The 72,089-nt window shown below is 37.5% G+C and overlaps 3 protein-coding genes and 2 long non-coding RNA genes across 8 annotated transcripts; 1 reads left to right on the top strand and 4 right to left on the bottom strand.

Moving 5' to 3' along the window:
• Window positions 1–24,689: 24,689 nt before the first annotated feature.
• Window positions 24,690–26,428, bottom strand: LOC122639117 (F-box/FBD/LRR-repeat protein At1g13570-like). The gene is made up of 3 exons (XM_043831947.1): window positions 25,577–26,428; window positions 25,327–25,482; window positions 24,690–25,001 (listed from the first exon to the last, which is right to left on the bottom strand). Exons 1-3 carry the CDS (start codon window positions 26,426–26,428, stop codon window positions 24,690–24,692), a joined length of 1,320 nt encoding a protein of 439 aa, XP_043687882.1.
• A 16,937-nt stretch (window positions 26,429–43,365) lies between these two features.
• LOC122640516 lies at window positions 43,366–44,172 on the bottom strand. Its single transcript, XR_006329676.1, has 4 exons — window positions 44,099–44,172; window positions 43,857–44,003; window positions 43,584–43,644; window positions 43,366–43,406 (listed from the first exon to the last, which is right to left on the bottom strand). It is a non-coding gene; the product is annotated as an uncharacterized LOC122640516 (long non-coding RNA).
• A 5,375-nt stretch (window positions 44,173–49,547) lies between these two features.
• LOC122640517 lies at window positions 49,548–50,176 on the bottom strand. The gene is made up of 3 exons (XR_006329677.1): window positions 50,057–50,176; window positions 49,784–49,844; window positions 49,548–49,594 (listed from the first exon to the last, which is right to left on the bottom strand). It is a non-coding gene; the product is annotated as an uncharacterized LOC122640517 (long non-coding RNA).
• A 4,843-nt stretch (window positions 50,177–55,019) lies between these two features.
• Window positions 55,020–64,747, top strand: LOC122640812 (putative pentatricopeptide repeat-containing protein At3g13770, mitochondrial). 4 transcript variants are annotated; one of them, XR_006329758.1, is made up of 4 exons: window positions 55,020–55,538; window positions 56,070–57,698; window positions 61,203–61,334; window positions 64,611–64,747. XR_006329758.1 is itself a non-coding variant. In XM_043834054.1 (2 exons), exons 1-2 carry the CDS (start codon window positions 55,070–55,072, stop codon window positions 57,461–57,463), a joined length of 1,914 nt encoding a protein of 637 aa, XP_043689989.1. In that variant the 5' UTR covers window positions 55,020–55,069; the 3' UTR covers window positions 57,464–57,800. The 4 variants fall into 4 exon arrangements, 1 of the variants encoding a protein (XP_043689989.1); XR_006329756.1 differs by having other exon boundaries at window positions 56,019–57,698; XR_006329757.1 differs by having other exon boundaries at window positions 56,019–57,698; window positions 61,203–61,321; window positions 64,611–64,729.
• On the bottom strand, window positions 64,236–68,243 carry LOC122640814 (serine/threonine-protein phosphatase PP1-like). The gene is made up of 3 exons (XM_043834055.1): window positions 67,973–68,243; window positions 65,045–65,604; window positions 64,236–64,756 (listed from the first exon to the last, which is right to left on the bottom strand). Exons 1-3 carry the CDS (start codon window positions 68,145–68,147, stop codon window positions 64,589–64,591), a joined length of 903 nt encoding a protein of 300 aa, XP_043689990.1. The 5' UTR covers window positions 68,148–68,243; the 3' UTR covers window positions 64,236–64,588.
• Between the last annotated feature and the right edge of the window lie 3,846 nt (window positions 68,244–72,089).

Below are 72,089 nucleotides of genomic sequence, written 5' to 3'. Positions count from 1 at the left end.
ATAGAACCCAAGGGTCTGGGCCAAATGAAGGTTTAGGACTTTTCTAAACTGGGTATAAACTGAATTCAAAAAAAGAAAAACCAACGGCCATAAGCCCTTGGCATTTCGCCCCTTTCTCACATGCACTTTACCCCACAACCAAACGAATAATTATCACCTTCAATTCGCGGGCACCTTCAATTCCTTCAATTCTTCTAATAGGGGGGAGTGGATCCCACCTTGGGCAGTGTTTTAGGGCAAAGGTTAGGGTGGTTATTTCTGCTCCCATGTGAGGAATTGGAGGAATTATATGGGGCAGCGAATTGGAGGGGATAACGATTCACAACCAAACACGAACTCAAGCCAAACAACACCCCCCCCCCCCCCCCAAAACCAAGGGAAGAAACTTTGCCAAAGACGGACTCATTACTATGTTCACAATTCACCATTACAATTAATGAACTAAATTCTTTTTCATAAAATATGATATTGAGTTGGCTTTGGGGTTTTCTACCATTATTATACATGATCTATCTAGGACTTCAAAATCCCCAGCATCAAGGAGTAGAAGTAATTTGATCATATGCCCTTTTGTTTATTTATTTTTTTTCTAATGGTTTCCACCTTATTTCTATTAAAGAAAAAAATTTCAAAAACATTTCTAATTTCTTTCACCATGCGGAGAATACAAAATTAAACTCACAGAATTATTGAACCTTCAATACAACAAGGCGAAATCCAAGAGGTAAATAAAATGCTAGCTTTATTATGACACAATCAAGTTCAATTATTATGACAATAGTGTTTTAGTAGATGAAACAAATAGAGCATTTTAGAAACATTTTTCGAGGTACAAAAAAGTTTATCATCAGTCATCCAACTTTGTAGAGCCACTACAACAAAAAAAGGCTTATAACTGTGTATTTTTCAACAGTAAAAAGTCAAAAAATCCATAGCAATAGTCTATAGCTGCGGATTATCTGCGGTACGGTTTTCTATCCGTAGCTACAAGTGCCGTCGCTATTCTAGGTTAATAAAGTTTCTACAGTTTTATTACAAATTTATTTTAAAAAAAAAATTATTTTTCCATTTATTTGTACACTAAGTCCTGTTTCAAACAATATGATGATTCAAAATCAAAAGTTCATTTCAAAATAATGTAAAATTTTTTTTTTTGGCTTCTTTAATAAATTCAATTGTGTTATTCTAATGTCTTGTTGAATGTAAATATAGGAAATAGAAAACAGAGACCATCTCCGTGTGGGCCTGAAGCTCCTATGCCAATGGTGGTAAATGAAGCTCCCGAAGAAAAGATTTCTTTTTTGAAAAAAGTTCTCAAGGTTACTACTCTACTGATTTCTATATCTAGTGGCAGAATCTTTGGTTTCTTGCAAGTACAATTTGGCATTGAAAAAACTAAACCAACTTTATGGAGAATCTTTTGTTTCTCGCAAGTACAATTTGCCTTTTGTATCGGATTCCAAGGATAGCTGCCCATCCTGCCGTGCTGCGAAGACATAAGGCGGTGTGCATTGACCGCCTTATCTTGCCCGAGCGGGGGTGAGGGGGTCATTGCACGTGGCCCGGAGTCACTTGTGAAATGACCCAAATACTCCCTGTTTTTGCTGGGTTAGATAATCCAGCTCCTGCCACGGCTGGGGAAAACCCAAGTCCTCTCTTCGTATCCCCGACTTTTTATCCTCTGCTGTCTGCTGCCCGGAAAGTAGAGTGCTGTCCCCTCACATGGGTGCAAAATGACGATTTAACCACCCCTCGGGCAGTGTGTTCGGGTAGGGGGTTAAATCATCATTTCGTGCCCAAGTGAGATGACAGCACTTTGCTGTCCGGGCAGCGGACAACAGAGGATAATGAATCACATAACCCACAAGAACCACCCACTTCCCTTTTTTGGGATAAAGATTTATGAGTTTACCATCTGAAAAATACAACTGATTCAACAAACAAATGAACACAAAGCATCAAACCATCTTATTGCAAAAAAGAGGGGAAGAAACTAAAATTAGATTGCTCAAATTCAGGACTCATCCATCACCAATTTTTGAAAAGGAGGAGTCAAGTCGGAAAACCTGATTTTCCAACTATGAATACAATTTACTACCACCCTTAATTCACAGGAAGGGTTGCTACCTATACAACCGATCTATACCATTATCAATATCAGTATCGACGATGACCTATACAATACTGATACTTGATTTAAATCAATGCCCAACCCACTTAAGATATTGTTCAATCATGTCTTCCCCATCCTATCAAAACAGTATGAATTAGGTCTGCCAATCTTAGGAATGGAGAAGATCCCCTGAAATTAACTTGGTGGGAAGGACAAGGCAGTTTCAGGGTTTTCTGACATGACTTAATATTGACAAACCAAACACTAACCTTAATGTAGGGCTGCAACATTGCCAGGTAGGGCCGGGCTTTTTAAAACTTTAGCCCAACCCTGAGTCCCCTTAGTTGGATCCAAGCCCGCCCCAACCCTGACTTTGGGTCAGAAAACCCAATCCTAATCCCCCCTCAAGATCGGGCCAGGCTGATCAACCCTAATTGGCCTTGGTCATAGAGTGGGGGAAGGGAGAGATGCATGGACTGGGCTGAGTTGCACTGGGCCAGAGAGAAAATTATAAATTTGCATAAAATAAAACTATAATAAAATATAGTACCGCTTATTATCTTCATATATAATACATTATATATATATGTGACATTTAAAGTTTATAATATATATAGTACATCTATATATATTTTATAGTATAGCTTAAAATAGGGTCGAACAGGGCCGGGTCGGGCTCAACCTGAGGCCTCAGTCCTGGTCCGACCCGAACTTGACTCAAGGACAGATTTCCAGCCTTGACCTAGCCTCAGGGGCAAGGTATCTCAACCTAGGCCCTGTTCAGGCTCAAGGCGGGCTAGGGCAGGTTCAGCCTGATAGAACCAAACTTGCACCCCTACCTTAATGCAAGCTATTTCCCTGAAACAATATGTAGATTTTCCATCTGATAGATGACATACAGCAATGAAGCAATAACTACTTCTGCCAAACTTGATCAAGAACTTCATACCTCTCAAATAAATGGATGGAAGAAATACTGCACGAGCATATTATTAGTGTCATTCTTGTATTATTATTCTAATAGATTACCAAGAAAACAAAAACAAAAAAATCCACTGAGAAAGAAGATGAAACTTGGCCCGGAAATTTTGTCTTGTACTAATTTCAACATTATTTTGATATCTGTTTTATAAACCTATAAATTAAAAATGGACACAGTTTTCCTACACCCATGGTGAATGAGAATCTATGGATCGCATGGCTTCAAATGGGCATGGGAGGATATTTCGGGAAAAAAATATTAAAACCCTATAGGGGTTTTTGAACCCTATGATGGTGTGGTAAATCGTCTCGCGTAGTGAATAAAAACCTTCTCCATTTAAATTTTTTTAGAACTAACAATTATTTCTAATAAAGAAGAGAAGAAGCTGATCTTCAAGATCTGTCTTCAAGCTCTTCTAGGAATAGAATCAAAGCCTTCAAACTCTTCTAGGCTTAGAATCAAATGAAAGTTTTTATAAACAATTATGCTCTCTTCACTTTCCATCAATCAATGCCTGAACCACTCCTGAAATTTCTCACCTCCTGTTTGTGTTTGCGGATGACATTTTTATTTTATGTCGGGCTTCTCGAGATGATTTGCTGTCTATTAAGGCTATTTTGGATCTATTTTTGGATCAGCCAAGACAAGAGATAAATCTTTCTAAGAGTGGTATTCATTTCAGTAGGAATATCCCAACTTTGGAAAGAACGACACTTTGTTCGCTCATTGGTATTAAAGAAATGTCAAAAGATATTGTTTATTATTTAGGAACTAATCTTTTTCATGGCAGATCAAAGGTAAAAGAGTTGGATAGAGTGGTTGGAAGGATGCAAAATAAACTCTCTCTGGAAATCAAATTTTTTTATCTTATGCAGGACGTAGAGTTTTAATTCAATCTGTTCTTGCTTCTACTCCTACATATTTGATGAATTACTTTCACTTTCCTATAAAAATTTGTCGCAGCATTGATTCTTTATGTCTAAATTTCTGATTAGGGAATTTAGGAAAAAAGAAAAAATCTACTCTCATTGCTTGGGATAGAATGTGCGTTCCTAAATCTAAAGGGGGGTTGGGGTTTAGAAAGGCTGGGGATCATAACAAAGCATTATTGATGAAATTAGGATGGAGATTACTGTTTGAATCCAAATATCTTTGGGCTCGAATCCTTAAAGCCAAATATTTTTCCAACTCCCCTCCTTTTTTTATCCTAAAACCCACCAAAAAAAGGGATCTTGAACTTGGTATAGTATAACCCATATTACTCCATGTCTGCAAAACATTGTAGTTAGGAAAGTTGGCAAAGGTAAATCATCCTTTTTTTGGACTGACCCTTGGATACCTTCGATCCGAGGTTGCCTCCTTTCATCTTTACATGATCTGGCTAGGAGAAATGATAAGGTGGACAAATTTGTAATTAATTCTGGCTGGAATTCTGCTTTACTTGATGAATCAATTCCTATGCATCTTGCCTCTCACATTTACATGATTAATTTGTCCTCGACTGATGGTAGCTGGTGGTGTACTTTGGCCAAAAATGACAGATTTAGTACTAAACTAGCAGCTAAATCTCAAATTTCCATTGATTCTCATCATAATTCATTTCGATCCTCTTGGTGGAAATTCTTTTGGAAGATGAAGATTCATCCCAAGTTTAAAATTTTTTTTCTAGCGATTGTTAAATGCAGGAAAATCAAGGCGATTCTATCCAAATGGCTTCAAATCGACTATTCTTGTGCTTTCTGTGGAAGTTGTGTCGAATCCTATTGACACTTATTCCTTTCTTGTGATTGGATTAAACACATCTGGGCTGTTGGTCCGCTGGGTATGGTCTAAGAATAGAATTGTTATCTCATTTATCGTTGGAAAACTCTGCATTGAGACTTTGTTTAATCGTAAATTAGATAAGCACTCTTTAAATTGGGTTTTTGAGGTTTTTATAATTACATGTTACTTCATTTGGGCTGCTAGAAATAAAGCTGTGATTGGCTCAGAAAAACCTGTTCCCATTTGGATTTTGAAGCAGACTGAAATATGGTTGGCTGACTTGGAATTATCCCCTCCCAATGTTACATCCCACTATGTAAATAAGGATGAGGAAGAGGAGGTTTTATTTTCTACTTTTTTTTGTCTTTTGCATTTCAATTATCCTATTTTAATTTGTGCAGGATACCAGGATACTAGGAGCTAGGAGTAACCTCTGCGGGATGGTCCTTTGCTAGATGGTAGATTTACTTTGTTTGCTGCAGATTTCATTAAAGTATCTAGTGGTATAGATCCTGATCTGTTTAGTATAAAAACAGGTCTTGACCATTCCATGAGTTTAGGATTGAAGATAAAAGAAGTATGGTGCTCAAATCATCAGATCGTTGATCTTCTTCCATCTCCAACCTCTAATCCTTGGCTATGCTTTGCCTCATCAGAGACATTAATTCGGACATCGAGGATAGGTGTAGAGCAGACACCCCCAAGGGAACGAAATCTTCAAAGAATATGTTTTTAGTCCAGAATTGGGGAGTGCATCCTATGTAGGTTGAGAGGAGTAATGTCTTGGGGAGATGACTGGTTTGAGGGGGGGGGTCTTTGTTGTTGGTGAAGACTGATTTAGTCCAGAAAGTGCGGTTGAGACCTTTGGAGGGTCGTTTCTGCCTCGAAAAGACCTCGGAATGCTGAAAAATGGCGGGGCTACATGTGTTATGATTTGGTCCGGCTCAGGTTTTTTGGTATTTTTTGGGCTGGGGGCATTTGTGTACTTTTTGGGGTTAGGGTTTTCTTATATATTGTTCTTATCTCTTTGAGATAGGGTTATGAGGTTTTGTAACATTTCCAGAGAAAATAGTGAAACCTATTCTACTGCTCGGCCATGGACGTAGCTTCCATCTTGGAGGTGAACCACGTAAATCTCTGTGTTGTGCGTTGTGTGTGCTCTCTCTATTTTCGTTTTTCTTCTGCAAATCGCCATTCTGGGCGTTGTTTTCTTAACAATCTTTTTGTCTTAGTGTTTCATTTGTGTTCATAGGGTCCTTAAGGAATTGTTTGGGTGGGAGGAGGGCCTTGGTTATGGCCTTAGTCTAGGAGCCTCTTGAGTCTTGGGGAGCCGATGCCCAAGGATCTTTAGGCTGCCTTTGCCTTGTATATATTTATTTTCTTTCCTTGTTTAGCAATAAGATGAACTTATCAAAAAAAAAAAAAAAAACAGTATAGGACTTGATGTTACTTATGTTCCTAAAGGGGATCCTTTTTGTTTGGCAGTAGCTGTTAATTTAGCCAAATCTGCCCACTCTAACCAAACAATGTACATATTTTCTAAGTAATTTTAATATATTTTATTTTCTCATTAAAAAAAAAAAAAACCAAAAAACTGTCAAATAAACTTAGAAAGTTTTAAAAGAAAGCCTACTAACTACTTACTAACTGAACTAAATCTCAACCATCCATCTAACTAGTCTTCTATTGTTGAATATGAAAAATCAAAATTAATCCTACTTGAGCCATGAGCCCAAAAAAAGCATCTAATATGGGCTTGGACTGGCCATTACGTAAATAAAAGCCCTAAAAATGCAATTAAACGTATCCAATTTCATTAAAAATTAAAATAGATAGACCCACTTAATGCACAGCATTATAAGCTGAGTAATATTTGAAATTGCAAATGGAAGGGATGATCTAGCTAGAAAGGAAACTGGTGTTTACTATAACCTCTCCACGTTGCTGAAAATCCCAACAGTATGGATTAATTAAAATCAAACTCAAAGGCATCTCCTTACATTTAGCTTGAGATTCATCTACTTTACTCTCTGAAAATGAAGGAGAGCACAGATTGATAGGGTAGTGAGTAGGGCTGCAAGTTTGGCTCTGTCTGCCCGAACCCGCCCTGAGCCCAAACAGGGCCTGGGCTAAGATTTCTGGCCCTGAAGGCGGGTTAAGGGCAGAAATTCCTGACCCTGAGTCAGGGTCGGGTGGGGTCAGGATTGAGTCCTCTCTCCGTAACTCCCAGGAACCACCCACTTCCCTCTTTTTGGATAAAGATTTATGAGTTTACCATCCGAAAAGTCCAACTGATTCATCAAACAAATGAACACAAAGCATCAAACCATCTTATTGCAAAAAAGAAGGGGAAGAAACTAAAATTAGATTGCTCAAATTCGATTACAAAGTCAAGATCAAGGGTGCATTTGGTATGCATTTTAGGTCTATTTTTCATTGTCTGATGATAAAAATAGTTGTTTTTATCATCTTAGAATTCAAATCGTACGAAAATGTAATTAAGAATGCATACCAAACACAGCGCAATTGAAAAAGGATCCCTCCAATTTCATCACCGTAGTCCACATAGTCGAACCTGGAATCAAACATGTGGGATCAAACGAGACAAAACGAACTAAAAATAACTGAAGAAGAAACTAAAGAAATAAACACTGAACAGTACGAACAAAGAGTTCACATATTATGCTGCTTTGAAATTCTCTTTCTTGCTCTCCATTGAGCGGCTAAACCCTTCAGCTTGTCTCTGCAAACGTTCAATTTTCTGCAACAAGTAACTCAGTTCTTGCTGGTCATCTTCGCATAAGAATTCATTGATTTTACCCTTAATGTCTTCCAAGTCTCTTAGTACTGACCAAATTACCTGCTCCTGTCCATCAAATTCATCCATTTTTCTCTTCCAGAATGATTTAACCATTTCTTGAATAGATTTGGAGAGACCCTTTACTATCTCGTATAACTTGTCAATAACAATATTGGTTAGGAAGGTCTTGCCAATCCTCGAGAGTATACGGATCACAAAGAAGGTCACATAGATGATACCATCAAAAGACTACATCGAAAAGGATGTCTAAGAATTTCTTCCAAAACTTTGCAGATTTCAGCTTCTCCTCAACTTTGTATTGAAAAACCTTAAACTTGTGTGATATCTTATCGAGTTTGTCCACGAAATTTCCTAACTTAGTCTTTAGTGTTCTCACATACTCCTCCTCTAAATCACCATTATTAATACTACTTGTACCTTGCGAACTACTCAAGTATGAATAGGCCTCGGTCACGTTTGTCACAAGGGTGTTACCAATATCTATGCCTTCCTTGACAAGCTTTAAGAGTTCATAGCTTTTGATGATATCTCCCCCCATTGCTGCAATTTCAGAACCTAATTCGAACAACGCCAAAATGAAAAAAAAAAAAAAATGAGAATTGAGATAAGAATAAATTTTGAAGAAAGAAAATATTTGAATCGATGCTAATGTTATTCACTTACTATTGTAGAAGCTTTTCGTCTTCTCTTACAGACTTCCCTTCTACGTGCTTGATCAACTCTTTTCTCTCTTGTGGGGAAGAGAGGGAGACATTAATTATATAAAGTTATTCCTCACTAGCTTAACTTTTTAATAAAATAAGATTTCGATGACCAAGACTAATTGCCACGTGTAACAAAATACCTAGGAAAGCGATGGAGTCATAATAATTGTTTGATTACATGCTTATTCTATTCTACTTCCCTATGCAAAAGTCCAAAGGTTTTGCTCATTCTTGGTGGACTGGATTATATATTAATGTATGTATTTATAATTAATAATGAATTTTAATAATAATCCTTTGGCTATTTTGGGGAATTGATATATTTAATACCCTCAACTATCTATTTAATTGTGAAATTTTCCAAAAAGTCTTGCTCATTCTCCAAAATATGTAATTATGTATATTATTTATTAAATGGGAAGAGATTACTCTACTTGGTCGCATAGTCTCTACACAAGCGTCTGGGCCAATGGGTGAACACGCTTACGTATCTATCTAGAGGCAAAGGCGTCATCTCACGGGTGTCCTATGAGAGAGCATAGGAAACACCACCAAGTAGAGATCTTTTTTCCTTATTAAATATATTTAAAATTTAAATTAAAAAAACATGACTCGCATTGATCAGATTTGATTTATCCATCACCAAGTTTTGAAAAGGACAAGTCAAGTTGAAAAACTTGATTTTCCAACTATGAATACAACCAGTACCAACCTTAATTCAAATGACCAATATGATTCCGATACTTGATTTAAATCACTACCCAACCCATGTAGGATATTGTTCAATCATGTTTTCCCCATCCTATCGAAACAATTAGGAATTAGGTCAGCCAATTTTACGAATGGAGAGGATCCCCTGAAATTCACTTGGGGGAAGGGCTAGGCAATTCAGGATTTTCTGACATGACTTATGGCCTCTTTGGTATCACTTTTCATTTTGTTTATGATCTATTTAAAAAAAAAAATCATTCATAAAAAGTTTTTTTATAAAAAAAATTAAAACTGTTCGATAACTTTAAACATAATAGAGAATAGAATGAGAATCGTTTGAAAAGTATTTATGTATATGCGATTTTTAATGGTAGATGAAGAAATTACCCCATCGACCATCTTCTTTTCCAAATCAACATGAAACCTAAGGCTAAGAAATTCCCCCAAATCAACACAAAGCCGGTAAGGGACAAGAAAGACGGACCAGAACCAGAAATTAACTTACCAAAACGCAAACTAAGGCAACATAAAACTTCAATGATATTTGGAGATTATGCACATTAAAAGTGTAATGATGTAAGAAAAGGAAATGGTTACCGGAGACAGAAAGCTAATCTCTTACTTGAAAAACGAAAATCGGATCTACATGGTTATGAGCGAGATACATAGGTTCTTGCCAATCAAGCTCACCATTCGAAACCACAAGCATTTCCTTTCGAATCAGTTTGGATAGTTTCAGAAACACTGATATCCCTGGATAAAAACTGTAGAGGCTTCTGAGAAACATACTCAACTAATGCCGAAGGCTCCGTTTGGTTGCAAGGGGAATTGAAGGGAAGGAAAGGGAAAATTTTCAAACCTAAAAAAAAAACTTTTGTAATCATTACCCTTTTTTTATCCCATGTGATTGTATAAATTACTTAAATTTCTTACCATATTTAGTAATGATACATTTTACATCTAATATATATTTTACATTTTAAATCAAAGGGAATTGGATGCAAAGTAACATGGAATTTAGTAACCAAATGTGGGATGATATGGAGTTGGAGATATTGTTACATGGGGTAATGATTACAAAAATTTCTTTTTTAAGTATGAAAATTTCACTTCCCTTCCCTTTAATTCTCCTTGCAACCAAATGGAGCCGAAACTATGAGGTCCCTCAAATGGATTAAATTCGACTTTCGTCGAGGAGAGTTTGGTCCATATACACAATCACCTACCAACCTATTTCCAGTGTCGTCGAAAACGGCACTCTGCCCATCAATAATAGAAGAAATACTGGGAAAGGAGGCCGAACCCTCTGCGAGAGCTATTGAATCGCTAGATGATCAGCGAAGAAAGGTCCCTTTGGACGGGACAGTGTGGTCTGAGTCTTGAACCAAAGAATGATCAGGGAGAAGAACGCAAGGGGTGGGGAAGGGGGCTGCTTGCCTGCTTGCCTTTCTAATAAAAAAAGGAAATGACTCCTTTACCCTTGACTTTGGGACTTATAAGCACATCTCATTAAAGTACCGAAAAAATAACTAAAAAAGTTTTTTAGCTAAAATCCATAATGAGGTCTCAACTTTGGACCTTTATCGCCTATAGGCTACAGTTTCCAGTCCAGTACAATTCCTATAGTTTTCTAACAAGGGGGGCGAAATGACCATTCCAACCCCTGACCGAACACTCTGCCCGGGTGGGGTCCATCCCCCTCTTGCTAGAGGACTGTAGGAACCATACCGGGCAGGGAATCGTAAAAGATAAAAATTCCTCAACTCTCAACTCTATCATGGTTTTTCTATTATTTTGATGTTCTGTAAATAGAAATAGGGTCCATAAATTGTACCAAACACTTGTATAAACGTTTGTGTCAGAAAATGAAAATAAAAGGTGATACCAAAGAGGCCCTTAATATTGACACACCAATGGTTTTAGTGCACGGTATCGGAATAGGTATCGGCAACTCGTAAAACCGATACGTTATCAGCCTGGATCGGTTCTATCGGACAAAATTACCCCTGAATTTCCTTTAAAAAATGAGTTTTTTTACCATTTTACAACTTGTCCGTACCGTGCTATCGATACGGTATCGTCACGATATCGGCTTCGATGACTAGCAAAACCAGTACATATCGCCCAATACGGGCGATACGATATCGATACTTAGAACCATGGACACACCAAACACTAACCTTAATGTAGGGCTGCAACAGGATCGGATTGGGCCAGGCTTTTTAAAACCCTAGCCCAATCCTGAGTCCCCTTCTGGGCCCAGACCTAGCTCAAGGTCTGGAAAATCCAATCCTAACCCATCCTCAGGGTCGGACCGCACTGACCCTAATTGGCCTTGGTCATGGAGTGGGGGAAATGAGAGATGCATGGACTAGACTAAGTTGGACTAGGTCAGAGAGAAATTATAAATTTTATATAAAATAACACTATAATAAAATAAATTATCACTTATTATCTTCATATATGATACATTATATAACAAAAAATGTGTGACATTTAAAGTTTATAATATATATAGTACATCAATATATATTTTATAGTATAATTTAAAATAGGCTCGGGTCAGCCTGAACCCGAGGCCTTAATCCTAACCCGACCCGACCCTGATTCATGACCAGAAATTTTCATCCTTGACTCACCCTCAGGGGTCAGGTATCTCAACTTAGGCTCTTTTCAGGCTTAGGGTGGGCTACGACGGGTTCGGCCGATAGGATCAAACTTGCACCCTTCCTTAATGCATTCTATTTCCCTGAAATAATGTGTAGATTTTCCATCTGATAGATGACATGTAGCAGCGAAGCGATAACCCACTTCTGTCAAACTTGATCAAGAACTTCATAGCTCTCAAATAAATGGATGGAAGAAATTCTAAACGTTTATCTCTTCCAATGGTCGATGAGATGTCCCCTACAGTCAGAGCATTTCATATGAAAGGATTTGATGGGTTGTTATAACGAACGACGTGCCATATTAGCAAAGACAAAGCAAAAAAAATCTTATCTCACATGACAAAATTAATCATACTGAGTCAAACTGCATGTCTTTTTCAAAAAAAAGGTATAGAAGGGTCAAAAGTGATGTGATGGCCCTTTCTTAATATGGCAAGCTAACTAAAAAAGAAAAAAGAAATAGATTTTCAGATTAAACTGATATGATGGTCCGATCATAGTTGACATGCTGACTCAATACTCAATAGAGACATTCAGAAAAAACGTAGAAGAAAAGCACATGTTATTGCTGTCTATATTTTAAGGTCAAAGATTTGGGCCATATTTTAAGTCAAGTCATTTTAATGAGTTTAGCAGAACAACCTAAATATACGTTATGCTGCAAATCTATTGGCACTGAAATTTTTTAGTAAGTATTTTTCACGTTATTGTCTTTTACTCATTTTCATCTTATGGTGATATAAAGTTTTTAAAAATTATTTGAAATTTTAATTTGGGTAAAGCTCTTTGTAACAATTGACTCTTGTAACCATTTTTTTATTTCATTCTTACCCTTGAATATATTATTCTCTCTTTTTTTAAGTATGAGAAGGGAGTGGGAGTAACGGACTTGGAAATAGGGTGCTTGCAATAGAATCAAGAAAAAAAGGGAAGTAGCAAGAAGAGAAAGAAGAAGAGGGTCGAACAATGTTGAGAATTTACAATATTAGATGACTTATTATAGTGCCACATCATTATTTGGAAGGTAAAACAGTCCGATGACAAAGTCTGTTTTTAACCTTCTTGATTACAGACAAATTCACCCTTTTAATTTTAGTAATGTGTTTTAATGTACTTTGGTAAAAGTTTATTAGAAAGAGTTTTTTGAGCAAGTGACATATAGGAGTACACCAGTAAGATGTGACTCATAAAAGTCTACTGGAGAAGGTTATATGAGCAAGCGACATAGAGGAGTACACCAATGAAATGTGACAAAATAGTTCATACATAGAAGGACAACAAGGTAATTTTATAAACACTATTTTACTAAATGGATGAATCTCAAACTAAATGCAAGGAGATGCCTTTGAGTTCTAATTTTATTTAAGTCATAGTGTTGAAATTTACAACATCGTCGAGAGGTTTTAATAAACATTATTTTACTTTCTATTTAGGATCCTCACTTCCATTATACAATTGCAAATATTTATCACCTTATAATATAGTGATCCAGTGGATCTTTTTTAATTTTATTGGTTTGAGTTCCTTATCCGTCTGTGTGGCGTAAATTACCATCTTCCTGTGTTTATCTATCTCTTCAAACAAAAGGGGTAGATATGTCATTTTATAAGAGGGAAGAGAGAATGGCATAGAGAGAAGCATACATTACACAGCCTAATAGTTTTCTTTTTCTTTTTTTCCGTTATTTTGTTTAAATTTTAATGCGTTAGATTCGTGTAATTGGGATTAGATTTGGGGTTTTCTTTATGAAATGGGCCAATTTAAGCCCATATGAGATGTTTTCTTTTTTACTTATTTGACCCATGGCCAAGTAGGATGAGGGTTTTAGTTTCTCTTAAATCAACTAGGGGTGGTGCAATAGCCCGGTTTTCTAAGACCATCCCAATCCTTGGTCACCTTAACTCAACCCAGGCCTAGCCCAGCCTGATTGACCCTGGTTGGTCCGGTCTGGGCCAGGATGGCCCTGATTGCCCTGGTTGGGCTGTACTCAGTCGGGATGGCCCTAATTAATCTTGGCAACCCTTAAGATTTTCTTTTTCTTTTTAAAGTAAACTAAGTACTAAGATTGAGATATATGTCGATCAAGGGCTTGCCCTATTGGTTCGCTGCTCCTTTGGAGAAACAACGTCGGGAGCTTGATCGGTGATTTAAGTCTCCTCAGCGACACCTAATCCACATGTAATTGCTTTCCAAGAAGTGGAGCCTGTTGGTACCATATATGACCCCCTTGTAGGTCCCCTCTTGCCTCCTTGTGGGGCCATGATGGCCATTCGGCCCTTGAATTGCACCAAAAAAAAAAAAAAAAAAAAAGATTGAGATATACCACATATTCCATGTGACCACCCAAAATGCAGGACAGAGAGAAGTAATATCTTGAAAACCCTTTTATAACCCCTGTGAGAAAGAGCCGAAAAGTAGACTTTGCCTTAAAAAAACACTTAATTACATCAATCCCATTTATGTAGATTGCATGACCCTGAATAAAGTACAAGCTGAGAGAGAGAGAGAGAGAGAGAGAGAGAGAGAGAGACACCCTATTCTTTATTTACATTATTAATAAATGTACATAGTTAACACATATTGCATGAGTGTCTCTTTTTGAATTTCCTATCCATTTGGAACTTAAATTACTTTGGATACGTACGACCCGCTATTATTACAAATTAACTTTAAATTGTCTATCATGTCTTCAATGTATTCAAAAAATGAATACCTCCACCGTCTAATGCAGAATAAAACAACCATCGAATTAATATCCACAACCGCACAGCAAATCCCACGACAATACTAATACTCGCAAAAGCCCAAAAATTCTTTCCCATCTTCAACTGGTGCTTCATAATTGTCATCACTTCCATGGTCACTGTTGTGAGTCTTGTGACGAGATCTGGATGTGTTGACCTGGAGTCGAATCATCTTGCAAAATAGCAAACTCAGGCTGAGGAGTACCGATCATGTTGAACGCATGATCCTAACTCACGCGGAATGCACGACGTGGGTGAAGTGATCTAGTCCTTAACCTGTGGGTTAATTGATGTGTGCTAAAAGGTCAGCTCTGTCATGAATATCACGACCCAATCTTTATTTGTATTTTTACGTGGGTCGATTTGTTGTACCGATCTATTTTGGTCCAATCTTCAGCAGTTCAGATCGGTTCGGCTTGTCCGACCTTTGTTGATGCCATCTGTCAGTACGCAATTGGCTGGGTAGAAACGGGTATATCAACCACCAACAGATGTCGGGTAATTGGCCATGAGTGGAGGAAGGTCACAAAGTTCAGAGTTACCAATATAAATGGACAGATCATTAAAGGGTCTGAAGTTGATCACTGGAGGGATTTATTCTTTTCATTTTTTGTCGGGCCACCCCTGATGACATCTTAACTGTTAAGGCAACTTTAGACCTGTTCTCTGACCTCTCTGGACAAGAGATTAATTTGTCCAAGAGTAGTATTCATTTTAGCATAAATGTTCCTGTGCATCTCCGACACTCTCTGTGTTCTCTTGTGGGGATTAAAGAGATGGGACATGATGTTGTTTATTTGGGTACTAACCTTTTTCATGGCAGATCTAAACATAGAGTGCTGGAGGGGGTGCTTACTAGAATGCAAAGAAAGCTTGCGGCTTGGAAATCTAATCTCCTCGCTTATGCTGGCCGGGGCGTTCTCATTCAATCTGTGCTGGCCTCAACACTAGCTTTCCTGATGAATTATTTTAGATTTCCACTGTCCACTTGCCGTAAAATTGATTCGCTTTGCCTTAACTTTTGGTTAGGGAATGCCAGTAGTACTAAAAGAAAGGCTTCCTTAATCTCTTGGGATCGGATGTGCAGACCAAAACAGTTGGGGGGTCTTGGTTTTCGTAAAGCTGAACACCACAATACTGCCCTCTAGATTAAACTGGGTTGGCGGCTACTCACTGAACCTCTTTCACTTTGGGCTAGAGTGCTCAGAGCCAAATATTTCCATAACCACTTGTTGTTCGACCCTACAGTGAGAAAGAAAAAAAGATCCTGGGTGTGGAATAGTATATCACATATTATACCGTACACCTGCAAAAATTGGTCATCTAGAAAATTGGTAATGGTTCTTCTACCTTCTTTTGGTTTGATAATTGGATTCCTCATATGTCAGGTAACCTTGCTGATACCCTCCCTTATACTACTCCCCAAGTCGACAACACAATGCTGGTTAATTCTTGTTTACATGATAATTGTTGGAACTCTAACCTGCTTAATGTTTTGATTCCATCAAATATTTCTTCCTGGATACAATCTATTAGTATTACTGACTCTGACGACAGATGGTGGTGCATTAAGGCTCAAAATGGCATCCTCACTACCAAAGTGGCTGCTCTTGAATTTATTCCTTGCTTTAATACTGATTGTGTTGTTGCTTGGTGGAAGTTCTTTTGGAAAATTCTGATTCATCCTAAATTTAAACTTTTCATATGGCGTGTGCTAAATGCAGGTATTCCAACAAAGGATATTCTCTCAAAATGGATCCAGATTGATTCCACATGCGTTCTTTGTGGATCTGGTGTTGAATCATCATGGTACCTCTTCCTTTCTTGTGATTGGGACAAACACATTTGGGTGGGAGGTCATTTGGGCCTACGAACTGACTCTCTGACCTTGAATGATTTTAAATCTACATGTCTGTTCTTTTTTCTTTAGTTTCAGTCAAATAAGTACCTTCTCCGTTGGTTTTTCAGTGTGTTTTTTTATCACTTGCTACTTTGTCTGGGCAGTCAGAAATAAGGCAGTGATGGGTCAACAGTGACCTAATCCTATGTGGGTTTTGAACAATGTTCAACTTTGGATTTCGGATTTGAAATTATGCCCTCCCACTTTTTCATCCCCGGTTGTAATGAATGACTCTCTTACGTTATCTCTTTCCGCTTACTCATTTAAATTACCTGAGCTTACCTTCCCTATTTTAATCTATGCAGGATACTCTAGTAATGGATTAACTACAGTTATTGTATGAAAGGTTCAAGTCACTCGATTAAGTTAAGGAAGAGATCAGATGGTAGATGGAATTGATTTAATTTAGAAAGGAAGTACGGCACCAAATCCTATTCCCTGCATCGTTATCCACACAAAACACATATATGCTCTTCACAAAGAGATAAGATATATATTATTCCAAGCTGTAAAGCTGTTCATATGTCCCCCCCTTAGATCACTTCACTCCCTCAGTCTCTCACTCCCTCGACCTGTCTCCGACCGAAACCACTCTCGAATTTGTGAGAGCAGTAGCGTCTGCCTCAACGAGCAACATAGAGCTCAGCCCCCCTCTCGAGTCTGGAATTGGTGATTCGACATTCAGACTTCTTCTCTGTAACTTTGTCAACGCGGTGAAACAAGTCAGAAATATGAAATCTCTCTCTCTCTCTGTCAAATCCCTCTGTTCCATTGTTACGGTGTTGCACTGTTGCCATTGTTTCTGCGCTTTGACATTTGATATGCACTGTTGCATTCTCTCTCTCTCTCTCTCTCTCTCTCTCTCTCTCTCTCCTTCCTTTTAAGTAATTGTTGCTTGATATGCTCAATTCAAACAAACTCCTTGGAAATTTATTATAGTTAGTTCTGATATTGGAATGGATGGCTTGTAATATGTAGGTATTGGATGATAAATTTTCGATTTTTTTTATGATGTGGAATTTGGAATTGATTATGGATACAATCTCCATTTTTGTTGGGTGTTATTGTTGATTTGAACTTAGATGTAGACATTTAGGTAATTTGATGCAGGCCCAGAATTGATAGCAGACCAAGTAGAGACTCAACTAAATCATCCGAAAGCAGTACGGTGGTCTGAAGGGCTAAGATGGAGAATCAAACTCAATTTGGAACCAGCCCAGCTAGTTCGGTTACACCCTCTACTAGTCGATCTGAACGGATTCCACATCAACTAGTAGAGTGTGGGCTTGACACTCTTCTTCGTTTATGTAAAAATTCTACGCGTGGGAGTGTGAAGAGGCCTAACCGTGTAGCTTGAGGCTTGTACCCTTTGTCCCCCCCCCCCCCCTTTATTTATTCCCCTTGTTTCCCCCCTCTTGGGGTTTGGTAATATATTTATTTATTCACCAAAAAAAAAAAAAAGAGGCCTAACCATGTGGATTTTGAATTCCTAAATTGCAATTGAGGAGTTCTTGGTGTGCTATAAACTTATGTGTACATCTAGCAAGGTCAATACTACCAGCACTCCTAGAATGCACATTCTAGGGATTAGTCTTGCATTCCATCCTCAAGGGTGAAAGAAAAGAATTAAAAGATATCTTAGTCAATAAAATTCACATTGTGTAATTGATCTTCACAAGGCTTATGACTCTCTCAATAGGCCTTTTCTTTATCCCGTCTCTATTTATTGGTTGGGTTAAAGCGTGCCTTGAACCCTCAATGTTCTGTATTCTTGTGAATGACAGCTTGGCAGGCTACTTTGTTGGTAATAAGGGTATCAGACAAGGAGACCCAATGTCTCCCTTGCTTTTCACTATTGTTATGGAGGCTTTCTCTGTTCTTCTGGGGCAGTTTGTGTCTAAGGAGAAGATTCTTTTCCTTCCCAAGTGCAAGGGCTTGCTCCTTCCTCATCTCTCTTTGTGACGATCTCATGATTTTCGTAAAGGGAGACGAGAACTCAGTTTATGAAATTATTCATCAGATTCGAGATGAATCCAACTAGTTGACTCAAGGTAACAAAACACTATCTAAATCAGGTTCCATATGAATCCAACAAGCAGACACAAGGTAACCAAACAGTTTTAAATCAGATTCTAAATGAATCCAACTGATAGACTCAGGGTAACCAAACAATTTTTCAGGTAGATTAATGTCCTAGAATAAGGGTAACCAAACAATTATCCAAGATGATTCAGGTCACAGAAACATGGTAACCAAACTATTAATTTGGCATGATAACGATCCACTGATAATCTTTCTATGGAAGCACCACCAACATGGATATATACATGCACCTACGGATTTACGCAACCAAACACAACCTTACAGATCCAATGGGGAAATCAGTCCTCCATATGACTAGTATGGGATCGTGCCCAGCATAAAATATACTCAATAGATACTTCAATATCTTCACAAAATGTGGCCATAAAATAAATGGAGGGAGAGAATTTCTTACCAAGATTCCTCCAATTGATGCTTTCTAATAGGGGCAATTAGTATCACTCCCCTATACATAACCTATATTTTTTTATTCATGTAGACTTCTAAAACCCTGTTTGAAACAATAGTTCCCTCTCCATCCCAAACTCCCCCCTTTTTTTTTTGTATGGCAAACAATTGTTTTACCAGACGAGATCATATTAAAAGTCCAGCTGATTAATCAAAGAAATGAACACAAAGCATCAAATCATCTTATTCCAGAAAAAAAGGGGGAAGCAACTAACATTAGAGTGCTCTAATTAGATTACAAAGCCAAGATCAAAAGTCCAACTTGTTCATCAAACGAAAAAGAAAATGAACTCAAAGCAGCAAAGAGTCGAACACAGAAACATGTAGGGGCACTCCAGACATGAAGAACTAAAAACAGCAAGAACCTCTCCAGTTGGAAAGTTGTTCGATTATGCTCTTAGTAACTTCTCTTTCTTCGTCTCCATGGAGTGGCTAAACACTTTAGCTTGTTTCTGCAAAAGTTCAATTTTCGTGATCATTTTCGTCTCCATGGAGTGGCTAAACACTTTAGCTCCTGCTGATCATTTTCGTTTAAGAACTCATTGATTTTACCCTTAATGCCTTCCAAATCTTCTAGCACTGAGCGAATTTCCTGCCCTTTTCCATCCAATTCTTCCATTTTTTTCTTCGAGAATGATGTAACCGATTTTTTAATAGATCTAACCAATTCTAGTACTATCTCGTATAACTCGTCGCCAAAAAAACCGGGATTCGTGATCTTACCAAATGCTCCGAGTACACGGATCACCAAGAAGGTCACATAGACAATAACATAGGCTACATTGAATAGAATGGCTATGAATTTTCCCCAAAACTTTGCAGATTTCCGCTTCTCATCAACTTTGTTTTTATAAATCTCAAACTTCTGTGATATCTCGACCAGTGCTTCCATGAATTCTCCTAACTCTGTCTTTAGTGTTGTCATATACTTCTTCTCTAAATCAATACTCATATTCTGCGCAATTCTCACTTCTGAACAGGCGTTCGTCACGTTTATCAGAAGGGTGTTACCGATATCTATGCCCTCCATGACAAGGGTGAAGAGTTTAGGACTGTTCTTCTTCTTATTCCACTTCATGAACCTCCGGCGAAAGGATGGAGTACTTTCTCCTTCTTGGTTGATACCTCTCCCCATTGTTTCAATTTCAGAACCTAATTCAATCCACACCAAAAGCAATAAGCAAAAGATTCAATCTGGATATAATGAGCATTTGCCTAATTGGGCTGTGCTGTGGACAAAACCCTAGCTAGCATGTATTTCAAGTACTTCAATAAAGCATGGAAATTCCCACTAAAATAATACATACAGATTAAAAGTTATAAGCAGTTCAATTTTTTTTGCTAAAAAGTCGTATTGTATTAAAAGGAAAGAACAAAAGAGAATGTACAAGCTGGGGAAAAGGCCCCAAAAAAACTCAGAACACACACCTACTAGATCACCTACCAACCTACGGCATAGCAGTTAGCGGGGAAAGCAACCAGATGACGAACAAAAATCAATGCTTTAAACAAACGAAATCTTGGTCTTCTTTGGGCATCAATCCTGAGATCATCTTCCACCCAAGCAGGTCTTCTTGGTCTTCAAGTTAATTTAGAGCATCTGCCTAATACTGTATCATATAGCTTAAGAAGGAGAATTAGAATTGGTATGGGGTTGTAGGGGTGTGGTTCTTTCGAGTAGGTCTAGGTGCCTGGCTTTTTTGGGATGGCTCTCTTCTTGTATCCTCTTCGGATTTCCCTTCCAGCTTGATCTGGCTGTTGGGATAACCCGTTGTTTTCATTATGGAGATATTTCCATGTATTTTTTTTTTTTTTGGGGGGGGGGGGGGAGGGGGGAGGAGATTTCTAGGCTTTGTTGAATATATTTTAATCACCCAATAAAAAAAAACCCTAAATTAAGGTCTAAAATCTCAGATTTATCTTGTGATTATATATACTCAGCTCAATCAAATGGTTTTTGTGCATATGATCAATAATTCAGGGGCTACAAATATGAATAGCTAGAAACCATATAGATAAAAGAGGAAACTATACATGAATTTTCTAATCAAATGACTGGAACTCCAGATTATTAAAAGTAGCCATATCAGATTATTCAAGATGGTTATTGAATATATATATCATTTGGGAGAATGTTCTCTGTACCGCAGCAGAGGCTGCGCCCAGACACATGGGCAGCCTGTGCAAAGGGGCAGGATGGTCATTGCACCCACCCCCATGTGCTTGGCGCTGCGGTACAGAGAACAACGCCCCCATATCTTTTATATTCAGGTTCATTAACTCCTGAATGGTTATATTACAAATGTTCATACAAAAACACTATCTGGGGCATTTTTTTTCTTTGCTAAGAATCAGCAAAGCTATATATTGAAGGCAATAAGATACACCACTATAAGAGCTAGAAAAAACCATTGAATCTCTACTCCACTTTCGTCATGGCCATCAGCAAAGCAGGTACTCAATAAAAGAAGAATACAAATAGACTATAAAAATTATATGATCAGCCAAGCTTTAATTCTCTAGTTCTTTAAGATGGTAGATATATAGAACAACCCTAGTCCCAGTAATTACATATTACATATTTATATCAGATCCAACGGAAAAACCTATGTAATTACATTTTTTTTTTCTCGCTATTTCTGCAACACAATACTTATGACATGGAGACAAGAGACAAAGGTTAACGATCCAAGATTAACAGTAGAAGCCATGGATGCAAATCATAGTATACTTATCTGAAAATCGTTCACACGCTAAATTAACTTCTTCACATGAAGATCAAAAAACCATAAAAAGTAAAAAAAAAAAAAAAAAATACATCAGAAGTTAATAGAAATTAAGTGCAGCTACTTTAATAGGTAATGGATTCAGTTACTGAAAATTAACGTTCTGTAGGAAAAAGTTGAATCGAAGCTAATGATTATTCACTTACTGGTATTGAAGCTTTTCTTCTTCGTGTAGCCTTCCCTTCTACCTTTTCTCTCTTGCCGAGACGAGGGAGACTCTTTATATAGAGTGAAATTGACTTGACTTGAGAGTCACCAATGTCGTCATTCCGAGTAAGGATTTTTTTTGAAGTGATCATTCTGAGTAAAGTGATTTTTTTTTAATTTTTAATTTTTTAAAGTTGTGGGTGGGGGAATTATTCATTTACTTGTGTAGAAGCTTTTTCTCTTAGTGTAGCCTTCCCTTCTACGAGCAAGCTCAACTCTTTTTTCTATTGGAGAAATGAGGGCAATTCGGCTCTCCTCTAGCCGTGGCGGAGCTGGAGGATCCAGCCCAGTAAAACTAGGGGTGTTTGGGTCATTTCACATATAGACCCCCTGTAAAATGACTAAACCCCCCCCTCCCTATATTTGTTGGACTAGATCCTAACTCCCACCATGATTGTAGGAGAGCCAAGTCCAGACGAGGAAGACTCTTTATATAGCCCAGCAAAACAAGGGGTGTAAGGAATTTTTATTTTTATTTTGAGGTGGCTGGGGTGCTGGGAAAAGAGAAATGAGATCAATATTGAGAACTATCCTTTGTCACATGGAATTTTTTTCATTATGATTTTTTCTCACATCTAAAAAGTAATTAAAAGAACTCATGTGACTATGTGAGGAGGCTCCCTGCCCGGCCCAGTTCTCCAGTGCCTGTAATAGGGGGAGGGGGTGGACCTCACCTAGACAAAGTGTTCGGGCAAGGGTAGAGTGTTCGGCCAAGTCACATTAGGTTCTCATTTGGGTTTATGATACAAATCAGTCCATGATTGGTCTCATTAACTTACATTAGATTCTTATTTAGGTACATGTTCTCCAATTAGTACATTATCCTCACAGTTTAGTCTCAGGGCTAGGGATAAAAATATCAACCTTCTTTGGGTTGAGGGAGATGATGAAGCGGGGATTAAGTCAACAAAGAATTGCAAGATGCCGTGGGAGTTTAAGCAAAAATTGTTTGATGTGGTGAATTATCTTCAAGCTATAACATGGAAAAGAACCCATAGCTATAGAGAGGCAAATACAGTGGCAGATCTATTGGCTAAAAGGATTGCAACAATTCAGGTGTCTCATTGTTGGGTAGATTCTCCAACTTTCGTCCATTATGAGATTGAATGGGACCTGTAGGAAAGAAGTCGGTTTTGCTTTGCTCAGGGCTGAATTCTATCTGTTTGAGTTTGGATTAGTCTGTTTCTCTAGAACCCTGTTGATGGCCATGCCGAAGGTGGGGTTCTAGAATAATAGCTCTAATCTCTTTCGCTCCTCTAAGGTTACCTGTCGAAGAGGATTTGTTTTGGTTTTTCTATGAATTTTCCCTTTTGGGGACTTCTGATCTTGTAATTATTCCTATATTTTAATACACACTTTGCTGATCTTTAGCCAAAAAAATAGTCTCATATAGTCTTGTTAAGTTCTAGTAAGGTTTTGACATTTTTGTTCATATTAACCTTTTGCAAGCTTCACCATATGAAGCAACCCATTTAGGTTCTAATTTCTTCTTCTTTTTCACCTTCCATTTTTTTTAAAGTGGACAAAACCACACCAGCAGCCTATGTGACCCCACATTCACACACACGCACAACGGAGGGGGGGTGCTCGGCCTCCTTTGCCGAACTCTCTCTCTCTCTCATGCACACTCTCCTATTTTCTATCCATTATCCCTTCCTTTTCTCAAATTTTCCAGTTTTGAAGATTTGCAAAATGAAAAGAAAACAGAAAGTAACAAGGTAAGAAAGACTTACCTCTTCAAAGAAATCTCCTTTAAAATCTCCTCTCAAACCTCTCTTCCCTACTTCTCCACGATTTTCTCCATTTCCCTTTTTCTCAAAATTCGGCTCTCTCACTTTTCTCTTATTTTCTCTCCCTCTTGTCTCTCTCTCTCTCTTCTCTTCTCTTTTTTTTTTTTTTTTTTTTTTTGATGGTAATTCTCTTCTCTTCCTCACACGGTTTCATCTCTTTCTTGTTTTCAAACATGGTGGAGAGGTTTTACTCCTCTTTTGCCTAGTAGAATCCCCAATATGCCCCTTGACACATCCCTTCTTAATCAATACTCTCACATGCAATTAAACTGATTACGGTAATCCCCTTGACAAAATTTACAGTCTTAACCCTACCTTGACCCTTTTATTCCCATGCAACCATATGTTGACTAGGGTGAATTTACCTTAATACACTTTGACCCACCCTCTATTTGTCATGTATACCAACCTGTGATCCACCCTCCATTGGGATGGAATCTATCCTTCTAAGTGGCAGCCCCACAGGCAAATAAGCATCTACATCACCTAGGATGACTCATGTCCCAATCACATTTTACGCATTTTTCTTTCATTTTTTGCCCTTGCCACCTACGATGACACGTGTCATCCACATCATCAAGTGACACCCACTTATAGGTGATAAATAAAATGTTTTAAATTCCTTTACACAAAATGTTATATATTAATGAATTGACAAAGTACAAACCAATGGGCTAAGCCACTAATTTGACAAGTTCTCTAAACTAAATTATTTTGTTCTAGCTATCACCTAATGCATTTTCAAATGGGTGTTTTCAAATTATTTATTTAAAACAAAACAAAATCAATTCAAAAGATCACATCAATGTAAACTCCAAGACACCGGGACACCCCATTTCTGAGTCTTTAACTTATTTTCCTTTCTCTTCAATGTGATCAAATGGATTGATAGGTCACCCCAACCTTGGAGTTAAGTACTCGATGATAACTATCCTTCGCTCTTCATTTTTAAAATCCCACTAATTCATTTGCCTCAAAGTATTCAAATTGTGCATTCATGGACGCTCTACGTAAATGCATCAATTCCTCCAACATCCTTGATCCATTCATGGGCTGGCCTTGGGCATCAATATGTTTGAAGCCATGAATACTCATCTTCTCAAGAGCAGGTGTAATAGTGAGTAGTAATTTAATGAATTCTAGTTGAAGTCTTAGACCATCAAAACGTGTAATAATCACATTTTGAAGATGGTTTAATGAGCACTCTAGTCCATCTGGTACTTCCCAAAATCCTGAAGTAGTGTATGTGTGGGGAACCGCCTGCAGAAGTAAATGATATGAAATCAATATCAGAGAAATTTCATTTGAGTATGGAGGGAGATATTTTAGTTTTTGCCTCCACAGTGAAAAAAGAAAAATGAATTTCAAAACTCCAATCCTTTAAGCTACTAAAGAAATTCAAAGAACTAGAAAATGGTTTTTAAAACCCCTTAGACATGTGATGGAATTGTTATGTTGGGAGAAATATTGTGACTAAAATCATTCAAGTGCTGATCTAAACATTAAACATTTTTAGGTATTACACCAATCTTGAGTTCCTTGTTAATATACTTTGATGACTTCTAGCAAAAAATAAAAAACTTACATCGATCTTGAGTTCCTCCAAGTTTGGGGCGCTTCTGATCAAGCAAAGTCCCGCTGACATCATATGCAAATCTTTAAAGCAGATTTCCAGATCCAATCTCTTTAGATGATAAAAAGCATTCGGAAGCCTCATGGGTATCAAATCCACAGCCAAGAACTACATAAAGAACATGCAAGAAATTGGTGTCTGAGAATATATTCAAATGAATAAAGGGAAAATACACCAAATAATATTCAAGAAAACATCTTACTTTCAGAAAATTACCACCCACAGAAAGCTTCTCAATTCCTACAAGACTTCCAAAAACCTTCATCAAACGGGAAATTCCTTCGTGATTTTGATTCATAAGTACTCCTCTCAAACCAAAACATAGCAAATGAAGAGAGACACTTGCTAGTTGTGGGGTGTTCTTGAAGTGTATATTTTGCATAACCTTGCAAAACCCAACCACGACCAACTCTTGTAACTTAGGAGCATAGATTAATAGGTCAGTGGAATCTGTAAATCCTTCTATTTTCAACTTCTCAAGTTGTGGACACCTAGAAATCAGATTCTCAAATGTGAACCCAACAAAATCAACTTTATAAAGCACAAGGCTTCGGAGGGACTCGAAGTTTGCAAACAATGGTGGACGTCTAAGTGTGCAAAAACTGAGTTCCAAATGAATCAGGTGTTCACAAGAGTAGATACAAGATGGTAACTCATAATTTATAGGCCAGGGTTGCAGACGAAGGATTAATTTTTGTATATAATTTCTCGATAAGCATAGTATCCACTTATCTATTATATCTGTGGTATATGGAAACCACAGATGAGAGATCTCGAACTTGCAGATTGGGCCTCTATGATGGGAGAGAACTTCATCAATAAATCTTACAAGATTAAGATTCTGGTTTATAAAAGTATGTATGAGGAAACAATCAAATATAAGCTCTGGAAGAGTAACCCAGTTAAATCTCCACTCTTTTGATAAGATGCAAGTTCTCACAGCTTCCTTAATAGGCAAACGGGAAAGGATGTTTTCTATGATGTTTGGAGGCATATCACTGATTGTAGTAGATCCTTGTAAACTTGGATCCCTTTTCATCTTTGAAAGAGACATTGGCAAGTTGTGTGCTCTTAGTGGCTTCTGACATCCAAAATAGACTATGTTAGCATTAGGGTTTGCACAGATAAGAATAGAAAAATCTCATCAACAATAACAAGTAGTTCTTGAAAGGGGAAAAAAATTCTCAGATGACATGACACAGATACTCATCTTACAAAACAAATGCTAAGTAAACCTAATGAGCTTACAGTGGTTTTAACCTTCAATTCAGAGCTTAGGATTTGAGACCTTGTACCGATCTCACCTCTGCAACTGATTGCCTTCACCACCGTAGACACAATAGGGTTTGTAACTTGTCAAATGAGCGTTACTTTGGGATGGTGGATACATGCATAACGCTTATCACCTGGGCCTTTAGCTTTCTTATATAGGGGCTGTGTGGGTCCCTGCCTTTTCTAACTATTGAACTTAGGAGAGAAGATTCTTACCAAAAAAACAACTTAGGAGAGAAGATATCATACATGAACAGTATCGAAAGTAATACTCGCTTGGACTGTTTTTGGATAATTTTGACCATTGGATAGATATGAAATTTCATAAATGGGGAATATGTTAATATTTGAGGAAATTTCTCAATCAAATTATGCCATTTAGAGATATTTTCTGTTTTTTTTCACCCTCAATGATCTATGTTCTTCAATAAAAATATCAAGGGGTATTTTGGTAAATGGTGTTTGATTGCCAAAACTAACCAATAGACACCTCTCTTTTTTTACCGTTCCTATATATACCTCGTGTGGAAACCATGAAATATAAAAAATACCTTGATCATGAACCCGTGGTAAAATATTCATTTTTGACCTTCTCTGTCGGTAAAGTGCAACGTGTTGAAAACTAGGTGAGGCTTCGGACATTTCAGGAGTCATCTCACTTACAAGGGCGATCAGGGAAATCCGTTGATGACTATGTGTCTAACGGAATTCCTCTGAAATGTTCCTTTTGGGACCGGGGTTAGTTACTAGGGTGCATATTTTCATTTGGACAGTACAACGACATATGTAAGACCGTTATTTTATAAATTATTTATGCAGATTTCAGCGTAAGCAATCATATTATTCCTCCTCCAACCTGTTATTTATAGACAGGGAATGTATGGTGGCTTTTTGCAGGCGAAAGCTCAAATTTGCAGTCTAAATCGCCCTTCGCTAGTGGACTTTGTATTTCACAGGAAAAAGAGTCTTTCTTGGAGGTAAAATGCCTATTTCGCCAAAGAAAATCTGACACCTTGACAAATTTCACTTTTTGGGCGCAATTTAGGTGCTTTTATGCGGGAGACTTCTGGGAGCGGTATCTCTCAATTGGGTCATTGGAATCTTACGATCCAAGTATCGCTGGAAAGGTTTTCGCACATAATGTCTGATGGCACCAATATTGAAGGTTAATTGTTATCAACCGATCTTGAGAGTCCCCTATCTTATGGACACTCAAGATTAGATCCTCCCATTTTGGAAAACTTTGGATATGATTTTATCTCAAGAATCACATGCGATATCAGTTACCATGTATACCAGATCTTGATTATATGTAATCTTATGAAATCCCACATGTCCCACATGTGATATTAAGCTCAATCCTTTGTAATCCTCTAGTAACCGACTAGGGATCCTCTATGTAATCGTCTATATGATTTCATATTGGAGAGTAATGAATTTGGATTGGAAATATGATTTTATTGAGTTAATGTGGTATCATAGAGCCTTCTTTTCTAATTGCTCAAACGAGCTTCACGATCCTACTCTTCAACTTTTTTTTTTTCCTTTTCCTTTTGTCTTCATCCCTAGTCGTTTCCCTTCCTCCTCTCCATGGCAACTACATCATCACTTTCATCTTCCACTACACAATCCACTTCAGCCTCTCCACCATCCATCTCATCTGCTTTAACGTTTCCATTGGCAAACCATTTTTTGTCTATCAAATTAACTCCAACCAATTTTCTTATATGGAGGAAGCAGATCGTGCCTTTCTTAAAAGGCCAAGGACTTTTTGGTTTTCTCGATGGATCTCATCCATGCCCCAAGCTCACTATGCTCAACCTCCCCTCTTTGTAGTGCCCCCAAATCTGGATGAGATATGGGTGCTGGTCCTCGTGGGCCGCCGTGTAATAACGGCAGGTCTTCCCTCTCACTTACTTTTACATCACACGCAGCGGAAATAAATCAATCACATATCTTAGAAATGCAGCGGAAACTATGCCTTTCATTTCCTTGTGCCACAGTGGAAACTAATTATTCTAAGTAACTTTGTCACCATTTAACAACTCAAATAATTTTTAGATTTACATAACCATAGGTTCAAAGGATCATGCTTAAATCTTCATATGTTCTACACCACCATAGAATATTACATACCATAAAAGTTTCTCGAATCAAAATGCTCTCACAGCCCAGTGGTGAAGTCCACCACCATCCGCACCATTTTATCTTTGGTCGTTGCCCACCAATGATCCATTCATCAGTTAGACGTTCACAATGCTTTCCTCCATGATCATCTAACCGAGGTGGTATACATGACACAACTCCCTGGCTTCAGTGATCCTAACCACCTCCATCATGTTTGCCGCCTTCATCGATCATTGTGTGGCCTTAAGCAGACCCCTCGTGCATGGTTTCATCGCCTTACCCAATTTCTGGTTTCTTATGGGTTCATTTCTTCTAGAACCGATCCATCCCTCTTTATTTACAATCGTGATGGTATATTGACTTATGTCATCATCAATGATGTGGTATCATCAATGGTGATCTTGAGACCAAGCCTCCTCATGTCTTCCAACAACTCTGGTTGAGTAGTCAGAAATGCTGCAGAAAACTCCTGGGACTTCCTACTCAATGCCATTAGCTACCACGTTTGCCTTACCTATATAAACAAGCGAGTGTTACTGCTATGGATAACCATACTAATTAACATAAAATAGGGCTGACATAAGTCAATCATTGTATCTTACCTGGGTAGTAGCTAATGGTATAGTCATAATCTTTTATCAACTCCCGCCACCTTCTTTGTCTCATATTGAGCTCCATGTAAAATGTACTTCAGGCTCTTGTGGTCCGTGAAAATCTCGCATTTCTCCCCATAGAGATAGTGCATCCATACTTTTAAAGCATGCACTACTGCTACAAGCTCTAGGTTATGTGTGAGATAGTTTTGTTCATAGGCTTTAACTAAAGGGGCCAACATTAGCAGATATAGTGGTCTTGTGAATTGATATACTATATTGATACAAGGCGACCTCTATATCTGAGAAATCCCTGGCGACCTCTATATCTGCTAATGCTGGCCCCTTTACCCTCTCATCCACTATGTTGGCTATGATGCCCCGGCATCCCTGGTAAATCAATTTCCTAGCCTCTAGGACCGATATCAGTGGTAGGGATGAATATCCTAATCTCATTCCTGCATAAGTGAACTCCTCCCCATCTATAGGTCTAAAGACGACCTCTCTCTCTCAAAACAGTAGATACTAGCATGATGGGTAGCCAACCAGCCCATGCCCAATATTACATCGAAGTCTCTCATATCCAGGAGCACGAAATCTTCTGCCAATTTTCTGCACTCTATATAAACTAGACTTAGCTCATATACGGTGTCCGCTAATAGCATTCCACCAGATTGTGTGGCTACATAGAACTAACGACCCATCAATGTAGGGGCCACTCTGACTCGTGCCACAACCAAATGGGAGAGACACAAATGTGTCGACCTTGAGTCAAATAATTATACATAGGCAGCCATGAAATATCTAGCAAGCATACCATATACTATAACACTTTATAAATACTTTTAGATGATTTTGACCATACGTATGGGAATAAGGCAGTTGTGGATTGAATCCGAATTTGAATTGATGACTCGATGTGTTGTGAACCAAAGGATGCCGGTTATGTTTCATAATCAGTGGTAGGCAGAAAAGATCTATCCTGACTCAATAGTGTGGTAGATCTCTGACGCAGCCCTGGACTTGGACCATGAGAAGCAGCCACCTCACATCCTAAGGTTCTTCGAAGATCGGTTCGGGTCAAGGAGAGGCATGCCAGGTAAGGCCAGCCTCTGCAGGGATAGTCCATCCATTCCTTATCTTCTCAATAATTTTGAGGAAAGAAGTTGCACCTAAAAGAGGGAAGATTTGGACTGATTTGGGATTATCTCAGTTTCTAAATAAATAATGCCTAAATAAATAAAGGATCAATCAACTAGCTAGTATATTGGGTTGATTGAAAATTTGATAGAAGATTGGATTGAAGAGTGGATTTCTGATTGAGAGTATATTGGGTTGATTGAAGAGAAGATTGGATTGAAGAGTGGATTTCTGATTGAGAGTATATTGGGTTGATTGAAGAGAAGATTGGATTCTAATTTAAGTATTTTGGCTGATTGGAGATTCTGATTGAAGTATTTTTGGCTGATTGAAGATTAGAGATTGAAATCTTTTCTTTCTTTTCTTTTCTTCCTTATTCATACTCAGCTCTAAGTCTACATATGTAATCATCCATGATTGAATGAAGGCAGATTATGAAGTTTAATGAAAATTGCTTAGTTGAGTATTTGGAACTCTCAATTGGAGTTTCCGTTGCAATTTTGATTTTCTTGTTCGATTGATCAACTCATGGTCAAGTAGGGAATGTGATTTCGATTCCCCCGATCTATAGCTTCCGATGAGGCTGTATTAATCTCCCATTGCTATAGGGAAGGAAACCAAGTTGCGAACTTTTTGGGACGAATACCCCCATTTGTTAGATATAAAGTCTTAAGGGATGCACAAGGAAGATCTAAATTTAGGATTATTCGCCTATGGCTTCCATCTCCTTTGCTAATGGCAATGCCAAAGGTGAAGGGGATGGGGTCTTGTGAGGGTTGTTTCTGCTGATGGCTATGCTAAAGGTGGTTCCACTCTCAGTTTTTTTGCCTACTTTTCTTTGAGTAGTTTTACAGTCTTCCTTGTAATTGGTTTTTTTTTTTCTTTCCTACTTTAATAATATCTCTCTGCCGATCTTTAGCAAAAAAAATAAAAGCCACTAATACTTTTGGGAACATTTTCTGCTAATGCTGCATAAACATCTCTATATGTCATATCGCAAATGATTTAAAGATGTTTAGAGGTGTTTCAAGAATGCCTCTAATTTGGGTCCTTTAGAGGAATTTGTAATGACATTTGTGAAATGCCACTAAAGCTTTTAGTGGCATCTGTGAAACGCCTCTAAATTGTTCCCCTACAACTGCCAATATCAAGTTGAGTAACCTAAAAAAGCTCTTTTTGATGTGGCCTATGTTAAGATAGAGGCATTTTACTACCGCTTCTGATACTTTTACTCATTAATATTAGAGGCATTTTACTACTACCTCTATAACGTGTTCTCTTATCTTTTAGGGGCCATTGACTAATGCTTCCAAAAGATATTGAATTGTGGTTTTTTTTTTTCCTCCTTTTTCCTTATGTTATTTTGCTCTTTTTTTTTTTTTTTCATATTCCCTATAAGACTAAATATACTTAAAAAAACTTTAAACATATATCAGGAATATTTTCATTTCAATTCATAATAAACTATACACAATAAAATTTTTACAATAAGAAAAAAAAAAAAAAAAAAAAGACCATCCTTGTAAATGTATCCAAAACATCAATGTACAACATTTCTGAAAAATTTATGTAAGAAGAAAAAAGAACAAAATTAAATTTCAAAGATAGGAATGCCTAGGACAGCCTAGGTAGAAGAGATGTGGAAGTAGGGAAAACTACCATTTCATCCCTTGTGGTCCCCATGAATGGAAGTATCTCTAATATGTGTTCCATAGGGAATGAATTGGTGGATAAAGACATGTTCATGGAAGAGGGAGGCACCATCTATATTGATCTTAATGGCCTCCATGTTGTGTTGGATGAAGTCGAATCGATGGCCGTGGTGGGAGGTTCGTTACAAGCTTCGCTGACTCATCTGGATACCCAATCCGAGTTGCCTCATGATGTTCCATTGAATAATCCGAATGGGGACATGGTGACCACTACTCCTAACGTGGATGTTAGTGTTTTTGACATCAATGGTAGGGGAGTTTCTAGATCTAATGGTGCTTTTTTGGATCGGGAGAGTCTTTCATTAGCTTCTAAGAATCAAAGTGGGAGTTGGGTGATTCCACCCATTCCTCCCTATAATCCGAATGGAAAGAAGGTCAACTTTATATATAGGTGATTGGTTGTTCGGGTCTAATTTCATCTTTTGTTTGTCTTTGTGTGGTTTCCCTTCAGCTTGATTAGGTTGTAGGTTAGTCCATTGTTTTGTTGTGGAGCTTTCTCCTTGTATTCTTCCTTATTCTTTCCCCTTTTTTTGGGGTGAAAGATTCTCCTTGCTTCTTTAATATATTTTTCATTCATCCAAAAATAAAAATGGACAGCCTAGGCAGAAAAAAAAAAAAAAAAAAGACCAAAAGATGACCAGCAACAAAGAAGCTTGGTTACCCCAACTTTGGAGTTTAAGTACTCGATGATAACTATCCTTCGCTCTTCATTTTCAAAATTCCACCAATTCATTTGTCTCAAAGTATTCAATTTGTACATACATGGATGCTCTAGGTAAATGCATCAATTCCTCCAACATCCTTGATCCATGTATGGGCTGGCCTTGGGCATCAACGGTTTTGAAGCCATGAATACTTATCTTCTCAAGAGCAGGTGTAATAGTGAGTAGTATTTTAACGAATTCTAGTTGAGTTCTTCGACCATCAAAACATGTAATAATCGCATGTTGAAGATGGTTTAATGAACACTCTAGTCCATCTTGTACTTCCCAAAATCCTGTAGTAGTGTATGTATGGGGAACCGCCTGCAGAAGTAAATGGGAATGAAAAAAGAAAGAACTAATTATCCATTTACTTTTGACGCGGCATAAGAACTAATTTGAAAATGTGTAATATGGAAAATCATCTATCAACAATGTTACTATAGTCATTTTGTCTTCTTAAAATTTATTCCAAAAAGTAAGTAACAAACATACACTTCCAATCGATCACTTATACCAAACATAAGAAGAAAAAAAAAATGTAATACTGCATGCGACGTCATCAAAGAGAACGAATGCAATAAAAGGATGAAATTACATTGAGTATGGAGGGAGATATTCTAGTTTTTGCCTCCTGAGTGAAATACGAAAAAGGAATTTCAAAACTCCAATCCTTTAAGCTCGTAAAGAAATTCAAAGAACTAGAAAATGGATTTTAAAATCCCTTAGACATGTGATGGAATTGTTGTTATGTTGGGTGGGACAAATATAGTGACATTTTGCATATCTGTGTTTGGTACATTTCTACTAAAATCATTCCAATGCTGATGTAAACATTAAACATTTTTAGGTATAAGATAACTTACACCAATCTTGAGTTCCTCCAAGTTTGGGGCACTTCTAATCAAGCAAAGTCCCACTGAGAACATATGCAAATCTTTAAAGCAGATTTCCAGATCCAATCTCTTCAAATGATATAAAGCATTTGGAAGCCTCTTCGGTATCAAATCCACAGCCAAGAACTACATAAAAAACATGCAAGAAATAGGTGTTTGAGAATATATTTAAAAGAATAAAGGGAATGTACCAAATAATATTCATGAAATCATCTTACTTTCAGAAAATTACCACCCACAGAAAGCTTCTCAACTCCTACAAGACTTCCAAAAAGCTTCATCAAGCGGGAAATTCCGTCCCGTATATGATTCATAACTACTCCTCTGAAACCAAAACACTGCAAATGAAGAGACACACATGCTAGAAGTGGGGTGTTCTTGAAGTATATATTTTGCATAACCTTGCAAAACCCAACAACAACCAATTCTTGCAGCTTAGGAGCATAGATTATTAAGTCAGTGGAATCTGTAAATCCTTCTATTTTCAACCTCTCAAGTAGCGGGCACCTGGAAATCAGATTCTCGAATGTAAATCCAACACAGTCAACTTTATAAAGCACAAGGCTCCGGAGGGACTCAAAGTTTGCAAACAATGGTGGACGTCTAAGTTTGCAAAATCTGAGTTCTAAATAATTCAATTGTTCATAAGAGTAGAGACATGATGGTAACTCATAATACTTAGATCGCGGCTGCAGACGAAGGATTAATTTTTGTATATAATTTCGCGATAAGCATAGTATCCACGTATCTACTATATCTGTGGAATCTGGAATCCACAGATGAGAGATCTCGAACTTGCATATTGGGCCTCTATGATGGAAGAGAACTCCATCAATAAATCTTACAAGATTATCATTTTGGTTTATCAAAGCATGTCCTAGGGAACAGTCAAATATGAGCTCTGGAAGAGTAACCCAGTTAAATCTCCACTGTTTTGATAAGATGCAAGTTCGCACTGCTTCGTTTATTGGCACACGGGAAAGGATGTTTTCGATGATATTTGGAGGCATATCACTGATTGTAGTTCCATGTAAACTTGGACCTCTTTTCATCTTTGAATGGGACATTGGCAAGTTGTGCTCTTATTCGCTTCTGAGATCCAAAATAGACTAAGTTAGGAGATCAAACTTACATACACAATACTGAAAAAAAAAATGTAACTAAGAAGTTCTTAAAATGTTAATCAGTTTCCTCAGAAGAAAGAAATGCTAAGTAAACCTAATGAACAGATTTCTTAGAGTTGCATGGATTCTTAATCTGGCCCCCCAAGATTTAGAAAGAGGCCGAGATAAAGCAAAACTAGATCGATGGACATACCTGTAGTTTAGGGATGGAGACCTTGTACTGACCTCACCTCTGCAACTGATCGATTGCCTTCACAGTTCACAAATGAAGATGAGCTGTTTCACAGCATTGCTCCAATAGGGTTTTTAACTACTCAAATGAGCGTTACTTTGGGACGGTCAATGCATGCATAACGCTTCTCACCTGGGCCCCTGCCCTTTTTGACTGTTGAACTCGTGTGACCTTGTTCAAACGGGATTGTTTACCTTCTCAAACGAGCGTTACTTTGGGATGGTCAGTACATGTGTCACGCTTATCACCTGGGCCTTTAGCTTTCTTATATAGGGGATATGTGGGCCCCTACCTTTTTTAACTATTGAACTTAGGACAGAAGATTCTTACCAAAAAAAATAAAGAACTTAAGAGAGATTGGACTGTTTTCTTGCAAGACAGATTCAAACGGATCATTCTGACCATTGGATTGTTAAGGAATTTCTTAAAATGGAGAATATGTCAAAATTCAAAGAAATTTTCTCTATGATATTATGCCATATAGAGATAGTTCCTTTATTTTTTTTACCTCTCATTGATTTATCTTCTTCAAATAAATATCAAGGGGCATTTTGGTAAATGAAATTTGATCGCAAAAATTAACCAATAGACACCTCATTTTTTTTTCTTTTTTATAGTTGTATGTACGCATGGCAAGGTACTGAAAATAATTAACATAATCCTATACATACCTCGTGTAGAAGCCCAGAAATATAAGAAATACATTGATCCTGAATCCATGGCAAAATATTCATTTTTGGCTTTCTCTATTGGTAAAGTGAAGCGTGTTAGAAACTGGATGAGGCTACGGACATTTCAGGAGTCATCTTACTTACTATGGTGATCAGAGAAATTCGTTGATGACTATGTGTTTAACGGAATTCCTCTGAAATATTGCTTTTGGGATCGGAGTTAGTTACCTAACTGCATATTTTCATTTGGGTAGTACAACGACATATGCAAGACGGTTTATTTTGTAAATTAATTAGTCAGTTTTTCAGCATAAGCAATCATATTATTCCTCCTCCAGCCTGTTATTTATAGGTAGGGAATTTATGGTGGTGGCTTTTCGCTGGCGAAAGCTCAAATTCGCAGGCTAAATCGCCCTTCGCTAGTAGATTTTGTATTTTACAGGCAAACAGAGGTCTTTCTTGGCGGTAAAATGGCTATTTCGCCGGAGAAAATCTGACACACTAACAGATTTCACTTTTTTGATGCAATTTACGTGTTTTTATGTGGAAGACTTCTGGGAGCGATATCTCTTAATTTGGTCATCGGAATCCCTTACAATCCATGTATTGCTTGAAAGGTTTTCGGACATAATGTCTGATTACACCAATTTCGAAGGTTATTTATGTTGGAAATCAGGCCAAAATGTCCTAAAAATAAGATACTTGTTCTGAAATATTTGGAAAGGGTGCTTTCTGGTCGTACCTCCCTTGGTGTGTACGACCAATCTTTGTCTGCGAGGGTTGGTTGGGAGGGGAAAAATCTAGTGTCTGCAATTAGCAATGTCATAAAACATATTTTTAGTGAATCAACCGTGAAGGCTATTCGAGTACCCTGATGGAAGCTACGGTACAGGAGAATCGAGTTAAAATGTACGACGTGGAGTTAATCAATCGGACAAGGTCACAGACAATTGCAGGGAAACTCACTTTGAGTTTCAATACTCTAAAATTCTGATTTAGATAAAATCTTCTCTTCAAATGCCAAGATGGCTTACATATAAAAAAAAGGAAATAAACATTACTTAATTAAAGGAACTAAATCAAGTAAAAATTCAAGACAGCCTAGCTGCTGAAATTGTGGACATTCTAGGAGCCCCCCACGGTTTGGCTTCTCTTCTTGCCTCGCATGGTTGTGGTGGAAGCTAGCTAAGGGTGAGTCGGTGACAAGTGGATCTTCATAATCTCTTCCTAGCTTCTTTCTATAACTAGCAAAAGCAATATCTTTATTATAATTTCTATTAAAACTTCCCAAAATTAGAGAATCCCTTTGATTGACTGCAAAGAATCAAATTTGGAAAGTCTTTGTACAAAAGTAAATCAGTTGAATGCAGGAGGGATTCGAGGTGGTTTTCTAGATGGAATGGTTGTCACAAAGAGATTGGTGGCATGGCAAACAAGAAAGGGAATGTGGCCTTGGCCGAGTACAGATGGGCTGGATCGAGGTTGGTCGCAACCTACTTGTCCTTCGGAAGGGGATTGCTAGGTCTTAATCCTCATCCACTTCTTTCTTAATCCTCATCAGTGATGAGACACTAGTCTGCTCTAACCTGATCCTGCCGATCAAAGTCGTCTGCAATGTTAATATTGCCATAAATGATGTGGTAACCTCAAAAGTGATCTCAAGACCAAATCTCCTCATGTCTTCCAACAACTCTGGCTGATTAGTCAGAAGTACCACAGAAATCCCCTGGGACTTCCCACTCAACGCATCAGCTACCACATTTGCCTTGTCTGTATAAACAAGTGAGTGTTACTAGTATGGATAACCATACTAATTGACATAAAACAAGGATGACACAAGTCAGTTACTGTCTTTTAACTGGGTGGTAGCTAATGGTGCAACCATAATCTTTCATCAACTTCACCCACCTTCTTTGTCTCATATATATTGAGCTCTTTCTATGTAAAATTTACTTGTCTCTTGTGGTACATGAAAATCTTGCACTTCACCCTCTCATCCACTATGCCGGCTATGAAGCCACGACATCCCTGGTAAATTCATTTCCTAGCTTGTAGGGTCGATATCAAAGGTAGGGATGATGCTCCTAATCTCACTCCTACATAAGTGAACGCCTCCTCATCTATAGGTCCAACGACAACCTTTCTCTAAAAACAGCAGGTACTGGCATAATGGGTAGCCAACCATACCATGCCCAGTATTACATCGAAGTCTCTCATATCCTGAAGCACTAAATCTGTTGTCAATTGTCTGCCCTCTATATAAACCTGACATTGCTCATATACGGTGTCCATTAATAGCACTTCATTGGATGGTGGGGCTACGCACAACTAATGGCCCATCCCATCAATTTATGGGCCACTCTGACTCGTACTACAAACGAATGGGAGAGAAACGAATGTGTCGACCCTGAGTCAAATGATATATACGCAGTCTACCTTAAAATATCTAGCAAGCATGTCGTATACCATAATGGGGGCGAGTCAATAGTCAATTAACAACAAGGCTGTAGTTTACTAAGAAGGACTATTGTGACTAATGACGCTACCCTGGAGAGAAGGAAGGCCACAAACAAGAGCCAAGTTGACTATTAGCAATGCTGGAGTTTGGATTGGCCGGTTGAGGGTTTTTAATTCGCTTCTCTCACTACTTTAACATTTCGTTCACTGCTGGCCCGAAGGTCTTCGATCCTTAATGCACTAGCCAGTTAGAAGGATTTGAACTATTACTGAATAAATGTTTTTAGATGATATGACTATACGTGTGGGAATAAGGGCAGTTGTGGATTGAATCTGAATCTGAATCGATGATTCGATGTGTTGTGAACCAGAGGATGCCAGTTATGTTTCTTCATCAGTGGTTGGCGGCAAAGATCTATATTGACTCAATTGTGTGGTAAATCTCCCATTGCTATAGGGAAGGAAACCAAGTTGCGGACCTTTTGGCTAAGAATGTAGCTTCATCTCAAACATATAATTTTTTATATGAATATCCTCATTTTGTTAGACATGAAGTCTTAAGGGATGGACAAGGAAGATCTAAAATTAGGTTTATTCGTTGATGGCTTCCATCTCCTTTGCTAATGGCAATGCAGAAGGTGAAGGGGATGGGGTCTTGTGAGGGTTGTTTCTGTTGATGGCTATACTGAAGGTGATTCCACTCTCAGTTTTTTTTTGCCTATTTTTCTTTGACTACTTTTCTAGTCTTCCTTGTAATTAATTTTTTTTTTTTTTTTCCTTTCATATTTTAATAATATTTCGCTGCCGACCTTTAGCAAAAAATTTTAAAAAAACAAGCCGCTAATACTTTTGGGGATATTTTCTACTAATGCTGCATAAACATCTCTATATGTCATATCGCAAATGATTGGTGTTTGAAGAAATGCCTTTGGGTCCTTTAGAGGCGTTGGTAAATGACATTTGTGAAATGCTGCTAAAACTTTTAGTAGCATCTGTGAAACTCCTCTAAATTGTTCCACTACCACTACTAATATCGAATTGAGTAACCTAAAAAAGTTCTTGTCGATTGTGCTTATGTTAATATTAAGGCATTTTACTACCGCCTCTGATACTTTTACTTGTTAATATTAGAGACATTTTACTAATGCGTCTAAAGCTTTTTCTCTTATCTTTTAGGGGCCATTGACTAGTAGTACCACTAAAAGATATTGATTTTATTTTTTTTTCTTGGCCTCTTTTTTTTTCCCATGTTCCTTATAAGACTCAATCCATGATAAACTATACACAACCAAATTTTTACAATTAAAAATCAACCAAAATGATCATCCGTGTAAATGTATCCAAAACATCCTTGTACAACATTTCTGAAAAAAGAAACAAAAACCATCTTTGAACTTTGAATAATGCTCGTCTGTTGTTGCTCACATGATTGAATATAAATAAATCACTAAAAGAAACAAGCACAGCTGCAGCCCAATGCTTAGCACCACAACCACCGTCCACCATAGGATGTTTGGCTGATTCACGCTGTCGAAATTAGCATCATCAATGTAACAACTTATAGTTTCTTACAAAAAAAAAAAAAATCCAAGAAAATAAGAAAAGGATATGCGAATCAACTCTGTAAAAGAATGTGAGCTCTTTTTTTTGCGGTGGTAAGAAAGGTTCTTCAGACTTACACATCTAAAAAGACTTGGTAAACTGATACAGACCTAATGTTGCCTCAACATTTGAGCAACAGTTAGCTGTCTCTGTTGGAGAAATTATGAGTCAAAGCCTCCGACCATAACAGAAAGCAATGACATCTACAGAATTGGTACATAAAAAGTCTAAAAATTTTTACTGGAAGAACATTTCTAACAGCTTACAATTCCAAAAGTAAAACCATTTCTTTCATACCTTGAATGAAGACAAGGAGTATTCTTTTCTTTCTTTTTCCCTGGGTGTCAAGGAGTAACTATCATACATTTGCTGTCCCAATGGAACTAAGGGTGTCAATTTGGGACCGAAACCGGGAACCGTCCCAATACCATCCCACTAAAACCCGGTACCAGACCGTCCCATTAGTAAATGGGACGGTACTAGTATCTGATTTTGGAACCGAATGATAAATGGGACGGGACGGTTCTGGAACGGGATTCCCAACTGTACCAGTACTGAAATACCAATAGGCACCGGATGGTACCGAAACAACTAGCATCGTTTAAAAAGAAAGAGTATATAAGGTCTTTTAAAAAAACAAAAAAAAAAAGAAAAGAGAAAAGGTATAAGAATTACTAATTGCCTTTTGAATACAAAGAAGAACAATAGGTCAATACAACCGTAGCTTGAAGTCTCTCCTCACAGAACCTGCTACAGTGCTACTCCCTCCTCCCTCCTCCCTCGACCAACTACATCTACCAGGTTCTTCCTTTTTGCACTTCGTACTTCATACCATACTACCATGTGACATGTGTGATAAATAGAGTTTTGTTTGGAAAAATCAAAGAGGAAACACAACGGGATTCTTCCATTTTGTAGGACTTCTCTAGATTTAAAAAAAATGAGAAGCTTATTACATATGATCTTAGGGAGTTTGAAGAAGTAAAACTATGATTTCATAATTTAAGTTGCTTTATAAAAAGCAGTAGAAAATTTAGATTTCATGATAGTGAAAAAATTCCACAACACTAATAAATCCGCCTTGTTAGAAACAATTAAACTTCTTCTCCCTTTTTCTACAGTGTCTAGAACCGTTTAAGAACCGGTACCGCCCCGTCCCGCTAGTAATCGGGACTGGGATCTAGGTTTAATCCCGTTAACTAAATGGAATGGTACTAGGATTGGCACTTTTGGTACCGGTACCGGTACCGTCCCGTCCCAAAGACTAGGAACTGTCCCAATTGACACCCTTAAATGGAACTAGAGATGATATTCTGCCCAACACCACATCCATCTCACCAGTTATGAGGATAATGACATGGCGGGGGTTCGCGGCGTGTCTTGCACCTCATCCCTCATTTGAGAAGAAAGAGATAGGTGAACTGAATCTAGGAGTTGTCGCCTAGACTGTTGGGGTCTATGACCCACAAAAGAAAAGTTAACTCCATGGTAGGCTATTGGGGACTGATCGGTCCATTAGTCTGGGTACGGGTCATATTATGGTCTAAGGAAGGTATTAGGCACCCCAGTCTGCCTAGTCAAGCTAGTCTTCCTATTACTTGACTAGGCAATGGTATAACATGCTTTGGGGAAAAAGTAAAATACAAGCCAAGTTTCTCTGGCTTGGCTCTGGGTCTCTTGGGGCTTGTCCTTAAGGCCTAGTTTGTTGGGCATTTGGCCTTCGCCTGTAATTAGTTTTGTTTCTTCTCAATAAATTGATGTTATCTATTTAAAAAAAAAGAAGTAAAATACAAGAATAAAATCTAAATTACAAGGAAGGAATAGTGTACAAGAAAAATATAAATACTAACAAATCAAGGTAAAGTGGATTAAATGCATATATGTAACAATACACATGGCAGAGAATGTAGAATGAAATATGTGACCTATGTTATATGGACGTAATGAATAAGATATAGAGGATGAGAAGGGAATTGTAATCATGGATATGGCGTGCATGGAAAGACGGGGGCTAGGGATCATGCATGATGGATGCACAAGCAAAGTGAGCTTCTCATGAAAATAGTAGAAATATTAAGACATCAAGCATACAATGAAACTATGCCAAGATACATGAAAATATTATGGACATGATATGACGAGGAAAAGAGGGGGAGTATTAGTCTACTGGGGATGAGGATCATACAATTAGAAAGTAATGAGACAACAAAGAAAAAGAAAAGAGTTGTCGTGTGTGATCGCCGTCTAGAGAAATGGGATCTTACACCACAAATTGAGATGTAAAACAAAAAGAAAGAAAGTATAAATGATAAATCCAGTTGAGTTTGAAAGTCTGAGTGTTACCTAGTTAGAAGGACTTGAACTCGAGTGTAGGTGGGGGTTTCCCTTTTGTGACTTAGGAGTGGAGTATTAGGAGACAGTTTTGCCTTTGTATAGGTTGTTCTTGACCTTCCTTAGACAGCACTTTGTCATAGCAAGCAAAAACCACCAAGTGTTGGTGACTTCAAAATGTGGACTAAGAACTTGAACTCCAAGGACTAGTAGGGGACTCAATGAACTGAGTAGGGACCAAGAGACTAACCAAGGATCAAAGTGGGGACCCTCCTTAACATGAGAGAAGTTGTATTTATAGTTGTTGAGAGGTGTGTACACTCCCAAATTCATGTAAGGATTTTGGGTTTGATCAGGGTCCTTGGTAAAGCATCAGAATGGTTGTCTTTGCATCGATGATAGGTATTTGGTCAAAATTTTGGCCAATGGGGTGTGGGCAAATGTTTTGCGCCAAAATTAGGGTTTCTTGGTGCCTAAGTGAGCCAAAATATGCATCCAGGTTGCCATATACGGGTTTGGTCACGAAAGGAAGTGAAATTGGAGCTAAACATGGCAAGCTTAGGTGTCTCGGATTTGCATAGAATTGATATTGAAGTGGGGTCAAGTCAACATCGAGGAGGGGTAGGTCAGCATCAAGCTTCTATCGATGAATAGCTATTGACATCGAAGAGGGTATTTTAGGGTGTCGGTTGGAAATGTTCAGAGTGTTGAGGGTGAGTATACATTCAAACAACTTTGTTCAACATTCAAAAGAAAATGGTCAATGTTGGCGAAAGATAGGGTAGATGTTGACTCGGGGCCTTCGAATGTCGGCTCCAGGTTTGAGTGTTGACAGTGGTTTTAAGGCTGTTTCGGCTGGTTTTGTACTGGGTCGATTAGGCCGGTTCCAAAGAGGTCTAGGATGGGGTTAGCCCTTCCAAGGGTGGTTTGGAGTGTTCTGTGGCCCTGGTTTTGGTTCTAGTGGAGGTCTAAGGGATTTTTCCTTTTGGGAGTATTGGAGGTGAACGATCCAAGAACAGAATCAAGAAGTGTATACTTGCACTACATTTACAGATACATCAACTCTCGCCTTGTAGGATGCTCATCATCGTCACGAGATGCCTCCGGGGGTAACGAAAAGTGAGGTGTCTACACCAGTCCTTCATCGAGGGCCCATCTACAGTCTTCTGTATTGCTGAACATGAAAAATAAAAACTCCACATTACCATATTGCATCTACTTCCACCCATGCAGAAGAGGATTTTGTGTTTGTGTGCACAAAGATATTATGGAGTAGGGAGTAGATCCACCTTGTCTGAGTCTGCAGGTGTGGTTCGTGATTCCTCATTCATTGAGAGAGAGAGAGAGAGACCAGCAGTTGCATGCACAGTTTCATAGGACCTTCAAGAATACCAAACTCTCTCATGGACAACCTACAAGAATTTATGTTAATAAGTAATAGTAAAGAACCAATAACATAATGGAACACAGTATAGGCACTATTAAAGGCGACATAACCCCTTTTCTTCCTTTATCCTTTTAAAAGGTTTATGTATGTATGATAATGCATGCGAAGCTGCAAGAACAAAACATTCATTATCAAATGAATATGTTACTTGTAAGAACAAGATAAATGAAGTTAGACCTTGGCAAGAGGAGCAAGACAATTGGTGGTACAGCTAGCATTAGAAACAATGTTCATACTAGGCTTGTAAGTCTTTTCATTTACTCCTACAATGAACATAGGTGCATCAGCTGATGGAGCTGATATGACCACTTTCTTAGCTCCACCCTGTATATAACAAGAGAAATAAAATTGGTCAGCTACAGGTTATGGTGCAAAGGACTGACCAAAAACAGCTGAATCCAAATCAACTGAGAACAAACCTTCAAATGAAATGATGCCTTTTCCATTGTTGTAAGCCTAGAGAAAAGGAAGAAAGGTTGGTCATTGCAACTCACTACTCAAATTTAGATACCAATTTACCTTATTGGAAGGATACAATGTAGACTATAGATAGTTTGTAAACTTAAAGAAACTTATAATGAGAAGAACAATAAAGTATATAATGTAAGTAAAAAAGAAGCTCATTGTTCAAAGCAATGTTTCATACTTAGATATTGTATAAAAGATAGATTTAAATCGACTAAAGTCTCATATGTTAATTTTATCGAAAGGAAATATCAAGTTTCCATCTTAAAACCAATTGGTTCAAAATGAGGTGGCCTCTTCTGGCTCTTATACTTGATAGTCGGAGCACCCACAGCCGATGTGGGAGTATTACCTCAATAGGAAAATATTATTTGTGAGAGAGAGAGAAAATAAGGGAAGAGACAGAACTGTGAGGGAGAGAGACGGAGGGGGGAACGAAAAAGGGAGGAAAAGAGAGACAATGTGAGAGACAGAGAGAGAGTGAAGGGGGGTGAGAGGGGTGGACAGCTGGCCTGGTAAACCCCCTGTGCATTTGTGTATGGTCCTAATGGCGGTTGCCATTGTGGCTTCATGCCACTGTCTTCAAAAAGAGAGAGAGAGAGAGAGAAGGATGCAGGGAGAATGTGATAGACAGAAACTGCAGTCTATAAAAAAGGAAGGATTTTAGGAATGAGTTCCTAGATGAACCTAGCTTAATGTAAGTATTTGGACCTCTGATGAACGCATAGACAGAACAAACTATTATGTGATGCTATATACTATGTTGGGATTTTTGTTTGTGTATCTTGATCTTTCGATCTTCACCTGTGAGGGCTACCATAACCTATCCTAGGTAGGTACTGTCACATGTTATTTTGCACATTCTCAGTTTGCTCATTATTCATGTTAACCTCCAGTGGAGGTTCAACTATCAAATCAAATGACAAGGTCTTGGGTGATTTATCTGTTCATTGATCATCAATATCATTATTGCCTAATATGCAACTTGTTCAGAGGCTGAAAGTAAAACCAACTTCTTAACATTGAGTGAGTGAAGAAAATATTCAGTGCCTGAAGCAAATGGGCACCCATTAAATCACGTGACACGCCCAACAAACTCAGCCATTTCATGGACTCATTAGTACTCTCGCCTATGAAATAGCTAGGTGGATAGGGTGAGTCGATGGGCTAGGTCCAATTGTTTAGGATTGATTTTGAAACATAACAAAGATTGAAATCTCACTTAACAAACCTGGTAAATCATTGATCCGATTGTATAGCTTTCTGTATTTTCCTTCATCCTTCATAATCCTTTGGAAACAGTCATCTTCCATCTCACTAGTTTTTCGTACTTGTTTTTGCTAAAGATCAGCAAAAAACATATTAAAGAGAAAAAAAGATACAACTATTTAACGTCCAGACATACCCAAACAGATACAAAAAACACACAGTAAGGCACCCAAAAAGAGAACCCTACCCAAAACCAAAATAAGGGCTAACACCCAAACTTGATCTAAAAGACTTTCAAAGGATGTTTTCTATGATTTTTAGAAGCATATCACTGATTGGGAAGTAGTGTTCTTACATACTTCTGACAGTGGCAAGATCAAACATAGATACACAATACTGATAAATAAAAAATGAACCCATAGAGAAGAAAAGGAAAATCTCATCAACAACAACAAGAATCATCTTACAAATGCTCATCGGTTTCCTCACAAGGGATGAGAAGTGGATTCAAACAGTTATGAGAACAAAACAAATGCTAAGTTGCATGCATGCTTAATTTGTTACTCTTCAATCAGCCTAGAAGATGCTAAACTAGATCTGTAGACATACCTGTTGTTTTAGCCCTAAATTCAGAGCTTAGGGATCGTGACCAAGTACCGATCTCACCACTGCAACTGCTTGCCTTCACCACCGTTGACACAATAGGGTTTTTAACTTCTCAAATGAGGCGTTACTTTGGGATGGTCAATATAACGCTTATCACCTGGACCTTTAGCTTTCTTATATAGGGGCTGTGTGGGCCCCTGCCTTTTTTAACTATTGAACTTAGGAGAGAAGATATCCTGCATGAACAGTGTAAAAGTAATACCCGCTTGGACTGTTTTTTTGCAAAACAGATTCAAACGGATAATTCTGACCATTTGGATGGATAAGGAATTTCTTAAATGGAGAATATGTCAAAATTTAAAGAAATGTTCTTTATGATATTTTGCCATATAGGGTTATTTCCTTTTTATTCTACCAAAAAAAAAAGAGATTTCCCTTTTTTTTCCTCAATGATTTATCTTCTTCAAATAAATATCAAGGGGCATTTTGATAAATAGAGTTTGATTGTCAAAATTAACCAATAGACACATCATTTTTTTCTTCTTTATAGTTTCACTATGCTACTGGAGGGAAATTTATCCTCTCAAGTCTGGTACTGGCAAGTGCACCACACTCAGGAATTCAACCAGCCACCCAATATTTGAGAGGATAAAAAAACATCACTGCCCATGTTTTTACGGTTGGATTTTCAGACAGTGCACCACACTTGAGAGGATGATAATCCCTAATGGAGTAGGGATTTCTTAGAAGAGCTCTATTCATTATGGTTTCAATCTAAATTGGATGGACAAAATCATGTTTTATATTGAATCTCCTCCCCTCTTATATTGTTGAATGATACTCCTCTTCACTTCCATCCGTGGTCTTTGTCAAAGGGGATCCATTATTTCTTATTTGTTCATTTTTTTGTGCCGAAGTACTGTCCTCTCTCTTGAATCAGAATGGGTTGTTGAAGAGATGCTACAAGTCTTCCTCAATATGGCCTAGTGTGAAACGTATGTGGGATGTGGTCTTTGCAATGAAAGATGAGCAGTGTGGAATGGTAAACATATCAGGTTCTGGTTTGACAAATAGATGGGTCCAGCATCTATCGTCGAGCTATCTTCCCTTGACCCTACCATTTTCAATGGCTTTGGAGGCTTGGTTTCGGATTTTATTGATGGGGATCGTTGTTCTTTTCCTTAGGTGGAATCGAGCCTTTTGAATGATATTTTTTCTTTGACGCCCCCGACGGGTAATGCTTGCTTCTGGTCGCCACATTCAGCTGGTGTTTTCACTATTAAGTCACCCTGGGAGTTGATCCGTTCTAAGATCCAAAGATTCCCTGGTCCTCTATAGTTTGGAACAAATTTCTTCAGCCTCGTCATTCAGTTTTTGGTTGGAGATTGATTCACTGAATGGTGTGGCTACTAATGGCCCATCAATTTAGGGCCACTCTGACTCGTGCCGCTAATGAATGGGAGAGAAACGAATGTGTCGACCCTGAGTCAAAGAATGTATGCGTAGACTGCCCTGAAATATCTAACAGACTTGCCATATATCATAACACTTAATAAATGCTTTTAGATTATTCTGACTATACGTATGGAAATAAGGTAGTTTTGAATTGAATCTAAATCTATGATTGGATGTGTTGTGAACCAGAGGATGCCAGTTATGTTTCTTCATCAGTGGTAGGCGGCAAAGATCTATCCTGACTCAATTGTGTGGTAGATCTCCCATTGCTATAGGAAAGGAAACATATAATTTTTGGGATGAATATTCCCATTTTGTCAAACATGAAGTCTTAAGGGATGCACAAGAAAGATCTAAATTTTGGTTTATTCTCTAATGTCTTCCATCTCTTTTGCTAATGGCAATGCCAAAGGTGAAGGGGATGGGGTCTTGTGAGGGTTGTTTCTACTGATGGCTATACTGAAGGTGTTTCCATTCTCAGATTTTTTGCCTATTTTTCTTTGACTAGTTTTCTAGTCTTTCTTATGATTATTTCTTTTTGTCTTTCCTATTTTAATAATATTTCTGTGCCGACCTTTAGCAAAAAAAAACTGCCGCTAATACTTTTGGGGACATTTTCTACTAATGCCGCATAAACATCTCTATATGTCATGTCGCAAATGATTTTGTTAAGAGGTGTTTCAAGAATTGCCTCTAATTTGGGTCCTTGAGAGGCATTTGTAATGATATTAGTGAAATGCCGCTAAAGCTTTTAGTGGCATCTGTGAAACTAAAATGCCTCTAAATTGTTCCCCTACCACTGCTAATATCGAGTTGAGTAACTTAAAAATACTCTTTTTTATGTGGCTTATGTCAATATTAGAGGCATTTTACTACTGCCTCTAACGCTTTTTCTCTTATCTTTTAGGGGTCATTGACTAATGCCGCTAAAAGATATTGAATTGTGTGTGTTTTTCTTTTTCTTTTTTTTGCCTCTTTTTTTCTCATGTTTTTTTTTTTTTTTTTTTCCTTGTCACCTGTAAGACTAAATATACTTAAAAAACTTTAAACATATATCAGGAATATTTTCATTTCAATCCATAATAAACTATACACAACCAAATTTTTACAATAAAAAAAAAAAACAAAACAAAAAGATCATTTGTAAATGCATCCAAAACATCCTTGTACAAGATTTCTATAAAAAAAAAAAGATAACAAAAACCTTCTCTCAACTTTGAATAATGCTTGTCTATTGTTGCTTACATGATTTTTTTTTTGGCTAAAAGGTCAATTATATTAAAAAACATGAACAAAAGAAATACAAAGAAAACCAATAACATAAACAATACATGCTACACCCCACCCCAACCTTCAGCATGGCCATCATTAGGGGAGGAGGCAATCTAACAAAATAGAAAATGTTGTCAGTGGAAGCTATATCTCGGTCTACATTGGGCGTCAATCAAAAGATCATCGCGAATAGAGGGTAGCAAGGCCAGAGAGGTGGAAGACGTTAAGGTCTTAGCTGCTTCTTTAGCCAAAAAAATAGCAATAGTATTGGCTTCTTTATAGTAGTGAGAGAGTTTCCACTGAGTTGAGGATAGATATGGCTGGAGCATAGACCGATCCTTGAATCTGCACCAAGGAATACGACCTCCATAAATAAATCTCTCAAAGAAACAAGCAATGTTGCAGGCCAACACTTAGCACCACAACCACCGTCCACAATAGGATGTTTAGCCGATTCACGCTGTCCAAATTAGCATCATCAATGTAACAACTTCTAGTTTCTTACCAAAAAAAATTTCAAGAAAATAAGAAAAGGATATGTGAATCAACTCTGTAAAATAATGTGAGCTCTTTTTTTTTTTTTTTTTTTTTTTTGTGTGGTGGTTAAGAAAGGTTCTTGAGACTTACAGATCGGAAAAAAAAAATTGTAAACTAATACAAATCATCCTAACGTTCTCGGAATGTTCTGAGGCTATGGTTTTGGCTCTGGTGGAGGTCTACAGGGTTTTCCCTTTCGGGAGTACTAGGGGCAATGATTCGAGAATGGAATCAGAAAGTACACGCTTCCGCTACATCTCTACGCCTTGGAGGATGCTCATCATCATCACGGAAAGCCTCCGGGGGTAATGACAAAGTGAGGTGTCTACACCGGTCCTTCATCAAGGGCCCATCTACAGTCTTCTGTATTGCTGAACATGAAAAAAAAAAAAAACACTATATTACCATATTGCATCTACTTCCACCCATGCAGAAGAGGATTTTGTATTTGTGTGCAGAAAGATATGGAGTAGGGAATAGATCCACCTTGTATGTGTCTGGGTGTGTGGTTTGTGTTTCCTCATTTATTGAGAGAGAGAGAGAGAGAGAGAGAGAGAAACCTGTAGTTGCATGCACAGTTTCATAAGACCTTCAAGAATACCGAACTCCCTCATGGACAACCTGCAAGAATTTATGCTAATAAGTCACAGTACAGAACCAACAACATAATGGAACACAGTATAGGCACTATGAAAGGCGACATAATCCATTTTCTTCTTTTATCCTTTTAAAAGGTTTATGTATGTATGGTAATGCATGCGAAGCTGCAAGAACAAAACATTCATTATCAAATGAATATGTTACTTGTAAGAGCAAGATATATGAAGTTAGACCTTGGCAAGAGGAGCAAGACAATTGGTGGTACAGCTACTAGCATTAGAAACAATGTTCATACTAGGCTTGTAAGTCTTTTCATTTACTCCTACAATGAACATAGGTACATCAGCTGATGGAGGAGCTGATATGATCACTTTCTTAGCTCCACCCTGTATATGACCAGAGAAATAAAATTGGTCAGCTACAGGTTATGGTGTATAAGGACTGACCAGAAACAGATGAATCCAAATCAACTGAGAACGAACCTTCAAATGAAATGATGCATTTTCCATTGTTGTAAGCCTGGAGAAAAGGAAGAAAGGTTGGTCATTGCAACTCACTACTAAAACATCTTAAAAGGAAACCTCAAATGATAATCCAAAACTGTTACTAAGAATAATATTAAAATACAGATTATACAATGGAGAAAAAATTTTCAGTTTCAAACCCTAAACGATTTGGGAAAGATGAGGGCAATTTGGTCACTTTTTTATTTAATTTCAGTGGGATTTTATCACAAGGGCTTTTTGGTCATTAGATTCCCTGAAACTAACGTCTAACGTCCCAAACTAACGGACTGGACTAGATTGTTACAAAATTTGGAAAATAAAGGTGCATTTGGAATTAGCAAAGGTTCAAGGGTGCATTTGTATATATGTTTGGGCAATTTGAGGGGGGCAACTGAAAAAACCCCATATATTTAAGAAAACATAAGACAACTAATTTACAAATTTACCCCCAAGAAAGAACATAACAGAAGATCCTGACAAGATGGAAAATGATTCGGGTCAAAGTATAAAATGGTTTATGTTAAAACAATATCCATTTCAATCGGATCTTATTTGGATCCAAAATCCCCAAAAGATTGCCACCATGATGAATTATTTTTTGGACCTAATTTCTTGGCCAAGGCCCAAAATGCGAATTTTTGTCCTCTCAAGTGCAGTGCATTGCCCAGTGTACCTTTAAAGTACATCGCACGGAACACCTCACTTGTGCATTAGATTTTTATCCTTCCAAGTGCATTAACCACCATCCAATGCACTGGGCAATGCACCACACTTGAGAGGATGAAAATCCCCCAAAAGGCTCATAACCAACAAAGAATATTTGTAGCAAATACAGACTTATACCTCCTTTCTAGCCCACAATCTGTTGGCAGACACCCTATCACGTATCATCTGCCGGCGTTTTTTCTCCTTTTTAGCTTCACTGAGGCCGGTTCCTTCATTTACTTGTTCCGCAGTTACCCTCATTGGATTAAGCATATGTTGGTGCAAGTAGGGTTGTTGAAGGCTAGACATCTGAAACCCCTTCATCTCCTCAAAGATGCAATGAACTATATAGAAATTATTTTGATGACCAAGTGAAATACCAAAATTTTAAATTAAAATTTGATGAAAAGTTTCACACATGATCGTAACTTCAGCCTTGAAATAGGCATGAAATGATGACCCTGCAATATTATTTCTACCACCTACAGTATGAAGGGAATATCTGTAAGATGGGTTGTAAGATGAATATCTGGAAGGGCTAAGATAAGCCCATCACAAGCTTGTTTTCTTTAAGTCTATCTTGGGCTGGGCCTTACTCCACAGTCTGATCCCAGTCCAGCTAAGCTACTCTTAATTCAACAATGAGGATTTCCTTAAAACAAAAAATAATGGGCACCCATTAAACCAACTTCTTAGCATTGACTGAGCCAAAAAAATATTCATTACTTGAAGCCAATGGATACCCATTAAATCACGTGACACGCCCAACAAACTCAACCATTTCATGGGCTCATTGGTACTCTCGCCTGTGAAATAGCTAGGTGGATAGAGTAAGTCGATGGATTAGGTCCAATTGTTTAGGATTGATTTTTATTCCCTTAAGGAAATGTAACAAAGATTGAAATTTCAGTTAACACACCTGGTAAATCATTGATCCCATTGTATAGTTTTCCGTATTTTCCTTCATCTTTCATAATCCTTTGGAAATAGTCAACTTTCATCTCGTCTTTAGCTTGTAATGCATTTGGCATGTTTTGGTATATTTCCACTCTTAAAAACAATCCTGAACAAAGAATATTGAATAAGAAAAAGGATCATTTTAGCAAGGTATTTTTTTTTTGGGTGAAAATTTTTAACAAGTCAGAAGGCAAAATGAAAAACCATCAATTACCAATGGTATGCTATGCAGGAATTAATTTGAATTAATTAATTAGCGGGGATTTTGTTTTCTTGGTTAAAAATTTAGGTGGGGTTAACTAAATCATTATTACATTTTATGAGATTATAAATTGAGAGAAGGTGATGCTCATGCTTTCATTATTTCCAACTCTGTTAAGGTTCTTTTGTGGGAGGGGGGGTGGGGTTTATTGTTGAAGAATGAGTTCATGATATTTAAAATAAAGAATGAGGTTAAGGTTCTTTTGTTTGTCGGGAGTGGGAAAGAAATATGGGAGTGTTTTCTATAGCGGTCGTCAAATAAAAGTGTTGGGGTCAGATATAGTGTTCTTTGAGATTTGGAAGTGACTGAATTTATTAATAGTTCCTAACGAGTTTATCAAAATAAAGAATTCATAGTATATGTGCAACGTATAAAACACGGCCATATGTCCATCAATGGCCACGGTTATTGAAAACCGCTGTACATTTGAACCCCCAATTTCCATTTGGCCACGTTTGATAAAAATTGCGGCTATTGTCTTTCACTACAGTCCTTGGCAACCATGATGGTAGACCTCCTACCAAGTGTGCCTTTTGAGCTCTTTTCTTGTAGTGAAACAATATATTCAATTTTCATGGAATCTTATTTAATTTTCGTTTTTTTTTTTTTTTTTTAATTGAAGATTATGGATGTTCCCCATCAAGTCGTTATGTTTTCTTTTAATTCAAGAAGATCTTTTTATTAGCTAATTTTTTTACCTTCTTAATTAACAATCACTTTTTATAGTATTTTATTATGTTTCATGGTTTTCGTGTTAAGCAAAAATATTTGATTGCAAAAAAAATAGTCGACAGAAGAAATAATATATTCATAGAAATATGTTTGCATAAGATATTGATGAAATCATGAAATGACACCCAATTTTCATCTGTGTGTTATTTTAATTGTGTAGACTAACTAAAACTCTTTCACATGCGATATTCATGGGAAAGAAAAACAAGGAAAAATTTTCTGATTTAATACATGTACTTTCGTTAATAGTTTCTATTTCTTTTACTGAGATGAAGGTAATGAATGAGGTGGTTATGTTTTCATTTTAATTGGGTTGATCATTTTTGTCATCTAGACACCTTTCTTCTTGGTTATTTGAAACTTTTATAATAACATAATTTGTTTCAATGTTTGTTCGTTTAATAAATAACCTATCTACATACTAATAAAAAATTATGAAAAGAAATAATATATTCATTCAAATATTTTTGTATAAGATATCAATGAAATAATACCCGACTAGCATACGCATCTTATTGATTTTACAAACTCACAATTTCTCTTACACTTATGCATGGATAGAAAATTCTAACATTATTAGGATAAATAAATAAAATTAAACACATTGGTACTAATATTAAGTGCTGGAGAAAATTTTGAAAAAACATAAAAAGAGAGAAAGAGACATGAATAGTTACCCAAGGAATCCTAGCAAGAATTCTGTTTGACATCCAAATTGTTTGTGGTTGGTCAATGGAGAAGGAAGAGCTTTTTATAGAGAACTCAAACAAGGTGCTTGGTGAAATTTTGGCAATAGAGAAACATGTATGGAAACTCTATGATTTCTATAATTGATAAACAAAGATAAATTGATGGTTAATACGATGATAAATTTGGGAATGTGTGAAGTTGCATGATAAAATTTTGAATGAAAAGAAATCTAAATTGAAGAAAGATTATGACGGATCCTTTCCTTTAAAAATTATGAAGGAGAAAATACATTTCTTAAAACCGGAATGGTCCTTGTAAGAGAAAGGAGTGACGAAACCATTCTCCCAAAATGGCAATCTAGGCATTTTAGGAATGGAATAAAAAAATTAAATTTGAAATAGGATGCCATTTTGGGAGAACGGTTTCATCACTCCTTTTTCTTACAAGGACCATTCCGATTTTAAGGAAGGTGTTTTCTCCTCCATAATTTTTACAGGATAGGATCTGTCATAATCTTTCTTTAATTTAGATTTCTTTCCATTCAAAATTTTATATTAACTTTTAGCAATTGGGAGAATGATTTCCTCAATCCTTTCTCTTACAAGGATCATTCCGGTTTTAAGAAAAGTGCTTTCTCCCCCATCATTGTTAAAGGATAGTATCCAACATAATCTTTCTTTAATTCAGATATCTTTCCATTCAAAATTTTATTATATAACTTATAGAAATCTAGAATGATTCCTCTTTTTTTGTTATATTAATATACAAAAAAATCTTTGAATCTATAACGCCCCAGCCCTGGGATAAGGGAAAGGTGCAGGTCGTACGGACGTTGACCGTAAGGCTATAATACTTCCAATTTGTATACAAATGAATACAATTTATTAACTTCCATCCATCGATACAATTCCATAAATTTCCAAATAAATCAGAGTACCCACACGGTGGAATGTCAAAATGATTTATGGGGGAAATCAGTGTTTTACATCCGTTGTACTACAATCGTGTTAAATGACCCTGTACAAGACCCGAGAGTGGGACCCACCCGAGCCACCTGACCGAACACTCTACCCGGGTGGGGTCCACTCTCCTCTTGTGAGAGGCACTAGGGAACCGCACTGATCAGGGAACCACGTACTATAAAAATTCGTCCTAGCACACTCTCTAGCTCAGAAGAGTCTGCCTATGACATGTACGACAGTTTGACCTATTTCTTCTCCTTGGCTTCTTGATCTATGTAAATTTGCCTCGAACTCTTCATGCCCCCTTCTGATTGCTGTTTACCCTAAAAAACAAAAGACAAAAAATAGCAAACCTGGCTAGCCTGGTTTTATAACGGACCCGGAGCTGAGAGCCAACTCAATGTCTCAGAGGACCGTTGTTAGGAGCTGAAAATGCTCTGGAGAACCACCTGCTTTCTCCTTCAGACAAACCGCTTTTCTTCTCTCTCTGTTCCATTCATCACCCAAATGACCTCCCATTTCCCTCCAATTTCAAATCTGAAACACCTTTGCATCAAAGGCCACTTAAAAGATGCCTTGATAGAAATGGCAATTCAAGGGGAACAGATGTGTTTCGAAGGCTACGATTCTTTGTTAACACAATGTGTGAACCAGAAAGCTGTTAGAGAGGGCCAGAGAGTCCATGCCCACATGATAAAAACTCGTTATCTCCCACCTGTTTACCTTAGAACCAGGCTTATTGTTATGTATAATAAGTGTAATTATCTTAATGATGCTAGGCAAGTGCTTGATGAAATGCCTGAAAGGAATGTTGTTTCTTGGACGGCCATGATTTCTGCTTATTCTCAGAGGGGATATACATTTGAAGCTTTGGATCTCTTTGTACAGATGTTAAGATCAGGTATTCATAGAATTTTATGGTCTACAATATTTAATACGACAATCTAAGAGTTTCAAATGATGAACTTACTTGCGTTGTAAATACGGATGCATTGGTGTTGGTGGGTTTAATTTCATTACCGTTAGACCCCTTTTCCTCTGTTTTCTTTTTAAATAATTTAATAAATCTGCACTAGAATTATTTGGTTGCATTTTTAGGATGTTGGTATAGTTGGGTTTTTTTATTTCATTATAATAAAACCCTTTTTTCCCTCTATTTTCTTTAAATATTTTCATGAGGCTGCACTTGAATTTTAAGGTAGCTTACCAAGACTTTGACCTGGGAATAGCAGAACACAATAAGGTGATTTTAGCCATTTGATATGCTAGGCTGAAACTTGTAAATGGATTGAAGAGAAATTAAAATGTAAGATTAGAAACCTTGGGAAATGCTTTATTGTATCACTTTCATGCACTGTCTTATACAATTAAATGCTTGCAGGTACACTGCCGAATGAGTTCACTTTTGCGACGATACTTACTTCTTGTTCAGGTGCTTGTGGCTTAAACCATGGTAGGCAAATCCACTCTCTCTTAATCAAGAGGAACTTTGAATCACACATATTTGTTGGGAGCTCACTTCTTGACATGTATGCCAAATCTGGTGAAATCCATGAAGCACGAGGAGTCTTTGAAAGGTTGCCCGAAAGGGATGTTGTGTCTTGCACTGCAATCATTGCTGGCTATGCTCAATTAGGTCTTGATGAAGATGCATTAGAATTATTCCGCCAGTTACAGAAGGAAGGGATGGAATCGAATTATGTGACCTATGCTAGTGTTTTAACTGCATTGTCTGGGCTCGCTGCATTGGATCATGGCCGACAAGTCCACAACAGGGTCCTCCGATCTGAACTGCTGTCTTATGTGGTTCTCCAGAATTCTCTGATTGATATGTACTCAAAATGTGGAAGCCTCACTTACTCAAGAATGGTTTTTGATGGGATGTCTGAGAGAACTGTCATCACATGGAATGCAATGCTCGTGGGGTATGGTAAGCATGGGCGGGGAAGAGAGGTGGTTGAACTTTTCAGGTTGATGAGGAAAGAAAATGAAGTCAAGCCTGATAGTATAACTTTCATGGCAGTTCTATCAGGTTGCAGCCATGGGGGGTTGGTTGATGAAGGGTTGAGTATTTTTGATGAAATGGTTAGTGCAGAAAATGAAGTTGAACCAGAGATACAGCATTATGGATGTGTTGTTGATTTGCTTGGACGTTCTGGACAAGTAGACAGGGCTTTGGCCTTCATCGAACAGATGCCATTTACACCAACTGCAGCTATTTGGGGTTCACTTTTAGGGGCATGTAGAGTTCATGCTAATGTTCCTGTTGGAGAATATGTGGCTCGGCGCCTTTTTGATATTGAGCCACAAAATGCCGGGAACTATGTTATTCTTTCAAATTTATATGCTTCTTTGGGAAGATGGGAAGATGTGACCATGTTGAGGCAGTTGATGATGGAGAAGTCTGTGACTAAGGAGCCAGGGCGAAGCTGGATCAAGCAAGGGCGGACAGTACATAGTTTTCATGCCAGTGATCGATCCCACCCAAGAAAGGAAGAGGTGGTTGCAAAGGTGAAGGAATTGTCAGAAAAGATCAAGGAAGCAGGTTATGTTCCTGATCTCAGCTGTGTGTTGCATGATGTGGATGAGGAGCAGAAGGAGAGGATACTTCTTGGCCACAGTGAGAAATTGGCCCTGGCATTTGGGATGATTGTCACTCCTCCAGGGCTTCCTATCAGGATCATGAAAAATCTCCGTATTTGTGTGGATTGCCATAATTTTGCCAAGTATCTATCCAAGGGTTATTTAAGAGAAGTATTCCTTAGGGATAGTAACCGTTTTCATCACATTGTTGGAGGAACATGCTCTTGTGGGGATTACTGGTGAAGATTCTTCAGAAGCTACCACCTTTTTTCTGTTGCTTTTGGGAAGTCCAAGTAGTGAGATCCTTCTTTTATTATAAATTTAGGGCTACAATTGTTTGGCATGAAATCGGAACCCCTGTCATTCAGAAATTCAGACATAGTCAAAATGGAGCTCAGAGGGAAGGAGCAATAAAAGGAAGGCAGTTGGCAGTTGCTGCTGATATACCATTCAGTTGCCTTCTTGCAAGGAGGATCAGGTCTGTTGGGTATTTTGAATGCTGCCACTTTCATGGTTATGATATGTTCAATAGTGAATTTATTTAGATCTGTTGGTAAAAAGATTACATTTCAATTGTGCTACATGATGTATCAAATTGGTCCTCCTTTCTTCTTTATTTGATGGTTTTAAAATCTGCATCTTTCTTTTATGTACTCGTAACACAAGTTTATTGTTGACTTAGGAATCGTTTTCGGAGATTTGTCTAATTATATCTACCTAAATAACTATAATTAGTTGAAATAGATACAACAATATAAGTTCTGATTCATTTAAGTATGGGTTAAGATTAACTTTTTGGGTGAAAATGATGAAATATTTAGGTCACAAATAAAGTGGGGATAGACTACAACTGAAAAAAATGGGGGTCTATTAAGATTCAAGGATTGGCTGATTCTGATCCAGATAGAGGTAGATTGGACCAACCCAATGTATAATATACTGTTGATAGGCCATCCACTGGAAAGATCGGATTGCAGTAAGGATTGACTGACCTAACCTTGCTTGAATCAGTTGGAACCTATCCGTTATCAAATCCTGAATCAGTAATCCGTCAGATCTATATCTCTGTCCTTTTTATGCATCTCTTGTGGAATGAGTAACAAATTAAGATTCTGACTTATGATATCTAATGACAGGATTTTGAAATTTTGTGGTTTAATATTACTGAGAAATTAATGAAATATAGTCAACATGGTATTTAGATTAAACTAATAAGCCTGTTCTGCACAATAACTGGTGGCAGAATAACAAAACCTAAGTATTTGTTAATGCAGGGCTGACCTCGAAGCAGTGTATGCCAATGGGAGATCAGCTTGCAACAGGATCACAGGTATACTGGTAGAACCAGATTGAAAGATAACAAGACAACTCCGATGAGCTGAAACTAATATACAACTGTTGGAAAGAAAAGAAATAAAAGAAGCTATAGAAAAGGGGGCAACACTTGATCTGTAGGGCCAGAATCTCCATCAGTACCCCAACCTTGGAATTACCCCATGGGTTTCCTGAAATCACCATCATGAACCTACTGAATCACCATGGCAGGGCGACCAAATGCCGAAGCCAAAATTTTTGTTAATAAAGTCGTTGTATTACATAGCATATATCTGACCACTAGTTTATAGTTTATAGATTCACTAGAGGGTGGACCTTGGTGCAACGGTAAGGTTGCTCCATTGTGACCAAGTGGTTATGGGTTCGAGTCTCTGGAAACAGCCTCTCTGCAAACCGGGGGTAAGGCTGCGTACACTATGAATCTCCTCAGACCCCGCAATCGCGGGAGCATCGTGCACTGGGTACGCCTTTTTAATTTATAGATTCACTAACTCTTCAACTTTCTATTCTTAACACAAATCACAAATTAGAAACTTCCATAAATTCCTAAAATTGAGAACCAAAGAATGTGAAAGTTGAAAATTTATACAGCTTCTAAAACCAGAATCAACAGTTTTTTTAAAAAAAATATAAACAATCCAAATTAGTAATCACCAAAAAAAAAAAAAAAAAACTCAATATGGAACCGTTCTAACCTAAATATTCTAGAAAAATGAAATTAGTAATTAGAAACTAACATCTAATCTCTTATAGAAATCAAATCCTTCATACATGGGCTTATACAATTGGTCCTTCACAATTGAAAACCCAAAAATAGTCAGCCCATGACCCATATAACCCATTGGGTACTCAAAATTAAGCCTATTAATCTGTTCTTAATCCAGTTTGACTCATATAACCATGAATTGCATACCGAAGCATCTGGATAGTAGGGGAGCAGGCCTTCTTAGAATCCTGAGTGAAAATACAGAGTTAGCAATAAGTTGGTCTCTCATTCGGTTCACAACAGTATTAATATTTCAGTCATGGATATGTTGATAGCCGTTCTTTTTCGGTACAAAATAATTGGAATGGTGCTTTTATGTAGAAACATTGAGTGGTTGATGCCTAAGGTCATGATCTCATTTCTTCTGTTGAGAAATTTTTATTGCCTCACGTTACTTTTATTTTATTTTTTTGAACTTACATGATCTCTTCGGACTTTTGTTCTTCGTCTCTTAAACTGTTTTCATTATGAACCCTTGACTGATTGGTTCGTATAGGTAATGAAATTATTTTCTATTCTTGCCACTTCTTTCTATTTTTCAGTTCTGTATTATTATTGTGAGTAAATCCGGTAAAGCATATATATATATATATATGAAAAGGTTCTCTGTGCTGCACATGATATGACCTTGCTGCCCTCCCATATATATGATATCGTTTTGTTGCACCTCATTGGTGCACTCCCCAATGCCGCTTTCTCAGAGAACCCTATATATTTATATGTATATATATATTCATATGTACTTTGTCTTTTTTAAAAAGTAAATGAAGAACATCGAGATAAGGGTAACAATGTTCTGAGACATGGTCTGGTCAGGCCACTCAAACTAGCTTAACCTGCCATGTGACTCCATATGGATGGGTCAACCCATATGACCTAATTCTGTTCAAAGCCAGTTACTTGGTCAATGTCTTGCCAAAAAAAAAAAGTTACTTGGTCAATGGTCCATTTCACCTGATAAATTAGCCAGTTGAATTATTGCATCTAGTTGTCCCTTTACTACGGAGATTTGTTTTCAAATATATTATCTACAGATTTTTTGTTTATTATGCTAATAACAAGATTCTAACACTAAATATATTGTACCTCAATGTAAAATGTTACCACCATGTCAATAGTGTACTGGACTCGCTTTACATAATATTTATCTAATTAATTAATTAATCCAAATAGGACACAGCCAGTTAAACCGGTGACTTGTAACTCGGTCTCATTTCAGGTTTATTGGTTGGTACATCAAAAACTGAAGTGCTTCTCCATCCAAAATGCAGAAACAGTTGATTTCAATTCATCCTCTTCTCAAATTTCTTCTTGATATATCACATAAAAGCTACTTTGTAAGGTTTTATATGGCACCAAAGATTTCTTGGGTTTTTTCTTTCACTTTCTAGTTTCTCCTCTCAGTTATATTTTCCTTCTCTAGATTTGATGTTTGAGCTTATTTCTTATTCCTTTGTGTTCTCCAATTTTAGTCTTTCAGGCAATGATTTCTACTGATTTACTATTAACTGATCAAAGATGTTAAATTATCAGGTTCCTTTCATGAGAAAATTATGATTTTCTCAGTCAAGCAGTGTGCTTGTTTTGACAACACCTATGGCTTTGAATAGAGTTGAATGTTGAAATCGGATCCACGTAGCCATACCACATTTAGTTAGGGTAAGGTGTAGTTTGAGTTGAGTTGAAATCTGAAATTCTAATCCCTGTACTGTTGCCTTCGTATTGCAACGGATGAGATTGATTAAATTTCTTACTGTATTTGATCTGATTTTAAAATGGATTGAATTATGGAATGCCTGAAAATTATTTCCTCATGAGCATTGCGAAATTTGTGATCTCTCCTGCAAACTTGTTAGCTGAATTAAGTTAAATGCTAACCAGGTTATCCTTGATGGATATTTATGGAGAAAGTAAGATAAGACTCGCCTTGAATCATTATCTTGGAGCTAAAATGGGCCATTTTCTCATCTTTCAGTATCAGCTCATGTTACTTCCTCCTGGTATATTCTTTGGGTACGCATTACTCCTGCACCTCTTAAGTATTTTCAAGCTTTAAGGGAAGACATGTTTTTTATGGATGCTTTGCCATTGATTTATTATCATGGATGAGAGTTTTGCTTGAATACAGGTGCAATTTGTGAACACTTTCCTGGAATAAATCATAATTTAGTTTTTAGTTATCATAATTATCTGTTTTTCAAGTGAATGATCACAGTATCAATGGCCACATTAATATCTGGGTGCAAGTCCATTAGTTATGCATCAGCGATCACTTGTATTTAGGATATCAGCTTTTGGGTGCACAGTTACCATCTTGGGTTTGAGTTGCGTATAAACTATAAAGTATCAATCTGGACTACTGTACTCCTTTGGATATTTCTGTTGAGATTTTCTGGTAAGTATGCCTTATAAGCTTTGACATTCAGTTACTCTATTTATGTCTTTGGATACAGTATGTGCATTCATCTTAAATTGCCATGCTCAAGTTTAGCATTTTTTGTTTCTTCACTTGGGAACTTCTTATGACAACCCATTTGTTACTGTATAACCAACCAATTATCACAATTGCCGGTATTAATTCGTAGCAGTTTTGGACTGCTCAACATGGGTTTTTTTACTCCTGTATTTCTTATTTCTCTGAAGCTGTTGATTTAAGTAGGGTGGAAATAATTTGATCTTGCATTTTGCCATCTTTTAGTTTGTCTTTAGCTCACATAAGGTTCATAATACTGTTTTGAGCATTGAAATATATGTTGTTCATAATACTGTCGTAGTCAGTGATCCCTTTTCTTTCTCCTTGCAAGTTATCTAGTATTAACTGATTGTTTGCATTGTGCTCTGGCCTGGCAATTGGAATTTACGCATGAAAACAATGAAGGGGACATGCATTATAGAATTCAGTGACTATGAACATAAATATGTCTCTGTACCTACCTGCCATCATAACCATTGGGCCAAATCTGAAGCAGAGAATGCAACAAGATTCTATGTGCTATGGAATCATTTTACTATCATAACCGAGGATTATGAGGCCACAATGCCACTGAATTTGGCGTGGCCAATTTTCTGGAGGTGAAGGTTGCACTTCCTGATGGCATTCATAATGCTTGGTTGAAGGCCCCACGATCATCTTGCAGAACAATTGCCATGGCCACTACAGATGCTCCTCTATGAGGTATAGTGCAACCATCAACTTCTCGAATTTGTGACTCGTCACCTGTCATGGTAATCAGTCCTCCCTCCCCCATTTGTAGACTACAGAAAGAGCCCATAAGAGGACCTCGTTGTTGCCGTATGAGGGAGTTTAAATCTACATTATGATTTTATTACAAAATTCTGGGAGCAAATTTATTAAAATTTTCAGATACAGAGGTTGATGATGTAAATTTATTGCCCTTTTGGAATACCAAATAAGCTCTAACATGAAAGGTCCCTGGTCATCCAAAGGGACATTTTTGCTAAATAAGCCATCTAGGAAATAAATATAGGCTTCTGTTTCTCTTGAAAGATGACTCAGTTACCCGGGTTAGGTCTAGGGTTTCATGCATACAGATTTAGCCTGCCCGGAAAAAGAATAGTGATTACTAAAATGTTTAGTTTGATGAAAAACGGAACTGTTAGTAATGTGGTTCTGATTAAAATATAAAACCAGTACCTATAACATGATCGATTAGAGTCAAATTTTCCAGATTCAAGAAAAACACACACAACAAAAGCTCAGCCAGATCCAACTGCTGGATCTGCTGTTACGGACACAAGGAAGAGCACAGCTACGGTAGGTAGCAAAACAACAGTGTTTTCAAAAAGCAAATTGTGGGCTTGAGAGCCCTTGAACCTATAATAGCCAATAAAACAGAATTCAAGACCAGCTAGGAAACCCCCTAGCCGACTCCCCCTTAGAATTGTCCATTCCTTTTTAAAGTCCAAATAGATATATATATATATATATGTAGACCCAACTTAAATAATGAAAGAAAAAAAATAAAATATCTACTTAAACTGGACAATTGAACCACCGGTTCAACTGGGACGTAACTTGAATCAGAAAACAAACAACTTAAAACGAATAGGGCCACGCTAGGCATGATTTTTCTTGAACTTCCTACGCTGGTAGGTCTTTAATTCTGCATTGACTTATATCAATTGACCCCAATGGGTTGAGATTATTCCAATGATTACTTTTGCTTTCTAAGATGAAATTGAGATCAAAAGTTAAGGCTATTCGAAGTTGATTTTTTTAATACCTTTGAATAGGATGTTGTTGATAGTCTGGCCATACTTAGTTTAAAGACTTGAGAAAATGAGCTTCATGTTCAAAAATTGATTTGTCAATGCATTATAGTCCCTAATGACATTGTGCCACCAATAAGTTAGCCATCTGCATTTTTAATAGTAGTTTCAATCACTCCAACTATACATCATCATTCACCATACCAGTGAAACACAACCAGGAAATAGCAATGAGGTGTTACTAATATTGGAAGAACAAGATTTAAGCCCTCAAGAATCAAAACAACTTGATGCACCAAGTCCCCGTGAAATTTAAGAGAGCCAGAGGCCTTAACCATTTTTGAGGACCTAGTGTGATTCTCTGATTCATATTAGAAGAACTCAAAAGAGTTTGAGGTTAAATGTTTTAAGTGTGACTCTGCATATTCTGTCAATCGAGTTATTCTGTAAATACCGTGAGAGCATAACCCAAAAAAGATCCTTAGTTTATTAAACCCCAAACATTATTAACCGAAAAGAGTTTGAGATTAAATGTTTTAAGTTTGACTCTGCATATTCTGTCAATCGAGTTATTCTGTAAATACCGTGTGAACATAACCCAAAAAAGATCCTTAGTTTATTAACCCTCAAACATTATTAACCGATATACTTAATTTATAGCACATGTACTGCAAATGCATAGTCTCTCTTGTAAACTCTCAATTCAATTAAATGGCTCTTCTTATTGGTAGAAAACACCTACACAACTTATACTCCAGCTTAGATTTTTAAGCTTTCTTTATCTGGGAGGAATTATATACATCACCTTGAGCTTGGCAACTCCTAAATTACCATCTGGATGATCTACTACAAAGCAAACAGAAAGTGCTTTCATTGTGGAAATCGGCAGCGAGAAACAGTTCTGCCTCTCAAATTGCAATTAGCATAAACATTAGCCACAGAAGTTTAAGTATATGCTTGATCCACCATGTTTCTTTTCTCTTGCTTTATCAAATATTGTCTTTCCCTTATCCACCATTGGTTGGAATCTTTTCTGGCTAAACTGTTTTGCCCCTCCAGGGTTTGAGGATCTGAAAAGAGCATAACAGACTTGCGTCCACACTCATCAGTGCACCTGCATTGTTGAATTCTCCACAATAGTTTGGGGCTGAGAATATCGTAACCAGTTGCCGCTCTGCAAAGAACTCGTACCCATCTTCAACAACCTGTTTGTCAATTACATATAAACAAAGTATCGAACCATTGCAATATTTGTTTCAAATCCTCTACCATCATTCTACCCAATGAGGTCAAAGAAACAAATTTTCAGGATCCTGTAAGCACAAATATGTATTTCCAAGATGAAATCAAGGGCAGGAGGGCTCTTCTTCATTGAGTCAACCTTGGGTTGTAGCCATTAAGACCGAAATTTTGGCCCTCCATCTACAGAGCAGGAAAAAAATGGTTTTTGTTTTCTTTCTTATATATATATTTTCTGGGTGGAAGTGAAATACCTGATGTGCTCGGCAAACTAGATCAAGGTCATGCTTCTTCAAGAACTCAGTCACTTTGTCTGCACCAAAAGTAAAGGAAACTCCTCTGTCGTTCTCACCCCATCCTTTTATTTCTTTGTCAGGATCCGCCCAAAGTAGATCACACAACAGGCCAGCATCTGGCACGTCGATTGGCCTCTCAATTGCTCTTATCTGATCCAAGCTCTCCATTTCTGGGGACAGCCCGCCATGCATGCATAAGATCTTGTCATCAATGATGGCTGAAACTGGTAAACAGTTGAAACAGTCTGTGAAGACCCTCCAAAGTCGAACGCTGAACCGGCGCTTACATTCATCATAGAATCCATAGATTCTGTTGATGGAGGCACATTCATGATTTCCTCGAAGGAGGAAGAAGTTGTCTGGGTACTTGATCTTGTAAGCAAGGAGTAGACATATGCTCTCGATGCTCTGTTTCCCTCTATCTACATAGTCCCCAAGGAACAAGTAATTGGATTCTGGGGGGAATCCTCCGTACTCAAACAAGCGTATGAGGTCAGAGAACTGTCCATGTATGTCACCTGTTCAGAAAATTGAACAATGTTCAGTATGACTCCTCCAAAGAGGTAAGCATTGTTGGGTTATTCTCCATCAAATGTGATGGAACATAAGGCATTGTGAATTGGAATACGACCCAATATAAAGCAATGAGAAACTTCATCTGGAAGCTGATTCCAGTAATAGTTACAATGTATCTGGTTCAGATTGTACTAGTTGATTGCCTGATTCCAAGAATGCATCCAGATGCTGGGCCTGGTTTTTGGTTGTTTTATATTATGGAATCTATGATTGGAGTCTGGGAAACTCTAAAACCTTGTTATAAGTTGGTTTCTAGAATTGCCCCAGCTCCAGAATCTGATCCTCCAACTTGAGTTCCAAAAAGATTGCCAGAAGCCTTGAGTGCTGGTGTTATTGAGACATGAACTTAAGCATCTGTTATGGAGTGACATGAAAGTGTACTGGACTAATTTTATCATCATATACTATAATAATGTGTACAACTCAACTCAACTCAACTCAACTCAGCCTTATCCCAACATGGATCATTTTTCTCCAATCAATTCTATTCAAAGCGATATTGTATGTTACAAAAAAAAAAAAGAAAAAGGAAACGATCACTAAGACCTAAGCAATGCATGTCTTTCCTCACCACTTCTCCTAAAGTATTTAGGCGTATCTTGGGCTCTTTGATCTCCTTCAATCTGAATCAAATCACCTCTCTACACTAGAGCATTCAACGGCCTTTGTTATACATGTCCATGTCACCTCAAATGATTTTTTTGCGACTAATCATGAATTGGAACTAATTTGTACATTCAGTATTTTATGTTTTCTAGTGTTCTCACTTATCTATGTCAGGATCCTCATTTCAACTATTCTGATTTTGTATATATGTTGTTTCCTAACTACCTAACATTTAGCTCTGTACATCATTGCTTGTCATATAACTGAACTATTGCTTCACCGTACCTTTTTGGCCCATGTTTTTCATTAATATTCAATATTTTAAGGGTAGATATAGAAATTTTACAAGCAAAGCACAGCTTATTGGCCCTGCTCCCCCTCCCCCCCTCCGTCGAAGAGGCTTTCCCTCTCTCGTCTCTCTTCAACTCCGGTTCCCTTCCCCCTCTCGTTAAGTTCACATTTATGTGTTGGTTTCCAAAGGCCGGAAGAACAGAAGAATGGAATGTTGGAAGGGCCAATAAACCTGACTTCCTTGTTGGGGTCAGTGGAATAAGGCCGATTCGGCTTGGCTATTGATCAGCAGTGGCACTAAATTATACTTCACTCAAATTCCTCTGCTTGGAATTGATGATGTGTAGTGCATATAAATTTCATTCATTTATGAGAGAGAGAGAGAGAGAGAGAGAGAGGCACGGTAAATCAGGTCAGGAGGGAGAGGGTGAGACAGTACCAGTGCCAGAGAGGAAGGGGGAGGGATTTGGTAGTAATTATTTTAATGTGAATTTATAATAATTACCCTTTCACTTCAATATAGTAAATAGAGTTATGGTGGTAAAAATGTTATAGTGAAATGAACTGATTCACTAGGTGTAGTGATACCAAAGATTACCCTTAAACAAATACGTAGATCACACAATACTCCAAATGCACCTCCTCTGCATCATCTTTTAATTATCACTCTTTATTTATGATTGACTATGCCTACCAAAATTTTTTTCACTTTGTGCTATCTCCTCATCTTCAAGTGTCACCATCCATTTTAAGTTTTATTGTTACTAAAGTTATATATCATATATTTTGCTTTTCGTCCTACTTATTTTAAAACCTGTTTATTCCAAGATTGATCTTTATAATTCCAATTTCACAATTATCCTTATTTTTGTTTCATCCAACAAGAGAATATCATCAACAAAAATCATACACCAAGGGATCTAATTTAAATGTCTAGTAACCTCATCCATGATTAACACAAACAAATAAAGACTTAGAGCTAATCCTTGATGTAATCCAATTGTAATTGAAAATAAAAACTACATCAATGTACGTATCTTTAATCATGTCCACATATATTTACTTTGACACACTTTTTCCCTTTATCACTTGCCAAATTAACTCTAGAAGGTTTCAACTCGATCCCAAACCCGAATAAAAGAGGAGGGTTGGTGTGTCAGATTGACAGCCGATATTGGAAAAAAGTTTAGCCAAACCATTTTGCATGGATCCTAGAATTTTATACTAATCTAAATTCATCATAAAATCAAATTGTTAAAAAGCAAAGAAAATTTAAAATCACCCTCAGCTACTATTTTTTTTCCCCATAAAGATTTCTTTCCCAAAAAAGAAGGTTTGATGGTAAAAGATTTAAAAGAAAACCAAATGATGAACCAAAATCTGATATTGTTCTCAACCCAGATGAACACATACCACAGACGTTCATGGGGGCTTCCAACTCCAAGAGATTGGGTTGGCGCATGAATATCTCCTTGGCGGTAACACAAAGCTGACGGATCTCAGATTCGTTGAGCTGAATACGTTTTCCTTTTGTCTTCCTCCCTTCCAATAGCCTCTCAACCAATTCGTCCAGTGTAGTCCCTTCCATAGCAGACACCCCCTCCTAATGATGGAAGAGGAAAAAAGAAGAAACAAAACAAAGAACAGGGAATGAAAATGAATATGAGAGAGAGAGAAAGAGAGGTTCCTAAAGAATCGGGGATTAAAGATAGTGGTGATAATTTGATATTTGACTGTGGCCATGGAAGCGATTGACCAGAGCAAAAACACATTTGACAACTCATGGCCAAGAAAGAAGTTGAGCCGGGGAGGGTGGGAAGGAGACTCGTAAGCCCTTCGTTCCCGAATCACTCGCGTTTCCTATTTCTGCCTTTTTAAGCTTTTGCATGTATGTTGAGTCTCCATTATATGGTAGGCAACATTTTCTGCTCTGGATTCTCTTCACGTACCCAAACTTATACTAGGATAATCTTTTTGGGGAATAATTTTCTGTTTGGGAGTGTGGCCTTTGCACCAGTGCAACGCAAGCACACACAGAAACATCAATAGGGTTGGAATTTCCACCTTCCATGAGGGTAGGATGGTCATTTCACTTATTTCTATGTCTGGATGCAAGAGTCACACCCGGAACAGAGTTCTTTTTCCTTTCTATGTTTTAGTAAATTCTTTTTATTTTTTTACTTTGGAGTTTTTTTTCTTGGGTGAATAAATTTGTATTCAATAAGCCCAGAATCAAAAGAAAAATCCCAATTGGGAAAAGGAAAGAGAGATTAAAATCAATGCAAGGCCATTTTTGAGTTTTAATCAAGTTAATTATACATTTGCATTAAACAATTATAGTTCTCTATTTTATTCACCCAAAAAAAATTATAGTTCTCTAATCAGTCCTTACAAGTACTATTGTGAGGGTGAAATGGAAAACATGCTTATCATCAAAATCTTCAATCTGTTTCTCCATTATTCAGAATCTATCTGCCCTCCTTTCTCCGTCAACAACAACAAAACATTCTTTACCGGCTAAATGGGATCGGTTACATGGATCCTTGCTCTCCAATGAGTTATGTTTGACATCATACAAGCAATGAGACCTAAGCTATGCATGTCTTTCCTCACTATTTCACTTATGGTTAATTTATGTCAGCCCTTGGCTCTTTAGTTCATTCAATATGGATCAAATCACTCCTCAAACTAGAACATCTCAAGGCCTCCGTTGGACATGACCATGCCACCTCTAATGACTCTCTTATAGCTTATCATGTATAGAAACTACTCCCAACTCAGCTTTGATATGTTCATTCCTTTTTTTATCCTTCATGGTCTTGCCACACATCCATTTCGACAGCCTCCTCTCTGCTACATTTGGTTTATATATACGATGCTTCTTTAGTGCCCAACATTTTACACCATATATTATAGCCGGTCGTATGGCACGCTCTCCTCTCTATGCTAAACAGAAATCTCATATCAAGTTGTGGTTGATGAGACTTATGTTGTGTTTGATATGTATTCTTGGAATGCATTCTAGGTCAATAATGAATTCCAAAAAATCATATCAAAGTTAAAACTATACAATTGCAAATGCTTTCAAAGTAGTTCATTCTATTTAATCACGGATTTGAGTCTAATTTTATCACTTTTCAGGATATCTTTGATTTGTTTCGTACTTTTTTCCTTACGGTTCCGTTTGGTTGCAAGGGGAATTACAGGGAATGGAAGGAAAATTTTTCAAACCTAAAAAATAAACTTTTGTAATCATTACTCCATGCGATTGCATAAACTACTTCAATTTCTTACCATATATAGTAAATATACATTTTATATGTAATACTTATTTTACATTTTAAACCAAAGGGAATTGGATGCAAAGTAAAGTGGAATTTAATAATCAAATATGGAATGATTTAGAGTTATTGATATTGTCACATGGTATCACATGGGGTAATGATTATAAAAATTTCTTTTTTCAGTATGAAAATATCCATTCCCTTCCCTTTAATTCCCTTTGCAACCAAACGGAGCCTACTGTATAACAAACATATATGTATACAAGGAGGAAATGTCTGTTTCTTTATTTGCTTTTACTCTTTTGTCGACGTTTGGTCCTTGAAGAATTGAACGATATTTCTACAAACTAGGTGAGCAGGTTTTCAGAGTTCGTGAGTTAGTTGAAGCTTGCCCCTTATAACAATCACTTTATACTAAGAGTGAAAATGGAAAGTTTTTTTGTTTCTCTTCACTGAGTTGTTGAATGGTTCAATCTTATGGGTTGACGAAGATCAATAGAAGGGTTGGGGCAAGATTGTAGATTGAGGTGGGGTGGAGTTGCAGGGAAAGGTAAGGATGGGGGAGGAGGAACTTGGGCGAGGGGTGGGGAAGATAAATTGCCAAGGGAGAATTTGCTAGGGGAGAGGAATGCCAAGAGGGAGGAGGAAGAAGAAGAAGAAGAAGAAGTGGTTCCCACTTGTTTATAGTAAAAAGGAAAAAGGTAGGTAGGTGTACATTGCACCTTCCCACATCCTATTTTTACTGTTTTTGTTTTTTTGGAATTAGAGAGCTTTAATAGGGCGGGAGAGGAGGTGAGGAGAGGAGGGGGAGGTGGAGGGGGGGGGGGGAGAGGGGATAGGGGATGGAGATAGGCCCCAAGATGGTTTGAACTCATGACCTATTATTTGAGGAGTTGATCTTTTGCAAACTAAGCTGACCCCTTGGGGGTTTATTGTTTTTTTCTTTTTTATAGAAAATTATAAATAATGTTCATGTGTGTAGGCATAGTGCACACCTTATGTTCAAAAAAAAAACGTAGAGAAATTTTCCTAGGCTCCGTTTGGTTGTAAGGGGAATTAAAGGGAAGGAAGTGAAATTTTCATACTTAAAAAATGAATTTTTTTAATCAATACCCCATGTGACACCATGTGACAATATATCTAATTCCAAATCATTACATATTTGGTTATTAAATTTTATTTTACTTTACATCCATTTCCCTTTGGTTTAAAATGTAAAATAAATATTACATGTAAAATGTATCTTTATTAGATATGGAAAGAAATTTAAGTAGTTTATATAATCATATGGGGTAATGATTATAAAAGTTTTTTTTTTAGGTTTGAAAAATTTACTTTCTCTTCTCTTTAATTCCCCTTGCAATCAAATGGAGCCTAGATCTATGCAAAAAAAAAAAAATTAAGGGCAATATTTTTCTGTTTGAAAGAGTGGCTTAGAATACTTCCATGTGAGCATCTCTCTCATTGGAAGGACTAGCCTAGGCCACACTTCTAGATAAAACTCTTTGTTCTAAAAATTAATTACAAAACAAGCACCTAGGCTTACAAGACAAGTAGCCATAAAACAAAGTCAAACTTATTCGTTTTATGATTAATTTTTGAATGAGTTACATGTACCTCCTCTGTAGTTTAATCCAATTACAAGCAACTTCTCGCTGTTTGTACATTTACATCCGTACCCGTGAAAGTTGACGTTGTCAGTGAGGTGTAAAAACAACTTTACCCCTTTCTTACTTCTTCTACTTCCTAAAACCCCACCAGCCCCCACTCTTTTGCAATCCCGCCTATCTTCTTCTTCTTCTTGCGCTTTTCATTTTCTCCAGAGTAACATAACATAAGATGAAGAGTTCTTCCAGATATCATAAAGGATATTGGAAGCGTTCAGGTGAAGGAGACTGCTCTATCGCCGGCTTGGGATTTCTCGCCACTCTTCATCTGCGAGAAGGGTCTCACTGCTCGATCCCCACATGGAGAGGACAAGCAGCTTCCATCCACTCGAAACACTCAAAACACTTAGAATCAGAGTGGTCAAGCTGTCCGTAGTAGTAGCAGAAAATTTCAAGTTCTTCATACCGAAATTCCACAACAGAAGTCAAATTTTTAGATCGTTGCAGGGTTGCCCTTTCGCATAAAATGTTTCTCACGTCAATCCAGATGTGAACGGGAACAAATTGCTGCTCATCGCAGACAAATCATTCAATCGGTTTACCAGCTCTAGCCGCAATCATGGATCCGATCCTCTGTTC

The sequence above is a fragment of the Telopea speciosissima genome, chromosome 9 (assembly GCF_018873765.1).
Source record: "Telopea speciosissima isolate NSW1024214 ecotype Mountain lineage chromosome 9, Tspe_v1, whole genome shotgun sequence".
In the NCBI taxonomy this organism is placed as follows: Eukaryota; Viridiplantae; Streptophyta; class Magnoliopsida; order Proteales; family Proteaceae; genus Telopea; species Telopea speciosissima.
The sequence above is the reverse complement of the archived record's forward strand: the minus strand, read 5'-3'. Positions and strand labels throughout refer to the sequence as shown.

Coding starts and splice junctions, on each gene's coding strand:
- LOC122639117 (XM_043831947.1), bottom strand. CDS start 26,428: ATGTCTCTTTCAAAGATGAAAAGGGATCCAAGTTTACAAGGATCTACT. Junction 25,483..25,576: donor TGGGTGGTAATTTTCTGAAA/GTAAGATGTTTT, acceptor TTCTTTATGTAG/TTCTTGGCTGTGGATTTGAT. Junction 25,002..25,326: donor TGGAGGAACTCAAGATCGAT/GTAAGTTTTTTA, acceptor TTACTTCTGCAG/GCGGTTCCCCACACATACAC.
- LOC122640812 (XM_043834054.1), top strand. CDS start 55,070: ATGCTCTGGAGAACCACCTGCTTTCTCCTTCAGACAAACCGCTTTTCT. Junction 55,539..56,018: donor TGTACAGATGTTAAGATCAG/GTATTCATAGAA, acceptor AAATGCTTGCAG/GTACACTGCCGAATGAGTTC.
- LOC122640814 (XM_043834055.1), bottom strand. CDS start 68,147: ATGGAAGGGACTACACTGGACGAATTGGTTGAGAGGCTATTGGAAGGG. Junction 65,605..67,972: donor AGCCCCCATGAACGTCTGTG/GTATGTGTTCAT, acceptor TTTTCTGAACAG/GTGACATACATGGACAGTTC. Junction 64,757..65,044: donor TAGTTTGCCGAGCACATCAG/GTATTTCACTTC, acceptor ATTGACAAACAG/GTTGTTGAAGATGGGTACGA.